The sequence below is a fragment of the Gymnoscopelus microlampas genome (genome assembly GCF_963454915.1).
Source record: "Gymnoscopelus microlampas genome assembly, chromosome: 2".
NCBI lineage: Eukaryota > Metazoa > Chordata > Actinopteri > Myctophiformes > Myctophidae > Gymnoscopelus > Gymnoscopelus microlampas.
The window spans coordinates 47,166,009-47,238,097 of NC_139939.1; the positions used below are offsets into that span (position 1 = coordinate 47,166,009).

Consider the following 72,089-nt stretch of genomic DNA (forward strand, 5'->3'; position numbering starts at 1 on the left):
TGTGGGGAAATTATAATAAGCAGATCTGGCAACTCTGATCGGTAGTACAAAAAACGTGCAATATCCTCAGGGCCCCCGCCACCACCACAGGTGGTCCCCGACCCACGGGTTGGGGAACGGCTGCAGTAAAAGAAGAGAGACAGAGAAATGCAAGGTTGTTAACACACTCTGGCAGCTTGACACCAGCCTGTCAGAGCTCATCTGTATGGCAGGCAGAGAGAGAGAGAGGGAGGTGCAGAAACACAGGCAGAAAGAAGTGGATGTGGCATACATTTAGATCTGCCCTCAGATTACATTCACTTCATATTGTCAAACAGTTCTCTAGACACACCAGTGGTTCTCAAAGTGGGGTTCCAGGGACCACCAGGGGGTCCTCGGTCAAATCTAGCTCACAGTTGTGAGCTTGCAGATCATGTTCCCTTATAATAAAAATCTTTTTAAAGTGAACATTTTTGAATATGTTTGAAACATTTTAACAACACAAATCATGTACGTCGTTGGTCCCTGGCGCAAAATATTTCCAGATGGGGGGGGGTCTACTCTGCAGGAAAAATTAAACACATTAATTAGGTGTGCCTCGACATGAATTGAAAACGTTTGAGAGCCACTGGGTGTTACTGGTAGTAATGAGGAGGATGAGATAGCAGTTCTAAATTCTGACATTTAATTTACAGTTCCCGTTCCGTCACCACCACCACCACTGTGGCCTCTCTTCACAACTGTTGTTGGAAAGTTGTCAATTTATGGGCAGAGAGATGTAGCACTAAACCAACTGCTAGCTATAGCGCTGGAGAGATGTCACCAGATGGCTGTGTGAAACACTGAACAGAGAGAACAACAAATTGATACCACATTTCCTCTCCGATAGACATCACATAATAAACCCAAGCAAAGCCTCCGGGCTTGTTTCTCTGTCTCTGTGTCCAATCCTTTATAAGTCCTGTCTTGGATGAGGTTACACTACAGCAATAAATAGCCAGCTGCATACGGAGCTACAACTATAGCCATATTTCATGAAAAGCTGTCAACTTACATTGACTGAATTGAGGTGACTCTCATCTTGTGAGTTGGGTATCTCTCTCTCTCTCTCTCGCTCAAACACATTTTGACAGAAACACCCCCTTCCTGTGTGGAATGGATTCTGCTTAGTTTGAGGTGTTCCATCATCACTTTAGGCTCCATTTTGCATCTAGTAGCCCACACCTAGTGGTTCCCAAACTGGGGGGGGTCCCCAGATGATTAGCTTAATGCGCAACAGAGTCAAACTAAATGTAATGCCCACAATTCAAAGTGCTTGTCAGGGTGGACGGTCCCCAGTTCAATTATGATTATTTTGGGGGGTCCCCAGTTCAATTATGATTATTTTGGGGGGTCCCCAGTTCAAATATGATTATTTTGCCTACACCATCATTATTAAATGGCTTTGGATATTCCAATTAGCACCGTGGTAATAGGTTAAAAAACACTGATTAAATCACAGCTCAGCTTAACCATTTAAGCCCTATGTACACACATAATCGGGCGAAGAATATCAGCAAAAAATAGCTGATCTACAATCTCACAATGCATCTCGATGCAATGCGTTGTGAGATTGTAGATCAGCTTTTTTTTTCTTTCTTTTTTTTACAAATGTGCACCTATTTGACACCCCCAAAACAGGAATGCAATGTAATGAATCAGTCAAGTCTTTTCTTTTAACCCAGGCAGATAAAGCATTATTAAAGAAGTATTCAGATGCTTGTTTTGAAGTTATAAAGTAAATTCTACTCGGACACATTGTGTTGAGTATCACCACAGAGGTTCGAGCCTCTCAGAGGCTCGACAGGGAATGAACAGAAATGAATTGAACAGACATTAAAAAGCAGTACAGTCAGTCAAACTAAAACAACCTCACCTCACAATTTGGCTCCTTGATTCAAGTCACCTTTGTCAGGAATGAGTTTGAAATGGTAGATTGAAAACATTTAAAATCAATTTGTTGATACACAAATTTGTTCCACCACAGTCTTTTTGCCTGCAGAGGAGGAGGAGATCCTTTTGATAAGCGGTTCATCTTATTACATTTTAAAATCAGCCTTATCTTCAAGGCGACGGCCGTCTGCCTTCCCCTTGGTCCAATGCCACCATCAATTTAGCATCACTGCTATTAAAAATGTCTTTTGGCCACCGATAAGACTGGAAATGGAATGTTCTGTGGTGTTCTGTAACCTGTGCAGTCTGTGTGGGCACGCTTTTCTACAGTTAAAGGGATAGTTCAGCCAAAAAAAACCAACTTTTTTTCTATCTATTAGTCACCCCATCGAGACTTGAATTCATGGATATTTTTTTGTTTTTGTCGCATTCCTAAGCCAATAATTTGATGACCAGTGGACCGGTAAGGCTGTGGTTCTGGTAGGAGACACAAAGGAGACTCTTCAAATTATTGGCTTAGGAATGCGACAAAAAACAAAAAATATCCATGAATTCAAGTCTCCATGAGTTGACTAATCGATAGGGAGAAAAAAGTCATTTTGGGGGTGAACTAGCCCTTTAACGCCTTCAGAGAGTGACCTTCCGTGTTTCCGTCCGAGGTCAATCACAGGTCAATTCCGTTCCAGAGCCGAGCAGGCAAATCCCTATTTGTTGACATTCCCTTTTTTCTTCTTGTTTAAACAGTCACAGCCGGGTTTAATAGAACATCCATGTTCACACCACATCACATGGGGGAGGATGGGGGGGCATGCATCCAAAGACTGTGTTCCAGCAGGCAGCGTTCGTTGGCCCACATTTATATGTTCTTATCCACTTGATAAGACGGGTCAAGGGTAAAACGGTTGACTCCTACTCGTCTCGAGTCTAAGCGTGTGCTCCACTGTTGAAACGCTGAAAATAGCTGACCTTTAAGCTCACAAAAAACAGGATTGGTTTTCAAAGCAGTAGGTGTAGGTTTGTTTGCAGCCGTTCTCGTCGCCGTTTTAGCAAATACCGTACCTTTGCATTTAGATTTCCGCATAACATATTGGCAGGTGGAGATCTTCTATCATCTGTCAATGTGAGACAATAGGCCCTAAGGCCTATTGTCTCACATTGACAGATGATAGAAGATTAAAATCTTAACTCTGTGTAAGACTCACATTTCTAGTTTCTGCGACACACAGGGAAAACCTCTCAAAGGTTACCCTTTGTCTCTAGGGTGTCTAAGCGTTCGTCCTCCACCTAAATCACATACGATATAGTCTTTATCCTTGCCAGTAGCTTTTCAATGTTTTCCCCATCAAATTGGAGCTGTGTGCGCTTTTCAGTCCTCAAACAACCATTACTACGAAACGTCCGCTCCGATTGTGACATCACCACCTGGTGCTTTCTCACAGCTATTCCGGGTACAACACTTCTAGGAAGAGAGGTCCACGTAGAAACCTGGCTTGGACCAGTTCCAATCAAAGCGGGGGTGATGTGAGTCATCAGATGGTTCTTTTCAACTATGAAGGGTTAAACCCAGAACCTTCCATAACCCAGAACCTTCAGAAGTTCCGTGAAGTTCTGTGATTGTTTTTTTTAACGTTTCCATTATAACCACAAACACGCCTGAAGACATCATTAAACAAAAACTCATAAAAAAAGCTTTTAAAAAAAATAGCAGATCTACAAGTTCAGGCGTCCCAAGCAACGCGGGCTGTGAACTTGTACATCTGCTACTGTAAATTATTTTATAGATTCTGAGTTCCCAGAACTCAGGGTTAGTACCGGCTCCTGAGCAGAGGGCCCAAACTGGGTTGTGAGAACCTTATATCTGATACCGATGCTGTAGCTGTAATGGAAACACATCCAGAACATGTGAAACATGTTACACAGCACAGCACGGTTCACTTAGATCGGTTCTTTGGAGTCAAAACACATCCAATAGTTATCGAGCGGCCACTGCCCCGTCACAGACGGAGAACGCTGTGAGAAAAAGGTATAGCTCTCCAACCGCACCGACGTCGGCAGCGTTGGAAAGCGTTTGTTGCCAAAAATCGGCTGTTGAATGGGTGGTGGGTACACAGTCTTCTCAGGGTCGCAAGTTGTAGGGCTTTCGACCCTACAACTTGCAAAGCTCGGTCGGCTTTCGACCGTCGGGTAGCAGCGGAAGAAATCAAGCCATAGGCTATTGTTTTTAGCACCATAGTAGCCGTCTGTCGGCGTCGGCTCTCAGGTGCATTCAGCAACTTTTTTTCCCCACACCTTCCAAACCGACTGATCTCCCGACTTCATTCGACTGCCAGTCTGTAGTGATCATTATTAGTAGTCTGTTTGGTGGAGGAGAGCTACCTTAAGAGGAGCTACAAGGAGAGGAGAGCCTCTCCCTCCTCCACCCAGAGGAGGTCCAGGGTCTCGGCCTGCCGCTGCTCCCGCCGGTGGATCCTCCGCAGGCGCAGGATGTACAGCAGGATGGCCAGCAGCACCACCAGGATGCACAGGGAGAACAGGTGGTGGTTGTAGACGAAAGAGGAGCGCAGCCAGCTGGAGCTCTGGTTCTGGCGGAAGATCTCCTGCTGGAGGTCCCTGGAGACGGACGGAGGAGGAGGTGGGAGTTATTATCTTGAAGCAGTGCTCCTTCAAACGTTTTTCAATTCAAGGACCCTCGGTTATATGTATTAGGCCACGGACCCCCCATAACTCTGATAGTGTGCAAATCATTTGTACAACAGCACGGTAGCGGCACAAAGTCTACAGTTACCGTAGTTGACCACTGTTAAAGGTGAAATGATAATGAGAGGGAGAGTGAGACAGAGGAAATTGGGAGCTATAAATGTATTCTTGTGTTAAAGTTCTTCTACGTACCGTACTCGTTTGTTTTTGTCGTTTTCATTGCAAAAGACAAGAGTGTTTTGTTTACAGTGGGTTCCTGGGTCCATAATTCTAAATTTCATGGTTGTCAATCATAAGATTATGCCTCCTCTAGATCAGTGGTTTTCAACCCTTTTTGCGTCAAGGACCCCCAAATTGACAAATATTAGCCCAGGGACCCCCATTTGAAAATATATACCAGGGACTTAACCATTTAGATTTATTGGGGGTCCCAATATACACTGTATCATCATCATTAGTGTTCATTTAACTCTGAGAGTGTACAAATGGAACCAAACCATTGGTTCCATTTGTACACTCTCAGAGTTACAGACACACAAGGTCCAATTTGGTTCCTAACTATTCATTTGTCTGGGGACCCCCTGGAACCCCCTCAAGGACCACTGGTGGTCCCCGGACCACTGGTTGAAAACCACTGCTCTAGATTATGTTTAAAGATATACAAGAAAACCTTGGTTATTTTTGCTTTTTTAGGCCAATATGGGATTTTTGTGAAACAGTGTGAAAGGGAGCCCCCACAGAATAGCGCTGTGTTTCAAAAAATTAGCACAAGAATGTATTCATCATAATTTTAGAATTATGATGTTTTGGTCGCCACACAGCCAACCAGTCGAAATTGCAGATTGAGTCGGCCATACCAGCCCTGACAAAAAAAAGGATAGTCATTTTGTATTTTAATCCATGCAACTCCCACGAGTGGAATTTCCAACGTTCTTTCCGTATGGTTGGAAAGAACCGGACTCTGACCTGAGTGGCAGGAAGCGGGTCTTAAAGAGGATGGCTCCCAGGGTCCACTGGACCTCCTTGTCGTAGACCTGCTGGGCGGTCTGCAGACTGTGGTAGTCCTTGGGGAAACGGAAGCCCGAGTGCAGGACCTCGTACATCCAGGCCGATTTGAAGCACTGGTACCTGGAAGCACAGAGGATGGAATGGATGAGCCAACACTTCAGGATTATACAGGGACATGACTTTGAACTAAAAACCATTTGTAGAAGCCATTTAACTGTTTTTGTTTGTTTGATTATTATTAATATGATTGTTGTTGTTCTTATTATTTGGCATTATTAGTTCTATCAGTTTTGATGGGTTATTGGTTTATTAGATTATTATTTGTGGGCACAAGAGCACGCCTCTCCAGGGCTCATGTAGGCCCTGGTTGATTGGGAAAGGGCATGCACCTGGGTGGCCAAGAACAATGACCAAGAAGCTGTTTGTATGCTCACTTGTGGATCAGTAAATAATGCAAAGTGAAATTCAAGCTGTGGACAGTGTGTTATTTCGCCTGCGTACAAGACAAGTCTCAAGGTGTGTCAGTGGGTTTTATTGACCTTTGTGAAGGTTTGGATCAAGCCGATGAAACGCCACTATACACCACTTCTTTCAAATGGTTTTCAACCTTCAACGACATTGTCTAAGTAAGACGTCACCCGACAAACATCTACAACAGCTCATACTGTAAGTTAACCAACATCTTACAACATTCAAAACAGCTCATAAAGTGTGTTCTCTGGGGATTCAATGCTGGTTATTTCTGTTAAATGACGTAACTGCCAGTAATTGATGCAAACAAGAAAATTAACCAAATTAACACCAGACAGTGATGCCATTAAATATTTAATTAGACATCTCAGAATGAACATGCAAGATTTGAAGGCATCATATTTAAGGATCGTAGCAAACTTGGCAACACTAGAATGCATCGCTGACTACCAAGTACAGTACGTACAATATCTGCACTCCTCAAGTGAATATGCATGTTTCTACGCGGGTAAACGTATTTCAACTCTGACATGGGGCGCAAATGTGACATTTTCACAGGAATGTGCCTGCTTGTCGTTCCGCCTTTTTTATTTCTTCCTTATTGTGCTTTATTTTTATCCACACTGTTGAGGAGGCTCTACGAAAAATCACACATTTCACGACGTACTGCTATGTTGCCACAGCTGTACTATAAGTGCATGTGACCCAAAGAATGAAAACAATCATTTGAAACAAAGACTACTTTTGATGCTTTTGTGTGACGCTGTAGTATGAACAAGTAGGGCGTTAATTTATAATAAAAAAAATATTTTAAAAAACCCACAAAGTTTTCTGCCCATCAGCAACTATATATTTGAAAGAAGTTAGTTAAGTTTAGTTACACATACTAAATGGATTGTGTGTGTACTAAACTGTACAGCAATTTGGCTAAACGTAGTGGACTAATTAAGGATTTTAGATTGATATAGCGATTACACCCTGAATGATGAGATGACTTACTTCAGTCTGTTGATGTCAGCCTGCTGGGAGAACAGCTTGCTGTCCAGACGTTGCTTCAGTGTTGACCACTGGGTGGCGCAGTACTCCTTCAGAGAAACACACACACATAAAAGGTTAGGATCCGGAACCGGAAGGAATCGGAGCAACCGGATCCAACATTGAGGAACCAGGAATCGATCCTATCACTTTTGGAACCTGTTTATCAGCGGTTTGTCAGAGCTGGTATGTGGACTTCACGTCTGCTATACCATTGGTTCTCAAAGTGGGGTCCGGGGACCCCCAGGGGTCCTTGAGGGAGTTCCAGGGGGTCCCCAGCTAAATGATTGATAGGGACCAAGAAGACCTTTGTGGGTCTGTAACTCTAAGAGTGTACAAATGGAACCAGATGGACCCGTTAGGGTCCATCTGGTTCCATTTGTACACTCTCAGAGTTAAATTAACATTGATTTTACAATATAAATTGGGGTTCCAGAGATAGACATGCCATTAAATGGGGGGTCTGTAGCCTAATGCATGTCAAACTGGGGGTCCTTGAAATTACAATGGTTGAGAATCACTGCTAGAGCCGTAAAAATCTTCTCTTATGGGGGTCCCTGGCATATATTTTCAAATGGGGGTCCGCGGGCTAAAAAGGGTCAATTTGGGGGTCCTTGACATGAAAAAGTTTGAGAACCACTGTGCTATACTATTACAATACCGGTGGTTCTCAAACTTTTTAATTTCGAGGACCACTCCTTCAGTGAAACACCAACCAGTCAACATCGTCAACATCCCGTAAACCAGTGGTTCTCAAACTTTTTCATGTCAAGGACCCCCACATTTATATATATTTGGCCGCGGACCCCCATCTGAAACGTATAAAAATAAATCAAGAATAGCAGATGTACAAGCTCGCAGCGCGGCACAAAGTGACGCGCTGCGAACTTGTACATGTGCTATTTTTGATTTATAAATAGCCGATCCGCTGTGTATGCTCACAACGCTTCACATCACGTGATATGTTGTGAGATATTAGATTTAAAAAGATTTTCACCTATAATGATATGCACAAAATGGGGGATGCCAGGTTGAAAGTGTTTAACCATGTACTCAACCAAACACTGAATAAATCAAGATAATCTTGAAGTGTGATGGTGATTTGTTGTTTAATACATTATTATTTTCATGGGCAGCCACAGGGAATAAAGACAAAAACAAAACTTGTTATTGTTGTTAACCCATTCTATCCGGGAACGCAACTCTGTCATTATAGATTTCTTTGGCTATTCAAAAATGGCTGATATACAAGCTCATAGCGCGGCACAGAGTGCCGCGCTATGAGCTTGTAGATCTACCATTTTTGAAAAGAAATCGTGAAAATATGTGCAAATCTTTGAATATATATATTTTTAAAGCGAACATTGTAACTCAAATCTTTGCTTCTGGGGGGTACCTGGAACTAAATATTTTACAAATGTTTGCTTCAAAAAAAAATATATATATATTCAAAGATTTGCACACATTTTCAAGATTTTTCTAAAATGGCAGAGCTTGTATATCTGCTATTTTTGAATAGCCAAAGAAATCTAAAAATGACAGAGCTGCGTTCCCGGATTGAATGGGTTAAGTCCCAATCTGTGATTTGTGAAACGGTGTGAACAATAGCGCTGTTTCATAAACAGCTAGCACATTATGTAGAAGTATGATGTCTAGTTTATTATCACCTTATTCACCTTATGTTCTTCATATTCTACATCATACATGGGCAACTGGCGGCCCGGGGGCCACATGCGGCCCCCACCTTCACTTAATGTGGCCCGCAGGTTAATATCGGAAAAGTGATATATTATTGATTTCAGTTGTTACAATTCCAAACATGCAAACATGACTCGCTTTAATTACTTCAGTCTATATTAGTAGCTTAATGACTAGTATTAAAATTCTATTGTCTTTTTTGTGTCCAATGTATTTGTATATAAGTTCATACAAATGCATTTGAAATTAAATAAAAATGTTACTTTTCAGGATTCCAATTCAAAAATAAATGCAGGATTCCAATTAAAAATAGCAGAAATAGCAGATCTACAAGCTCAAAACGCAAGATCGGCTATTTTTGCTACTTTTGTGTGACAGAATGGTACGGCATTAATTCACGAAAAAAGTTAAAATTCAGAGATAAGAGGTTTCTGTCTGACAGTATGCAATGTGGCCCTCTGGAGTGAGTGTAGAAATATGGTGGCCCTCTCCATCATCAAAGTTGCCCACCCCTGTTCTACATACAGCCAACCAGATGAAAGAAATTGCAGATTGAGGCTTTTTTTTAACTTTGCTTTTATGAAATATCCGAGACCATTATGGTTTTATGGAAGATGCTTCCCAACATGTATTCTCTTGCTACTTTCATTTGGCCCATTATAACACTCTTTAATCTTATAATAAAACACGGTGGCGTGCACAGACATTTTGAGGGGCAGGTGCTCAAGTAAATTATACTTTTTTTTGTTTACTTGGTCTGCTCTTTTTTTCCCTCTACACCTATACCTCTTTGCCAAAAATAGCAGATCTACAAGCCCACAACGCCTCGCAGCGCGAGGCGTTGTGGGCTTGTAGATCTGCTATTTTTGGCTAAAGTTCTCCCCAGAAAAGGGATGCTAGGTTTCGAGTGGTTATGGTAAAAAGAAAAATCATATCACATAAAGATTTGGCGGACCCCCTGTAGTAACTCTGAGGACCCCCTAGGGGTCCCGGACCCCCTGTTGAAGACCCCTGCTTTAAACTGATTTTTTTTCCTTCTTTTTTTCAAAAGGGCACTTCTGGTCAAGGGCAGGTGCTCTAGCGCCACCTAGAGTCTTATCTGTGCACGTCCCTGATGAAACATCTATCAGGAGACCACGAGGGGAGGTAAATGTAAATACCCATCGACAGGAGGTGTCATTCACTGCCAGCGTTCTTGCTTTTTCTCCTTCGATATACTGTAGTGCTTTTTATATCTTCCAGACTGGATTATTGCAACTCCCTATTCTCCGGTATTGACCAGTCCTCCTCACTCAGGCGCCTGCAGCTGATGCAAAACGCAGCTGCTCGCCTCCTCACTGGCACAAAAAAGCGAGCGCACATAACCCAAGTTTTTAGCTGCTCTGCACTGGCTTCCTGTCAATTTCAGAATAGATTTTAAGCTTCTTTTATTTACTTACACATCTTTGCACGGCCTGCTGGCCCCTTTTATACTGGTCTGAACTGTTGGAGCCCTACCTACACCCCACACAGAGCACTGAGGTCAGCCAACTAGTTGCTTCCCAAGTTCCCAAAAGCGGGTAACCTGAGGAGTAGGGGTGACCGCACCTTTGCTGCTGCCGCTCCTAGGCTTTGGAACAGCCTGCCCTTCTATATTAGAAGTGTTAATTCTATCAAGGCTTTTAAATCCCCTCTTAAAACTTTTATTCTTTAGCTTTTAATCACACTTAAGTTCATGTCTTGATCTGCTTGTTGTATGTGACGTGTGACCTTGTTGTTGTTGTTCCACTTGCACACTTTCTTGCTGATGTTTTTTGTCTCACCCTGTACAACACTTTGGTAAATTTCGATTGTTGTGAATGTGCTTTATAAATAAAGTTTGATTTGATTAGTGTTTGTATTTGTTGATGATGATGATGATTTGTTGACATGAACTATTGTGTTAATTTTGCATGTTTTGTTGATGAATTGAATATATAGGACCACAATGGAAACAAGTCCGCAGGACTGCATGAAATCATTCATGGCAACTGAGAACTTTCCTCCAGTTACCTTGGCATAACGTGAGTACTTCCCGCTGTCGTACTGCCCTCCTATCCTCAGTACGTCTTCCATACAGTAGTAGAACTCTGAGAAGCCATAGAACTCACTGTTGCTGAAGTCAATGGGTGCCTGGAGTGGAGACAAAACAACACATGGAATTATACACATATATCTATATAGGTCGAAACATGATTGTAATACTTTTCTAACCAGACAAGGTGACTAAGAACATTTTCTCTGGTACTGTATACCAGTGGTTCTCAAACTTTCATGTCAAGGACCCCCAAAATGATATGTATTTGGCTGCGGACCCCCATCTCAAAAATATTTTGTGCCAGGGATTTTTCAAAAATAGCAGATCTACAAGCTCACAGGCACTCGGTGCCGCTCTATGAGCTTGTATATCTGCTATTTTTGAATAGCCAAAGTATAAAATATGGTTAAAATGATTGGTGCTAAATTAACACATTTTGCTGGGGACCCCCTGGTACCGCCCCAAGGACCCCTGGGGGTCCCCGGACCCCACTTTGAGAACCAATGCTGTATACTTTGTTTTCGATATGGTATATGCTTAGATGGGCTTAAATGTAGTTTCCCACTTAATTTTGGAAGTTGGTTTGATTTATTTGTATGTATTTTCAGACTTTCTTGGAACAGAACGTCCTACCTGGTAGACCCCCCTTGGGGACATGGTTCCGTTGTGGAGGCCTAGGAACGGACGCACAGCGCCCTGACACCGGGCCCAGTTCCCCTGGCCTCTCAGGTACACCGTGTGACCGTCGCGGACCACCGTCTCCGACAGCTCAGCGGGGAGACAGGGGTCCAGGAAGGGTTTGTCTTCACTCAGACCGGTTTGTGTCGTTAGCAACCTGCAGAAACGGCAAACATAAAAAAAGCTTTAGCATTTTGTTGCATCATCATGCCTTCATGCCTTCAGAGGAACCTGCACCCTGACCCAGTGGGAAAATGGCAGCGTTGTGCTGCACTATAATCACAAATAATCATAATTTGAACTGGGGACCCCCCACCCTGACAAGCACTTGGAATTGTAGGCATTACATTTAGATTGACTCGGTTCCACACACAGATGAACGTTGTGAAAATAGCCGATCTACAAGCTCACAACGGTGTGCACTAGCATTGTGAGCTTGTAGATCGGCCATTTATTTTTTTATTTGGCTTGAGTAAGTCATCTCAAAATGTACTTTTTCCAAAAAGGTGGTGTAAATGTGTGACCTTGAATTCATACGCTTAAAATTCAAAAGATGTGACATGATAAAATTATTATCAATACATTTTGTGTGCTTGTGTTAGGGATGGGCATTTGGCTTATTTTTGTATACGGTATGTCGGGAGCACAACTCAATTCAATTCAATTTTATTAAAGTGTCAAATCACAACAAGTTGTCTCAAGACACTTTACATGTAGAGAAGAGACCCGACATCCCACCCTGAGCAAGCAATTTTGCGACAGTGGCAACGAAAAACTCCCCCTTAACTGGAAGAAACGTCAGGCAGACCCTAGGCTCTAGGGTGGCGGCCTTCTGCCTCGACCGTGTCGGGGGGAAAGAAGAGAGAGAGAGAGAGAGACAGAGGAGAGACAGAAAGAGATACAGTGCAAGTAGTAACAATAACAATAGTAGCACATAAAATAGTGTAAGATAGTATATTATAATATAGTACAGCAATAATGTGTATGCAGTATATAATGGTATAACAACTGACTGTCAGAACTCTTCTCATTGCAGACAGAGCCTAGAAGGTGATCAATGTTTGTTGGAGCCAAATTGCACTTCCAATTTATTTTGATTTGTTTGATTTAAATGAATGGTGTGGCCTTGGTAACAAGAATGACATCATGTCAATCAAGAGTCAGTGGGCGGTTACTATGGTTACGCTTTAATACCTGGCAGTGGGTGATTGTGTGCAGGTGTGCAATGAGGGAAGTTCCACACAGTTTTCGCCATGTCATACCATGTGTTGCTGGGCGGCTTTCAATGTTATGTGAGTTTTGTTTATCTTTATGGATTGTGGAACGAAACAGCTTTTGAGCGGCTAGGTTAATAAATGGATTGACATATCCAAAGAGACACAACTTGCTCTGCCTCTGGACATTGAATTAATCATGCACGCGTCTTGACTAAAAGTCAACCCAGTTGCCCCTCGATGTATAGTCTAAACAGGTACAGGCTCTACAATGTTTAAATCAAGTTAAACAGTCATCTGTCTTAATGGAAATGTTTCCCACTGCCGTGCTGGTTTCCCAGATGTGTCTATATCAGCTACAGTTTCAGAGTAGTCTTTTTAAAAGCCATTAATGAAAGCGAAACTTGACTGGGGTTTATATGTGTAGAATACAAAGGCTGCTTTTATTTTGCGTGTGGGCAGCAACATTGGATATACTGTGTATATACGTTGTATAAAATCCCCCGGGATAAAGTTCGCGTCAACATTGCGGTTTCTGGATGACGCAGGTTGGCTCAGCTGTCACGACCGTCTCGCATGTCGCACACACTGCTCTGTGGTGACGCTATGCATCCCAGAATGAAGCACTTCTGTAGAACTAATTAAAGGGTTATAGTTATCCAATCTAAGGAGATCACTTCTCTGCCGATGGTCACTTTAAGAAACGGAACAAGCGTGTAACACTGCTTGTTCACATTTTAATATTTGATATTTTAATATTTGGTATTATTCATATGAGTTATTTTCTTATTTGTGGTTAAAGGAAGGGTAAGTGATTTTCTTTGGTTAAAATAAGTGTTAAATAGCTCTATATTCTGATAGTACACATTGCTATAGAGTGTTTGTTCAGTAAAAGGAGTCTCCTTGTATCTCCAGATCTTTATTAAACAGAAAATGCATTTTCGTTTCAGTTTCATTTCCAATTTTATCCAATCAGGATAGAGAACTCAATCAGGATACAGATTAAACAAGTGAAATTGGAAGTGATGACACTAAGAAATGAGCAGGCAAAATTGGAACTGGAACACTATAAAAATGAAGCTTAAAAATGGGTACTTTCTCCTGATTGGCTGAGATTTTGACACTTACCGGAAAATGTATTTTCTGTTTATTAAAGAGCTGGAGAGGCGGAGAGACTCCTGTTACTGAACAAACACTCTATAGCAATGATTACTATCAGAATATAGTGCTTTAACCTTTTAACAAAATACTTTTTGTTTTAACTCAAAAATATCACTTACCCTACCTTTTAATTGGTCCTAGATTCGTTTTTAGCGGTGCCAACCGCTCTAAGCTTGACTTTGTCCGTATGTCCGTCCGTCCGTCCGTATCAGCACGGGATGATGAGCACGGGATTTTACACAGCTATAACTCCAGTTTGCAGCATGCCACCAAGTCCAAATATGGTATGTGGACTTAGACCACCAATAGGGACGAGCATGACTTGCTGAAGTTAGCAAAGAGGGGTCCAGGGACCCCCCGCGTATGTTATGTCCGTCCGCCCGTTTAGGGCACAGGATTTTAAACAGCTATAACTCCAGTTTGAAGCCTGCCACCAAGTCCAAATTTGGTATGTGGACTTACACCACCAATAGGGACGAGCATGAATTGCTGAAGTTATCAAAGCGGGGTCCAGGGACCCCCCGCGTATGCTATGTCCGTCCGCCCGTTTAGGGCATGGGATTTTAAACAGCTATAACTCCAGTTTGAAGCCTGCCACCAAGTCCAAATTTGGTATGTGGACTTACACCACCAATAGGGACGAGCATGAATTGCTGAAGTTATCAAAGTGGGGTCCAGGGACCCCCCGCGTATGCTATGTCCGTCCGCCCGTTTAGGGCACGGGATTTTAAACAGCTATAACTCCAGTTTGAAGCCTGCCACCAAGTCCAAATTTGGTATGTGGACTTACACCACCAATAGCGAGGCGCATGACTTGCTGACGTTATCAAAGAGGGGTCCAGGGACCCCCAGCGCCCGTATGAGCACGGGATTTTAAACAGCTATAACTCCAGTTTGCAGCATGCCACCAAGTCCACATTTGGTATGTGGACTTAGACCACCAATAGGGACCAGCATGAATTGCTGAAGCCCCGCCCCCTCTGTCTTCCCATTGGCTGGCCTTCAAACAGCTATAACTCAAGTTCGCAGCATGCTACGGAGTACAAATTTTGTACGTGGACTAAAACCAGCAATAGGGACGAACTGTAATTACTTAAGCCCCGCCCCCTCTGTCTGCCCATTGGCTGGGCTTTAAACAGCCATCATTCCAGTTTGCAGCATGCTACCAAGTACAAATTTGGTAAGTCGCCTCAGACCACCAATAGGGACGAACTGAAATGAGTTAAGCCCCGCCCCAAAGGCACCGCTTCCTTCACACAGGGTGTGATTTTTTTTTCTTCCCATGAACACGGTTAACCGTTTAAAAAACGTCTTATCACTACTGTGTGTAATTTCTCTTTCTCCATTGTCCCCTCAGGGATATTCATCTTCACAGTCTGTTCCAACAGAAAAACACTTATACCATATAGCACACAACAACATAACACCAAGACAAGGTCAAGTTTATTAATAACACCAAGACAAATACATGGTGTCCCCAGTATACACAAAAACCATCCTATGGCTGAAGGGACAGAACGTTTTCCCATTTCAAAGTTCTGTATCTTCGTCCGGAATGGCATGAGTTCGAAGTGACGATGTAAGGCTAAACGTGTGATGGCTTTGTTGTTCATATCAGAAAGTGTGTGTGTGTGTGTGTGTGTGTGTACCTGTTTTTAGACAGTGTGCTGTTGACCAGCGAGTCTTCGTAGCGCTGTCGGGCCATGTTGCCACCGAAGCCCAGGAAGGTGGTGACATAGACGCGGTACACGTGCTGGGTGCGCTCCACGTCACAGCCCAGGTTGAACTCCGCCAGCAGGCTCTTCCCTGCCTCCTCCTGAAACAACACACACCGAGGTGTTACCATAGCGCAGAGCAAGGTGTGTACGTACCTAGCACTGTGTCTTTGACCTTTTCAATACTTTGTAGTGGGCAGCTTGTAATAGGCTCTATGCACAGCAGCCATTTTTGAGAAAAATTGGGCCTCTTCTGACTTCCTTCACAGGTGTTACCAATGATACGAATGAAGGCTCTGTTCCATTCTGGTCAAACAGAGTCAGAGTGCTGATGTTGTGCATGTTGGCTCACTAGAAATACTAGTGGGTCTCAAAGTGTGGTCCAGGCAGGAACCCTCATGGTTCCTTGAGAGGGTGTAACTCTGAGAGTGTACAAATGGAACCAAATGGACCCTCCCGGGTCCATTTGGTTCCATTTGTACACTCTCAGAGTTATGGGGGTCCTTGAAATTAAAAAGTTTTAGAACCACTGTGCTACACTAAATGGAACAGAGCCTTCATTCGTGTCATTGGTAACACCTGTGAAGGAAGCAAGGAAGGGGCCCAATTTCTGTCCAATATGGCTGCTGTATATAGAGCCTATTATGGCAACCTAGAAATTCAAGCGTATTCTACTCAATCCAGGTTGGCCTTGCTAAAATGCTAGTGTGACTGACCACTGAAGTTGTTCTGATGCTGTTTTGGTGATATTGTCCCCATCTCTTCTCTTTAACAATACAGAGGAAAATATATATATTTTTTGATTGATTTTGTTTTATTTTGAACACTGTTAAATGACAAAAAGAAATACATAAAATAAACATAATACACTTAAAATAAGAAATATAAAAATATGAAAACAAATACATGTTGTACCCTGGGGTGTTCGAAAATGGCATAGGATGAAGTTAAAAACGTATCTAGTCCTATCCCTTATTGCTCAACGATCAAAACGTGGTTTTGACATGGTTCCTCACCTCATCTGGTGAACTAAAGGTGACCGCACTGGGCACCTCATAGGCTATTTGCAGCGAAGCCCCTCCCATGTCCATGATGCCCACTGTACGCCGTCGGCTGATTGGCTGCTGGTTCTGTGACCCTGTCGTCACCTCAACCATGGCGTCTTCTGTCGAAGGGAATAAAAGTCAGTCAATTATTTCACTGTTCATTGGTCAAATTCAATAACTGAAAATGCTTCTTTTCGTTGCACATGCATATGTGTGTGTGTGTGTGTGTGTGTGTGTGTGTGTGTGTGTGTGTGTGTGTGTGTGTGTGTGTGTGTGTGTGTGTGTGTGTGTGTGTGTGTGTGTGTGTGTGTGTGTGTGTGTGTGTGTGTGTGTGTGTGTGTGTGTGTGTGTGTGTGTGTGTGTTCACAAGAACATAAAAGCTGTCACAGTTAAAGCCTAAGAAGTTAATAATCGTCAGATTTGGATAGTTCACCACTTAAGCCAGTGTCACATGGCTCACAACGTGTTACGATGCCATCATGTGATGTGAGAGTGTAGATGAGCGATTAGTTTTTTTTTTATATTTCTTGTTGTAATTTCTTTTTACATTTTTGATTATACAAAGCACAATAGGGATGCCAGGTTGAAAGTGGTTAAACCATTACACACTCACCCTCATCAGCATGGTCAAATCGGCCCAGCACAAAGTTAATGCCAATCCATGCATACACTCCTGAGGTAGAAAGGCAGCATCACAACAGTTAATAAGATAAGCTGCCTAGCACACACATTCAGGTAGACAAATATCAGTGGAGACAACACACACGTCACAAGTGAATGCTCATCTCTTCACAGATCTGATAAACGTATCAATTTCTGTAATTGTCGAGTTAAAAAACAAAAATATAATCTTGTGCCTTTGATGTGTCTTAAAAGAGATTTGATCAAATTTGCCCATGGCTCAACATTAAATAACCAACTCAAGGCAATGTCAGCATTCAATGATAATATCCAAGCAATCCCACTTATAGACTCACCTTCCTGTTTCCCAGATATGACCTCAGCATGCGACTGAGAGAACAAGAAATCAAACTCAAGGGGAACGTCGCTGACCAGGTCCTCCAAGATTGCAGTCTGTTGGCTAATAACACACAGGTACATCACTGTTAAGCACTGACATTTTAATTCAATGTTCACCTATATAATGATGATCGGTACACATCGGCTGCGTAATCGCCGATACTGATGTTGTCAAAAGAAAAGTCAAATATTGGCTGATATCAGTGTTGATTTTGACAGCAAATTTAGTTTTGAAATGTTTTAGTTTTTGTCTAGTTTTAGTCGACTAAATATAAGATTATAGTCGACTAAATCTACAGTTGATTTAGTCGACTACAATGTATTTTGGCGGTGCCTTAATAGGCGTCGTAATGGCTGATTTTACACTTGGTTGCATGCTGAAAATAGCCGATCTACAAGCCCACAGCGCGCCGCGCTGCGACGCACTGTGAGCTTGTAGATCTGCTATTTTCAGAGCGCGACACCCGAGCGCAACCAAACATAAAATGACTTGTCTTTTAGTTCTACTGGATCTCTTCTCCACTAGTCCCTCACTAACATTTTAGTCTAAGTCTTTTAGTCTTTATTTGACGAAATTGTGAATTATATTTAGTCTTAGTTTCAGTCATCATAGCTTAGTTTTTATTTAGTTTTCGTCAGTGAAAAAAAGGTAGTCGAGGAACATTTTTCGTCATAGTTTTAGTCGACGAAATCAACACTGGCTGATATATATCGGCCAAACCGATATATCGGTCGGGCTCTACTAAAAACCTAGCACTCAGGACACGCACACACATATCTAAACCTTACAGCTCTGACAGCAGCCTCATGCCTGCGGTGCAGAGGATGTAGAGGGGGGTCTCCTTGTGTTTGGCCCTGGGGACGTGTGCTGCTGCGAAGGTGAGGAGAGGCTGGAGGTAGTCACTGGCTTTTGTTGGCGTCTGGCCCAAGGTGGAGATACCTGAACAATATGAAACAAGCACAAGGCTGGTGTTAAGAGAGGCAGCAGAGCTGAGGCGATTTCTTTTTTCTGGTATAAAATCTCATCATTTAACTTTCACCCACTTGATCCTGAGCCATCTGGTTACTTAAGGCCTATGAAGGAACAGTATCTTTTTGTTGAAAAGATGCACATTTAAGAACACACAAGCTACAACTGTACAACAGATGTCACATTACAATAAGAGAAACCACCAAACATCTTTACCTGTTCTTGTGTGATAGAAACAAGCAAATTTGTTAGTTATGATTTTGAAAACGGATCTTTGCTAAACCAGGTTTCTATGTAGGCTCACATCCTAACTAGGTCTCCGCCAGGTCAGGTAGGTTATTGTGGGCCAGAAATGTTGGGAATGCGCCAATCAGAAAAATCATTTTTAATTTTCAATGATCACTTGACTATAAAGATAATGTGTACCGATTTGCGTGATGTTTGGACAATAATTGTAGGAGTAATATTTAAAAAAAAAAAATTCAAAAATCGTCCTCCTGGTGGCGCTATAATAGGGCAATGTTAAAAGGGTGGCATTTGTTCCTAAACGTAGTGCAAAGTTTCACCACATTCAGACGCTTAGCACATGTAAACCAAATGAAATGATAAATTATAATACGATGGCATTTTTTGTAAACAAGGTCCCTTTTATAATTGAAATGAATAGATGTATTGTGCAGTAGTCTTCTTTTTTATGTTCTTAATAATTATGGCAGCTGTTCAAATGTGCCCGAGGGACCAGACACCCTCGTGAAATTGGTACAAAATAAACACAACATAAAACATAAAAACACAACATGTTCTGTGCTGAGGAGCAAAGTACCACGTCAGCCTGTACCCTTCTAGGCACATTCTCTGAGTACAATCTAATCTCTGTAGTGTGACTAAGATAAAACACAGCATCTGGTATGAACCACGTTACCAGACAACATGTTCAGCTAAACCATTTAGACCTGAGGCCCATTCTACAAAATGTCTTCTAAATCATTGGTTCTCAAAGTGGGGTCCGGGTCCCAGGGGTCCTTGAGGGAGTTCCAGGGGGTCCCCAGCTAAATGATGGATAGTTGGGAACAAAATGTACCCTTATGGGTCTGTAACTCAGAGTGTACACATTGTTACACATTTGTAGACTCTGAGTTAAATTAACATTGATTTTACAATCTAAATTGTGGTCCCAGATATAGAAATGCCATTAAATGGGGGTCCGTAGCCTAATGCATGTCAAACTGGGGGTCCTTTAAATTAAAATGGTTGAAAAAGCCGTAAAAATCTTCTCTTATGGGGGTCCTTGGCATATCTTTTCAAATGGGGGTCCACAGGCTAATAATTGTCAATTTAGAACCACTATTCTAAATCCTAAGTTTTCTGTTTTGTTTTTTTGCAATATCAGTGCCAGTGGCACTCAAAACTTTTTCATGTCAAAGGCCCAAAATGATATGTATTTGGCCGCGGACCCCCATCTCAAAATATGTTGTGCCAGCAGGGACCCCCAGAAACAAATACTTGAGTTAAAAAAAAAAATTCACACAACAAATAGCCAAAGTATAAAAATAATGATTAAAGTGGTTAAAATGCTGAAATGACACCGATGCTTTCCCGGTTTTAATGGGGTAACAACAAACCATACACAGGGGGGTCTTCAACGTTTTTCAGGCCAAGGGCCCCTTAGCTGAGAGAGAGATGAAGAAGGGACCCCCTCTACATAATAATAAAATTGTTTGTGTTGCAGGTTAAACTTAGATGTCATAGTAATATAATATTAAAAAAGGCTCATGAGGAACACAAATATATATATTTCCATGCTTTGGTATGAGCTTTAAAGGATTTCTGTTCACACACACTCACATTCTAAGCTGATGTTGGCAACGGTCCATGAAGATAACCTATCAATCGCATGTGGGTACTCCTCAGCAAAAACATACAACCCTCTGCTGCCCTAATCTGTAGTAATCTCAACATTATGTAAGTCAGAGATGAGAAAATAACCACACCAATACAAGGAGCAGAGAGAGCAGAGAAAGTATGGGTATTTTCTCATCACTGATTTACAGCGCAACAGATGTCTACCTTTCCTACGATACATACAGTATTCTGGGAAATGTAGACTAGGGATGGGACATGGGATATGAAGATTACATGTCACGATTATCATTGCGATTAACAATATTATTGCAATAATCAAAATATACTTAAAAACTTAAAATGACGCTTTTGTTGTAACCACTTGAACCCCAAGCATCCCTGTTCTGGGGTGGAATGTTCGCCAAAAATAGCCGATCTACAAGCTCACAACGCGTTGCAGCGCGTTGTGAGCTTGTAGATCTGCTATTTTTGGAAGTTGTACTGAATTTGCAGCTCAACAAAAGCTAATTGATCCTGGTGTATGATGGAGGACAATTTCACAATAACTAAATACCTGCGATGCGATTTATTGTGAGCGTTTTTTATCCCTAATGTAGACATGAGTTAAATCACCCTGGGTGCTCCTCCAGGCATGTTCCTCCTAGGGTTTTCACCTCAATTCCATCCTACTATGGAGTTGTACATGAAATCCAAGATCCCCAGATCTTTATCAGGGATAAATGGCTCTGGTTTTCTATATATGGTGAACCACAGACAACACACACATTTAACCAATTGTTGTTCTAAGGCTTATTTGTATTTCAAATGTGAAAAATAAATATTGTTTCCCTTGATAATTCATCCTAAGATCACAATGTTTATGTTGATTACTTTGAGCCAAACAGCATAAATAATGATAATAAACTTTATTTGTATGGCACCTTTCATGACATCAAATGCAGCCCAAAGTGCTTTACATAAAGAAAAATAACACAATATTAAACAAGACTAAAAACAATAAGATCAAAAACATGATCAAGAACAAATTAAAAGGAGGCAAGATCAAAATGAAACGATACAAGAAAATAGCAAGAACAAAACATCACTACATCACTTTAGAAGGATTCCAGAACCACTCAGTAATGTGTTCTCTCATCTTGGTTTTTGTAAAAACTCAGGCTGCCGCTTTCTAAACAAGTTGTAGTCTCTCAGTGTTTTTCTTAGGAAAGCCAGAAAAAAGTGCATTACAGTAGAAGACGAAAGCGTGGATTAGCGTTTTTGCATCCTCCACTGACAGAAAGGCTCTAATTCTAGCAATGTTTCTGGGATGAAAGAAGGCAACCTTAGTAACATTGTGTATGTGTGCATTAATTTAACTAAGAAACGAGAATAACACCTAGGTCTTTTACTGTAGCATTGTTTTGGGTACTGGATCTAAACACCTCACTTGGCTCACTGGAGCCAATTATGGAAGGAATAAAACCAGGATAAAACCGTGCCTGACAGACCAATCCAATTCTCAAGGCGGTGTAATAGGATCTTGTGGTCAACTGTGTCAAAGGCAGCTGTCAGGTCAAGTAGTAAAAGGACACACCACTAGAGGCAAACGTGTCCCTTTATAAGGCTCTACACTTTATCCCCTTATTGGATTGTTATTCTTACACGGTTGGGGAGGCTCTAAGAACAATAATTTCACTTCCTGCGATGTTTCCACAGCTGTACTGTAAGTGCATGTGAAAAAACAACATACAGTTGTATGTTATACATTTCTATTATACAAAACTTCTTCTTCGTAGGGTTTAGTTCATAGAGTGAGCTGGGACTGAAGTGAAGAAAAACAAACGCCCTCCTGTCTCCTACTTAAGCCTGATTTATACTTTTAAATTGCATGTCGTAAATAGCAGATATAAAAGCTCTACAAGCTGTTACCACCAGTCTGTAGATTTTTCTTTTTTTTTTTAAGAGTCAAAAATTGTATTCAACACTGAAGTATTTTTGTCTTTTTCTTTACTGTAATTTTTTTCACGCGTACTTTCGGTTATTTTTAACATAGATATTTAATCATTTTGCATTTGTAATTGTATTTGTTTATATGTTTTTATGTGGACCCCAGGAAGACTAGCTGGTTGCAATGGCACCAGGTAATGGGGATCCTTAATAAAATAAAATCTTGTAGAGCTATTTACTGAGCACGACACCGTCCGGCAGGCAACCCAAGTATAACTGAGCCTTTCTTTACTCACCAGGTTTGATCTTTTTGACCACAGGACGGCGGTCACGGTCGGTCATCTGTTTGATGTCCAGCAGGGTGTGGGGGTTCCCGTTGTGGGGGGGCCAGAAGTAAACAAACACCCTGGAGCCACTGCTGCCACAGTCCACCACCACCCCGTAGTTCAGGGACGGGTTGAGGATATCAGTGGCCTCCATGGTCTCCGCTATGGACAGGTATCTGTGGAGGATAAGTGACCGTGAATGAATGAATGGGAATAAACCATTTGTTTTGAGTTATCATTCTGGCTTTGCAATACAATGATGCAAGTTAGATAACAGTTGCATCTGTGTAACCACTTTATCCATATTTTATACTTTGGCTATTCAAAAAATAGCAGATATAAAAGCTCATAGCGCGGCAGTGCCGCTCTATGAGCTTGTAGATCTGCTATTCCCATTGCTGTATCAGTGTTGCTCCAACTTTTCCATGTCATGCCCCCCAAAATTATATGTATTTGGCCGCGGACCCCCATCTCAAAATATGTTGTTCCAGCAAATATTGGAGTTCAAAACGCTTTAAAAATACACACTGTATATATTCAAATATTTGCACACATTTACACGATAAAAAAAAAAGAAATTGCAACAAGCTTGTATATCTGCTATTTTTGAATAGCCAAAGAAATCTAAAATGACACAGATGCGTTCCCGGTATTAATGGATTAAAGCAAAAATAAAAGCTCAGACAAAATTGTGTCCTAATGTGTGAATTTTTGAAACGGTGTGAAAGGAGAACAGTATCTCAATGCGTCGCAAACAGTGTTGAAACGGTGTGAAAGGAGATGTACATGGCTCTGCAACTGTGATCTGATGTGAGAGTGACAACACTAGCGTTGACTCCCATTGTAAGAATGGAATGCGGAAATGCTCGTTCTCTCAATGAGGAAGTTCCAATGTTTGGAACTATAGCCCACAGCAGCCTGCTTTGCGGCGAGATCAAAGCGTGTCATAACTCTCTCTCTCTCTATGGGTCTGGGTGTACTTACTTGTTGATCCGGCCCCGAGCGTGGTAATGCTGGGGGCCCAGGAGCTGGTTCTGATAGAGGCCCAGCAGCAGCAGGGTCATACAGGTCAGCAGCAGCAGCAGGAGCAGCCTCTGCCTGGGGACACAGCCACAGTACCAGGAGGCAGGCACACAGGACAGGCTGATCCTGTGTGGAGGAGAGAGAGGAGACAGCAGAGACAACCATGAGCAAACAATATGAACTTAATTAATAAATAAATAAACTGGAGCAACGGAAGCTATTAAAATGATCAGAGGATCATGTGACACCTCTTCCCCGCTTCCGTTTCGTCTTTACAGTCGCGCAAATCTGTCCTAATATAAATCAAAATAATCAAAGCATATAGCTTGCTGCTTATCAGAAATGGAAATTCTAAAATGAAATGTGAAGATATTTTCGTAAATGTCAGATGACAGCTTCTGTTCTCGGCTTTCGGGATGTGTAGTTCCAGACCCTGTATAGCGTTCGGGGCGTAACCACGCAGTCTTTTGAGCAGGAGCACGCACATGCACGGATAAGTGAATGCGTTCCACTCGATTCGTCCTTTGCATAACAGTAGGTCAGGTGTGGTAGCTAGTAGCGTCTGTATATTAGTTGTTGGTAGACTGTCGGAAAACAATAGGCAGCTGTTAAAGGCACTTCACACCCCATCAGATGCGCAACCCCCGTCAGGTCTCTCCATTCAAATGCATTGGTCTAGCGAGGGCAGTGGAGTGAAAGATCAAACTCGTTTCGCAAGCTATAGTCAGGAGGACAGCCTAATCTTATCAGCATCCATCTTCGTTTCTGTTTTTCCACAATCACAGGTTAATAGCATATATATATATATATATATATATATATATATATATATATATATATATATATATATATATATATATATATATATATATATATATATATATATATATATATATATATATATATATATATATATTCTATTATCCTACCTTTCTTTCTTAGGTTCTATAAATCAAGGCATTCTTTAGAAAAGTTACAAAGAAAACTCAAACTAAATAAAAACCTAGCAAAAACTACACACATAAACCTAACTAAAATTAACAAAACGTCAAAATAAATTGAATATTTCATAGGCTAATGCTGGTCAGGGCGTGCCTGTGCGCATTCGCACGTGAAATCATTAAATACAATGGTAAATGGTGCATTTATATAGGCTTTTATCCAAAGTGCATAGATTGTGCATTACATTCACCCATTCACACACACATTCCTACACCGATGGCAGAGGACCCACCTCTTGTGGATTGTGGATTAGTTGTCTGGCTACGCGACACTACCAAAATGCCAATACAAATGCATTAAGAAACATGGAGTTCTGCAGACCATAGATGTATAATGTATTTGGGAGAAACTTTAGGCTCTATTAAAAAGGACATCTGGCAAAAAGGTGTTATGACATTCTATGATGTATTACACAATAAAACAGATTATTGTGATACATAATAAGACACTGTCTACTCTAATTGAATTTCACATATTGAGAGAAACCAGTAACAACCTACACATGTTCTATATGGGCACCTTTGTTGTCAGGATAATTTCTACTCTTGTGACAACATAACATAATTGTGAAGTGCCCCCATTCTATTAAATGTACAAGTCATATTTCCCTACTATGTATATTGTGAAATCAGCAGGGAGGAGGACACCATCAGATGAGAGCAAAGGTGCTTTGGCAAGGAATGATGTCATGGACAGGAGGACGCTTTGATCATTAACTTCCATAATAATCAGTGGTTCTCAACCTTTTCAGGCCGCGACCCCCCCCCCCAAAAAAAAAATATATATATATTTGAACTGGGGACCCCCCAAATCATATTTGAACTGGGGACCCCCCAAAATATATTTGAACTGGGGACCCCCCACCCTGACAAGCACTTGGAATGTAGGAGTTGAGGCGTTACATTTAGTTTGACTCGGTTCCACAGATAAATATTGTGAAAATAGCCGATCTACGTAGATCGGCTATTTTCAAATGGTTTGCCTCTTTCTAATATAATTTGACAATTTGGCCAATGTTTTACCGGTATTTATTCATAGTGTAGTTTGTTGATTACTTTGATGCAGTAATGGTCTTTTCTTTTTTTTAGGTTTTAAAAAGGTAATAAAAGTCCTTAAATTGTCACTTCAGTATCATCTGGGGACCCCCCCCCCCCAAAAAAAAAATCATGTGGGGACCCACCTGGGGGTCCAGACCCACAGGTTGAGAACCACTGCATTAGACTGCTGTCGCCGAATGTATGCATGCATCTATAAAGATAAGGCCAGTAATAACAGTCTTATGTACTGACTATAAGAGGGGTAAGATGTGCTAAAAGCTATTCCTTTAAAAAAATCTATTGGAGAAGCATAATATTCCTTACAAACAGTGGTTCTCAAAGTGGGGTCTGGGGACCCCCAGGGGTCCTTGAGGGAGTTCCAGGGGTGGTCCCCATCAAAAGGATTGATAGTTGGGAACTAAAATTGCACCCTTAATAATTATATAGCATCAAAATCATACATCGGCAATTTGAAAACGGCTGATCTACAAGCTCACAATGTGTCCTGACGTGATGCGGTATGAGCTTGTAGATTTGCTATTTTCAAAACATCTACGTGGGGAATTTTGAATATTTGTGAAACATTTGAACAGCATATGGGGGGGAGGGGGGTTTGTATGGGGGTCTCTGGCACAAAACAGATGTGGGTCCAGTCAAATACACATCGAGACCTGGAACGCATCTGTGTCACTTTAGATGTCTTTTTCTATTCAAAAACAGCAGATATACAAGCTCATAGCGCGGCACCGAGTTGTACTGAGCTTGTAGATCTGCTATTTTTTTTAAATCTTAAACTTAAACCGCCTCAGGTCTTAATGGGTTGTGGGTCCTTTGACGTGAAGAATGTGAGAACCAACAGCTGTCTTACACACCAGGAGTTGTTGAGTGCCTTACCTTGCCATATGTTATAGAGTGAAATACAAGACACTGCACAGTTGTCTGGTCATGGTGTGGTTTCTTCTGATGTGCTGCTGCCTGGAGGAGAGGAGAGAAAAGATCAGTGGTGGATAAAGTACTCAAATGTTTTACTTAAGTAAAAGTAGCAATACTGCAATGTAGAAGTACTCTGTTACAAGTAAAAGTCTGGAATTCAAAATTGAGTAAAAGTACAAAAGTATTGGTATGAAAATGTACTTAAAGTACCATAAGTAAAAGCACTAAACAGTTTGAAAATAACAGATCTACAAGCTCAAAACGCGTCGCAGCTATTTTCAAATAGCCTATGTATAAAATAGGGCTGAAGTGGTTAATGTATGTTTCATAACGTAAAAATGCATATCTGCAAAGTGAAGTTTTCAAATAATTGTAGTGGAGTAAAAGTACAATATTTGCCTCTGAGATGTAGTGGAGTAGAAGTAAAAGTATTGAAAATTGGAAATCCTCAAGTAAAGTAAAGAATACCTCAAAATTGTACTTAAATACAATACTTGAGTAAATATACTATACTACTTTCCACCACTGGAAAAGATAAACAGATCCATGGCATCATGATATTGATTTGCATTAAATAACAATAGACAAGAGACATTCCATAAGCTACAGTTGTTATGTAATTTAACTAGTCGCCATCACAATACATCTGGCAGAAATTAATTAAAACACCACATTTAGCCCTATTTAGTTGTTATGACAGCATGTTTTTTTCTCTGCAGAGAATAGATTATTATATGCTCACACAACAAGTGCACAATATAATGATACAAAGTGTAGAGTTTTAGCTAGCACCTAACCGGCTTCCGGAGGGATGCCATTATATCCATTGAGCCCACTTCCATATGGTTGTAATGTAATAATGTGTGATTATTATATTACTTACTGTTGCGTTTCCTGTTCCAAGACTTGTTGAATGGGTCGTTGTATAAATGTGTTATTATTTGTTTAGTACAGAATATAAAGAGCCCAGTACTTCCTCAGATAGATTACTACAGAGGAGGAGGCTGGAGAGATCATGTTCGGATGGGAAGTGACACAACGACGTCTTTAAATCATACACTACGTATATCCGGGTGGGAGGGGAGGTAGCCATGGATCACACGACGGTCGTCTCGTCTGTCACGACCGTTATGGATGAACTTCAACCTGGTGTTTGCACTTTCTCCATGTACATCTACATGAAAGTTCATATTTCAAATATAAAGTGCTTACCCCCATGGCCATGGATGTTATAATTATATACGGTCCCTCAGAAGTACCCGTATGTTCCTTATTGTTCAATTAAAAAGCATTTTAATCCGATTGGTGGCCATTTTTCTCATAGAGTTATAATGTATCAGAGTGCAATACACGTCCCAACCGATAGGGTCACGTGGTTGAAAGCATTTGGAGAAAATGCGGAGAAAATGGCCACCGATCGGATTAAAATTATTTGTACTGAACAATACGGAAGATACAGGTTCTTCTGATGTTTCATAAATAATTGTAACATCCGTGGCCATGGGTTCAGCACTTTATATTTGAAATTTGAACGTTTATGTAGATGTACGGACCAAAAAGGAAGAAAGGCAAAGACCAGGTTGAAGTTCATCCAAGACTGTCATGTTTCAGGCCTAGGTGGGAGGGTGGCGTCGCCTATTGTTTTTGTAAGCCACGTCATACGTGTGCGTTGAACTACGCCTCCACGTGGACAAATGCCCACATGACAGGGACAGTAGATTGTATTGTAAAATGTGTTGCTGTCAACTTGGTTGCTTTTTGCCAGTGGTGGAAAAAGTGTGATTGAATAAACTTTAAAGGCTGCTCAGACAGGTAATATGCTAAATTAATCAGTGCCTGACACTGATTAATTAGTGATTAATCAGTGTCAGGCACTGATTAACACACACACTTCAAACAGACTGGGGCTTCCTGAATACAATATATATCACATATATTGTCATATCCTTTTCTATAGGTAAACAGAAGCTTCTTTGGTTAATCAAGAGATGATTGTCATTGTTTTCCCAAACACCTACTGTAGCTATTGAACGTTCTAAGCAAATGGCTCCACTCTTTACCTGTTGTGCCCCTATAAGGAACATTTAGCAGACTTCTCATTTTAACTATTTATTTATACTAATGAAATAAGTTAAGTTCTGGCCCATTTTTATGTATGACTGTGGCTGGAAGATACTTAAAATACTTAGCAGTTTGCAAAGACAAGCACAGGTTGCTTTTCGCTTCAGTTCATTCATTCAGAAACCATGATGCAATGTTGCGGTGCACGTGTCTTTAATGTTACACGGTGTTTGGTTCGTTTCGTTCAGAAATCATATCATCTGATGATGATCCACGACCTCAGCAGGTCAAGTTTGACCTTGAACAGGTCAAGATTGTGTTGTTTCTACAAGTGTGTGTCTGTGGGAAAAAATGACCAAATCACTACCTAATCATTCTGTTTTAAGTAACAACTTTCAAATTACATAAGCAGCAACACTCGTAACACACCACCACGTGACCACAGCTGCTGCACTGTTATGAAAAACACCGCACAATGCCCTTCCGTTGTCACAACTCTCAAGTCCCGCCCTGCTGCTCTCGCCCGCCTTTATTTTTATGAACCCACGGTCCAATCGCGTGGACGCCTCGCCCGATCGTAGATGACCGACAGCTCTCTCGACCAACGAGCTTCTAGAATAGCCGTTTCCCCGTTCGAAGCCATACCTCCCCCGACATTACGTCCCTTCCGGTCGGTTCTACGACCCCTTCGACCGCCCGCGCGCCGCCGTAACGACCTGAGGCTCCGCGGTTCGGTTGTTTAGGTGGTTCTCTGGTGATTCCCTTCACATTAGGACGGAACTCTTAACAACGGCGTCGGTTATTATCTGGGCTGGAAAGGCCAACTTGCACCGCGGGGGAAGACGGACCGGACCGCGGCGACACCCGAGAAGAACAGCCGCTAGTTTGACTACTAGTCGACGGAGCTCACCACCCTCCCTCCCTCCGCATGGAAGCGGACGGTTTCGTTTCCCGGCGAGGAGGAGGCGGAGGAGTCACCATGTCGGTGGAGAGAACCAACAACAACAGCGCCAACAACAGCGGCAGCAGCAGCGGCGGCGGGGTGAGCGCGGCGGCCGCGGCAGACATTCGGTGGCTCGGCGGGAGGCTGCTTGAGGGTACGGTGACGGGAGGCTTCGTCGGGAGTCTGTCGTCGCCGAGGATCATGGGAGGTTCTTCCTCCGGAGGGGAACAGGACTTTAGCCCGATGGCGGTGTATCCTCACCGGACATCATCATCATCCATGGAGGGCTCCTCCACGGCGGTGGTGGTGGTGGAGCCTGCTGAAATAGACTATGAGGGTCTTCCTCTGGGGGTGCCCACCAGCACCCACATGTTGGCAGGGTCCGTGGCTGGCATCATGGAGCACTGCCTCATGTACCCCATCGACTGTGTGAAGGTAAACATCGCGATGAGTGTACATGTTTGTTTGTGTGTGACTGTCTGTTATCCAACCACCCTTGACGCCGATTGCTATAGAGTTGAATCTATACTACTAGGCCCAGTCTACTTAGCCCGGCTGAAAGGGCTTGTTAGCAGACTAGCACTAGTTAGCATAACTACACTGTTAGAGTACCGACACTGTAGTTACTGCACTGTAACTACAGTGTAGATACACACAGCACTTGAACTATGATATAGTTACTGCAATGGTGTGTAGTTACTACACTGTAACTACACAATTACTACACTGAACCCTAGAGAGTGTACAAATGGGACCAAATGGACATTTAAGGGTCCATTTGGTTCCCATTTGTACTCTTGAGGTTACACTGAGGATCTTACTGTGCAACTGTATCCTCCAGGGTTAAAGTAGGTATTTTTGTAGAGGATCTGTGGGACAGTTTGTGATTATTTAGGTGGTGTTGTTGTTGTTATTACTACGTGCATGTTATAAGGCAATACTAAAAGTGTAGATAAGACGGGCCTGGAGGGTTATATAAAGTATGCAGATCATTTGCCCACTTGTGGGTATTGATTGCAGAAGCACATATTATATAATTAATTCAGTATTGACCTGGGCTAGAAGTCTTGAGTGTTTATTACTGTCACGTGTTTAGTTGCCCGGTGAGTGGAATCATGATGGCGTTCAGATAATCTGCGTTTAGATCCTTGATTTAAAAAAATAATAATAATAAATAAATGAAGAGATGTGTCCAGTGACCAGTCCAGTGGCATGGCATCCTAGTTGCCATGGATTTATAGCTGTAGTTTTACTGACATTGCTTAGTGGTGATTTCACCGGGTGCTATGTATATCATTTAACATTAAAGTTGAGGTCAGGGCAGCAGTATCATCTGGCCGTTTGTCGCAAATCACAGTAATACACATGCACAGCAAATGACAGTTTTGTTGACAGTTGACCCTTTTCTGTACATTATTACATTGGCCATATTGTTCAAGGTCATGTCTATTTGATTGGACCTGTAGTAGGCAACCTGTTGCTCTTCGAAGCCTGACAAGGCCAGCTGAGGTCTGTCCTGTCCTCATGTCTACCTCTGCTTGACTCACGTGTGCTTGTTGTACAAGCTGTGAGTAGCTAGCTACATAGTTATGGAAAAAGTACTCATATATTTTACTTAAGTAAAAGTATCAATGCTGCAATGTAGACATACTCTGAAACAAGTACAAAAGTATTGGTATCAAAATGTATTAAAGTACCAACAGTAGAAAGTACTAATTTTGCAGTATGTCCCATTTCACAAGTTTTCAAATGTAGAACATATAATAAAAAAATAGCAGAAGGCTATTTTCAAATATCCAAAGTATATATGGCTATAACCTACATTAGCCACTATAAAGTGGTTAATGTAGGTTTTGTAATAATAATCAAAATCTACAAAGTAACTAGTAACTAAAGTTTTCAAATCATTGTAGTGGAGTAAAAGTACAATATTTGCCTCTGAGGTGTAGTGGAAGTAAAAGTAAAGTATTGGAAGTTGGAAATACCCTAGTTAAGTAAAAAAATAAGTACAGTACTTGAGTAAATGTACTTAGTTACTTTACACCACTGCTTGTTGTACAAGCTGTGAGTAGCTAGCTAGCTACGCAGTTAACACCTGATATCCGGCGTCCATAATGTTACTTGCTTTAGTTGCAGCTTTGAACTTGGCATCTGAAGTCCATAGTTTGTCACACAGACTGCTGGATTTATACGAATGGCCCCAATAAACAGGAAAAGTCGTACGAGCAGAAAGAATAATATTGTCATGATATTTACACAAAATTGCATCTCACCATAAAGAAAATGCCCCCTCTTTTTGAACAGTTTGAAAGTTTTATTCTGAGAATTGTCCCACTAGCATTGTTTGTTTGTCCATGTCAACAGGAAATGTAATGCTGTATATGTTCTAAAGATTTAGCTTAACGTTTGTCAACCAATTCAAATACTGTAGCTTCAAGTTATTGAAGTGAACATAGTCTGATAGTCTTTCAGAGATATACAAAAAAAAGATGTCTGCTCTAAATCTGAATCACTTCTTTGTCAGATGGTATCATTCTGAGAAGGAACTAGGAAGTCAATTTGGTTGCTATTCTAGTAATGTTTGGTGGACTGCTTCCTCACTGTGACCATTGTCTTCATTTTCATAATCTGTTTCCTGGTGTCAACAGAGAAGGTTGGTCAACGTCATGACTTGGGCTTCCGTGGTCAATATGGTCTTTGTCTGATGCATTTCTTGCTTTAGTTTTTATAATCAGTTTCCTCGTTCTTCAGGGTCTTTTGAAAGGTTGTGGTTTCAGGATGTTAGTTCCTGTCAAGCAGGGTGAGGTTTGGTAGGTTCTGATGGCCTATATGCATATATTTTAGGGTACATTGCACATTTGGGGCTCTAGAGTCTCTGGTGCTACCCCAGAATGACTTGCAATGCCTTTCAGTAACACGTTGACAGGAGGACACATGTTAGTAGATGTTGCAGGCTTCAAACCTACAGTAGTGAAGGACAGTAGTACCTCTAAGGACCACATTACTCCTGACACCTGCCATTTCTGTCATTTGGCCTGGGAGATTCTGTTCTTTATAAAGCCACCACCAGACCTCTTCTAAAAGGCATACTAGGTGACTTTGGTGTTACGTCTACCTAGATAGCTCCTGCTAGCAGTCACGTGGAGTGTTGAATATGGCCATTATGTTTGATGTATTGACTGCCAATGGAGAAATAGGACACCAACTTCTGTTGCTGTAAAATGATTTAAAAATCTACGGATTCCATTCCAGTCACACTCGCACCACAGATTTCTGAGTTCGATTGAAGGGATAGCCCCTAAAGATGCAGCATCTCATTTTCGAGGGGGTCCCATAAAACATGAACAACATACATAGATGCATTACATGCATACACGGATAGCTTGCTCACCCTCTCCCACCCACCAACCACCACCACACCATCAGCTGTTGACCAACAGGAGAGACAGAACTAAGAAGGGTACAGTACAAATACTGCACAGAACATTGTGAAGGCCAATGGGTTTCGGCACGTGGCATTTCATCAGGCACATGCACGAGACGAGACACGAGTATAGTAAATACAGTTTACTGTACATGGCTGGCTGTAAACTATTAACAGTGTAATACAGTTTACAGCACATGGCTTGCTGTAAACTATTAACATGTGTCATGTCCGAACAAGACAGTGGAGTAGTATCAAGCAAGGTTCAAGGCAAGCCAGTAGCATTTCAACCAGGAGTTTCCCGTATGGCTAAAATTAAAACTTTCGGAGCATAAGCTGTTGTGCGGGGGCTTTTTTCTTCTTTTCTTATGATGACGCACAGACAGATGATGGTCAGATGATTGATTGAATACTTTATTAGTCAGAAATGTAAACGGCACGTGGTACAGCACGTAGAAGCCCATAGATATACAGTGTAAGACATATATGTATTGTACTTGTTTTTCAGATTTCCAATTTCATCCTGGTATTTATATTTCATCATGTGTTCCTTATAATTTGTATTCCTTGATCCTCGTTTATTGTTAGAATTTTAGGTTATTTTTCTTCAGTAGACTCTGGTCTATTGAGAAGTGGGGAGAGAAGGTTTTCCTTTCATTTTCCTTATAAACAGTCTGAATCTGGATTTCTCGGTTGTTGTGGTTCACTCTCCAAAATCAGTTACGACCAGGACCACTGAACACATGACATGTTCAGTAACTGGTGGGGGTGAGTTGGCACATTCCAACCGGCTAAGTCATTTCCCAGCAGTCTAGAGAAGGAATTTCCATGGCAGCCTCCCAACAGCCCTACATGATTACGTCTAAGGGAGAAAGCGGGAGTTTTCAACATTGCGTAAAAACAAATGTCTGGAGTGCGTCACGGTCTTTCTTTTCATACATACACGTTTTAGTAAGTTATTAATGGAGTTGGGACAGCTGATTCCAGAAACTACCAGAGAATAACACATTTATAATTCAATATTCATTCCTCGGGCGATGGGAGTAATCTGAAATTCAGTTTTATTTCTGAGAGGACGTCAGTAGTGCTGTAGGGAAAATGTACTATCCAAATTAAAATAAGATGGAGGAAAAAGGCCTCCACCGGCATGGATGGCTTTTTGCAGTTGTTTCAGCCTATTGTTGGTGTAGCAGTGTGTATGTCACTGTGACACTGTCCACAGTGTGTATGTCACTGTGACACTGTCCACAGCGTGTATGTCACTGTGACACTGTCCACAGTGTGTATGTCACTGTGACACTGTCCACAGTGTGTCAATTTCAGGGTATGGGTGACCAGACAAACTGCTGTATAATGTGTATATCTGTTGATTTTTTATTTATTTTTTTCAAGCCACAGTACACAGGATCATTTATCAAAATGAATTCTGCTCAGACAGAACCTCAAACAAAACACAACACAAACAAAAACAAAATTACTACTAAATTAAAACACAAAAACCAAGAAAAATAACACTTAAGGTACATTGTGCAACACATTTCTTCACATTGACAACAGAGTACTCAACCTGGAAGTGTCCACTACATTTATGAATGGTTGCCACGTCTTTAAAAAGCCTTTGTGATTATCATGTAGGATGTATGTAAGTTTCTCTTAGGAAAGTATCCTTTACACAGTTCCATAACGGTCTACTATTGAGGTTGGATCTTTAGCAATCCATATCTGTTGATCTCTGACCAATCCATATCTGTTGATCTCTGACCTCGTGTCTCTTCACCCTGTCCCCTGTCACACAGACACGCATGCAGAGCTTGCAGCCGGAGCCGGGAGCACGCTACCGCAACGTGATGGACGCTCTGCGGCAGATCGTGCGGACCGAAGGGGTGTGGAGGCCTGTCCGGGGCCTGAACGTAATGGCGGTCGGGGCGGGGCCAGCCCATGCCTTGTACTTCGCCTGCTACGAGAAGATCAAATTCTCCTTGAACAACGCAGTCTACCCTGGAGCCAACAGCCACTTTGCTAATGGTAAGGAACTAGGGAGCCTGTGTGGACACACAACCACACAGGATGTTACTACACCCTACTTCTCCAAAAGACGTCTGGGGTGTTTCTTTTTGGTATCTCATGAGCACCGGTGTGTTCTTTCATTTGCCTGTCCTGACCTTTGCCATGGACCATCTTGTGCTACAGTACTCTACTTAGAGTAACATTAAGGACTGTGTACACAGAATGTTTCGTTTTTCCTTCTCACTGCAGATTACTTTAGTGTGTCGTGCCCTTTTTAAAAGCAAACCGAGTGTTTGTTGTTGACACTTATTATTACGCAATGTTTGAACCTAGCAGCCATTGCTGTGTCACACGTTGTTTGATCTGCGTTATTATCACAAATATTAGTCTAGATGTCCGGGTTGTGAGACACACAACACATGAGACCCACAGGAAACAGAAAGAGCAATACAATTATACGTTGGTTCATTTAAAATGTTTACTTTGATAAAATATCTTTGACACTGTGTTAATTGATCGTCTGCATAGGGGCACTTGGATGACAGTTTGCCACTTTTAGTCCCTCCCCTTCCTTGATTTTAATTGGTCAGTCAAAAAAAGTGATATTGATGAGCTGCACTCCTCCAAAATTTTAAATGTTCTAATTTAGGTGCCGGGGGCGTGCTGCCAAAAAAAGAAACGCCAGCTGCCAAGAGCACTACGGTGCATCTTTACCATAGAAATGCAAGGCAGAATGGCACTGGTAGCTGTAAGAAAACAAAACGCGTTCTGTGGACATACAGTACACTGCTGCTGTTGGGTAATAAACAAAGCATTTTCTGCTTTTGGGGCGAGGTCACACAAGGGAGTGTCAAATAAGTCAACATTAAATAAAGTTGCACTCCATGCGATGGTACATGAATGTGACGCAACAATGCATTGCAACCGGAAACTACACCCTATCGCTTGGCATAGAAGTGAATGGGACGCCACTGTTTCAGTTACACATACAGTATAAATAAATGTAATAAGCTACGACAAACACAGCCAGGTGCACACACTTTGTCCACTGTCTGACGCCAGCAATAACGAAATGTCCGACAGTGAAAGCACGTCGTCGGACATTGATGAAAATAAACAGCAGCGATGTATACAATTCCTGAGCCATTGAGATCAGGGGTAGAGAACAGGGGTTTTCAACTGATTGTGAACCCGGGACCACCACCCTGACTAAGAATCAACCTGGGGACCACCGTTGTGTTGGGAGGAAATATACGAGTGGTCCAGAGCTATTTGTTTTTAATAATGATGACTCAATCAGGCAATCTGGTACACTTCCCCTTCTTGAGATTTTAACTCCCGTTTCTGTGGAATTTCTTGACCTCAGACTTCCCAGTAACTGACAATATTGTTATTGACGCATCATCATAGGTCACCAGGTCATTTAGTGCACTGTTCCTTGGAAGATAATAAATTAAATACATGGTCAAGGAGTCAGGGACCACATGCAAAACCACCTTTTGAAAACCCCTGAGATAGAAGAGCTGCGTCAATAAGGGGTCAAAAACACTACGTTTGTGGCCCGATGGCGTAAGCGGAGATGTCAGAACTCTTTCTATGTCAGTGGCTCTGTAGTATGTACAATGATGCAGCGAGCTGCTGTGTTGTTAGGCAGGAGTGGGTGGGGTATTGCGGCCGGGTGCCCTAGTGGCCAAAATATGAGGCAAAACTGAACTGTACAATTTATATATATTTTGTCAAAGGGGAGACCCCATGACCAATATTTGTGGCAGAGATAGGGAATTGGGAGGGGGACTTGCAGCTCAGGTTTTTTGGCTAGCATTGAACTGGGTGGGGGGGACATTTGCGACTATGTGGTTGTCGACGCCAGGTATCTAGTGACACGCCTTAGAAAATGTATATGTGAAGTGTCTCTCGTTCTACTGACCAGATTCCAGTTAGAACTACAAGTGTGCATAACTGGAAAATGTACTTAATTTCCTAGCACTGTTGGCCATTATATTGTCGTCTCCTGGTATGGGAACCTCTCAGTTAGAGTTAGAGAACAAGCTCACTCAGGTAGTCAACCAGGCTAGTAAGATCATTGGAGACAAACAATTGCAACTTCAGGACATTTACAACAGCTCCATAACCAAAAAGGCAATTCAGGTTTACAATGACTCTACCCACCCTCTTCGCCCTTTGTTTGAGTTGTTACCATGAGGCAGGAGGCTCAGAGTACCGTTAACAAAAAATAAGGGTTGCAATAATTAGTTTGTGCTTCATCTGCAATGGATATTAAAAATAAGAAAATTTTAAAATAACATTACCACCCAATCCCTACAGCCCATGATCACTGTTCCTATTATGGGAATATGTTTTATATTGCATTTGTGTATTGTGTTTTTATTGTTTTTATGTATACCGGATGCCAGTGTGCATATTTCTTTTAATGTACAGTAAAGTTTTCTTTATCTTTAACCCTCCTCTGCTCTTTGTCTGTGTGTCTCCTGTAGGTGTAGCAGGATGTATGGCTACGTTACTCCATGATGCTGTTATGAACCCAGCAGAAGGTACAAGTCTGTTCTCTTCTTACTCTTAATACATTGGTTCTCAAATACTTTTTATTTCAACGTCCCCGTAACTCAGAGAGTGTACAAATGGAACCAAATGGACCCTTATGGGTCCATTTGGTTCCATTTGTACACCATTACAAGAGTTACTCAGCGTTATAGACCTCTAAAATGGTCGGAATCCCCTCAAGGAACCCTGAGGGTCCCTGGACGGCTGGACTGGACCACACTTTGAGAACCACTGCTCTAATATTTTGGCTCACCTCTCTCTCTCTCTCTCTCTCTCTCTCTCTCTCACTCACTCACTCACTCACTCACTCACTCACTCACTCACTCACTCACTCACTCACTCACTCACTCCCTCACATGTGTAACTGTACAGGTATGACACTAGGGGGAGCTAGTGGCTGTTCTTTACCAACTGTAGTAATAGAGAAGACTCCTACTGCCAATTTGGGGAATGAACTTGAACGTTTTCTGGTTCTTTTACATTTTAGTACTGTAAAGTAGGTTGGGGGAAAATGAAAATGTATTCTGTAATATATTATGTAGTCCATATGCCCTAATTTCATGAAATAGGCTTCTGACTGGGCAACTTCTAATAGTATTGTAGAATGGACATAGATATCTGATCAATCAGCACATATAAATGATATTATAAATGGGGAAAAGTGGGAACTCTTGACTATATGGTGCGATTGGCCAGACAGCTTATTTTATTATATCCATTCTTCAGAGTAAGTAAATTCCTTTCAGTGCATTCTGACATGTCTGTGCGTCCTCCTAACCTCCTCTCTGCTTCCCCCCGCTGGCCAATCAGTGGTGAAACAGCGCATGCAGATGTACAACTCGCCGTACCGCGGCGTGCTGGACTGCATCGGCGCCCTGGTGAAGCACGAGGGCGCCGCCGCCTTCTACCGCAGCTACACCACGCAGCTCACCATGAACGTGCCGTTCCAGGCGCTCCACTTCATGACCTACGAGTACCTGCAGGAGCTGCTCAACCCCCACAGACACTACAACCCCACCTCCCACGTGGTGTCCGGGGCGCTGGCCGGCGCCCTGGCCGCCTCCGTCACCACGCCGTTAGACGTGTGCAAGACGCTGCTCAACACCCAGGAGGCCCTGGCCATCCACGTGATCCACGCCCAGGCCCCGACCGTGGCCGCGGGGGCAGGGGGAGGAGTCAGTGCGGCGGTGGCGGCAGCCTCCACCGGCGGCATCTCCTCGCGCCACATCTCGGGCCTGGGCGAGGCCTTTCGGACGGTTTACAGGATGGGCGGCGTGCCGGCCTTCTTCAAAGGCGTCCAGGCCCGGGTCATATACCAGATGCCCTCCACGGCCATCAGCTGGTCCGTCTACGAGTTCTTCAAGTACGCCATCACCAAGAGGCAGCACGAGAGGCAGCTCCGCGGCGAGCGAGACGGAGACAAGTAAGAGAAGCTCGCCGTGGAGGACGAGAAGACGAGAGCTTCAACGATGGTCGACGAGGGAAATCTGGTTTTACCCAAACCAAGTCCTTCTCTGCCCTTTTGTTTTTTCCTTTAGGTTTCATTTGTCAGTCCCCACTCCCCTAAAGTGGCTTATGTAGGGTGATGGACACTTGAAGGGATAAAGAGTGACAAATTAGACCATATATAGGGATAAACCTACAAACACCTCCTAACATCTAGACAATGCTCACACCTTCAACATTGGGATATATCCCCTCTTTCAGCTGTTAATGTAGACATACTTTGCACTTTAAGAAAATATATATACTGTATATACAGTGTTTATATGTTACTACCACTTCATCCGTTGAACACAAGGAAGTGCTAAGCTTAAACTTCACACATAAAACAATGGAAAAAATGTACAACCAAGTAAATGATTTAAATCTCTGTTCCGGCGAAGGCTGTTCGGTTGCGTGACGTGACATGGTCAAAATACTTCGTCAGCGCATTGTAATGTGGCTGCTTACAGTCAAAAAATGTCTTTCTGACATTAAGTTTAATCAGGAATATTTAGCAACTAATATAATTTTTAGATTTATTTAAAGTCTGAAGAACTTCCTTCTCATCTGGGCGACACTGGCAGGACTCGTATTAAGTTATTTCCTCAGTCTACTGATAAAGCTGAGAGTCACATTATGATTTGTGTAACACTTGAGTATTAAACAACACTTAGCTGTGGTTGGGTGTTAGGGGCATATGCATCTGTTAAGTGGATGAATGTGATTGTGTGCTGTTACAGTTACCGGATGAGTGTAAATTACACTGTATATCTTGAGTGTTCATTTATCCCGTTGTAACTCAGAGAGTGGACAAATAAGGGTTGGTACCCGAAACCGAAGGAACCCGATCCAACATTGAGGAACCGGAATCGGTTCCATCATAATTGGAACCGGTTCTAAATTGACCCTTACAAGTCTGTAACTCTGACCGTATACAAATGGAACCAAGGGGAGGTCCTTTGAAATGTAAAGGTTTGAGAAACACTGCTGTAGACTGTTCCAGGGACCTGAAAGTACTGGTCGGGCAGTGCTGTCCCCTGGTCCATTACCCCCCCGGTCAGTGCTTTCGGGTCAACACACTTGTCCCCAGGATGCTTAGTCTTTGCAGATTGATGCTGCTGATACACATTTGTGGAGTTTTATCTCAAAATGCGATATCTGCCACTTGGGGGGGGGGAAAGTTACCTCTTTTTACCAAAATGTTCCACGGGTAGATTTTCAAGGTCTGCAATAGTTCCCTAATGTTTAAAAAAAAGAAATTGGTGAAAATTTTGAAATTGAATGACCTCTATTCTTCAAGAAAATAGAACTAGAAAACACTTCAAGAAGACTTTGTTTTCACAGGAATACTACAGTCCAATATATCCCATTTTAGAATAGAAGTCTTAAGTCTTTCAGATTGGTCCTAAACGGGCATAACTAAATGCCTTAGCAAAACAGTTCTTTGTTTGATTGATTGTTTTGTGTTTTGTTTTGTTCTTTGATTTTAAAATCTGCACGGCTTCGTAGCACTTACAGTAATTTACATTGACTTGCACCGTGAAGAAAGTAACGTGCACAATGACAATTACTACTACTACTACTACACAAGGCCTTCCAAATAGCCGCCACACACTCGACGCACAATTACAAAACCAAGGGTTCCTTTGAGGCATAACTTTGTGTGTTTTGAAGCCATATGCAAGGAGATTAGAGCATTGTACATAAGATGTAGAGAGATGGGCAGATCAAAGCCAGCTATATTTTGGAGACAAATTGTGCTGAATTATACAAATATGAATTATTATTATATGACCCAATTGTGTCACGGTCATTCTCTATTACAACCAGGTAGCGATGAATAACCTGTGTTATACGTACATTTCTAAATGGACGAGGAAACAAAACATGCTGGCTGAAATATTTTAAAGCTGTTGTAGAAGTGGTCTTCTTGCTATGCCGAGTTTTCATTCATGGAAAACCAAAGACTGACGGCAATAGAGAGAGGAGGAAAGTTTAAATGGGTCAAAAAAGGATGATAATGATAATGTGAAATGCTTGAAAACTGAAAGAGAAGCCTGTATTTTGTGAATTGTAAATAAACTCGCTCTGGCAGCTCCTCGCAGAAGCAGGGTCTTCTCTTGGTGCTGGTATCAAAGCGCTAAGAAATTCAAACTGTGTTGTCTCTTTTTTTTTTTCTTTGCTTGTCTTTTATTTCAAGGGCCTGTAACTCAGTGTGCACAAATAGAATCAAATGGACCCTTAATGGTCCATTTGGTTCTATTTGTACACTCTTGAGTTATAGACCTCTAAAAGTGTCCATTTGGAATAACCCAAATGATTCAATTAGAGTTGAATTATGTGAAGGTTATCTCTTTGTAGTCAGAGATGTTCAAGATGGCCACATGCTCTGTCCCATCTTGGTAAATAAGAAAACAAAATAAAAACGTTATATTTGTGGTGTAGCTATCCCTTGTGCTATTTAGGTGAGCATTCATGTGAATTTCTAGTTTAGATATTAAAGATGAGTTGGATAATTGACCTAATATTGCAGTGAACAGAACTCCTTTTCTATTCCATTTATGGACAAAATATATTAAAACAAAATGTATAAAGAGACGATTCACAATTATACATTTGCCATTTTAATACAAAATAAAGTCAGACATGAGTCATGTCTTACTTGATATTCTTATTTTTGCTCCAAACACATTGATTATAGTACCGGATAAGTGTCTAAAACCTTAATAATTAATAGTAATTTTAAAACTAGAAAACACAGAAAACCAGGGGGGGAAAAGCCTGTTTAGTCCAGGTTTAGTCCTGCTTGTGCAGGTCCTGCAGTTAAGGAAACGTGTTGTCAGGTAGTGTGGCGCTAGTTAGTTTCCAGGTGGTAAGAGAAGAGCCACAACATGGCATAACAACACAAGAACTTCAATGAGAAGAGCCTATCTGGCTGGTTCTGGAAGGAGAAGGTTCGCAGGACCAGAAGACCCAAGATACAAGTGAAGAAGCGTTGAGAGCATCGTGGTCTATTTGGTAAGATTGTTGTAGAATGTTTGTGGTGAGATAGCATAAACAATGACTGTGCTAATGACCCTATGCATGCAGGGTGAAACAGTAGGCAGCGATATCTTATTCTCTCTCCCCAAAGTATCTCTCTGGATTATATCATCATAGCAGTTTGTCTGTTTTATTTAATCAAGGTAATGCACATTTATAGGCTATAAATGCACAGGGATGTTATCTAACTATCCTTTATTGCTAAACCTAACGAGGCTGCACTACCTCCAGTCACCGCCAGATGGCTCTACGGTCAACTATGGCTTTCCAGAACCAACTCCATCTGCACCTATGATCTGCACACATTGACAGTGTCTCAACCATGGTCTCAAGTTCAACACAGATACAAATGTATCCTCATCTACACTAACATTATCGAGTAGTATTAAGTCATTAAGAGTAAGTCGGTTGTCTCCAAATTACTTTGAAACCATGTAATTGCATAACAATAATTCCAGCATCTTTGAGAGCCAGTTGTGAGTGTGAACTTTGTTCAACCTCATTTAACACTTTACCAACACAACCTTTAGTATATTAGCCAGTGGTAGAAAGTAACTGAGTACATGTACTCAAGTGCTGTAGCCTACTTAAGTACAACTTTTCAGTACTTTTACTTCTTCTCCACTACATGCATCTCAGAGGCAAATATTGTACTGTACTCCACTACTATTGTACTGTACTCCACTACAATTATTTGAAAACTTAAGTTACTAGTTACTTTGTAGGTTTTGATTATTATTACAAAACATACATTAATCACTTCAGGCCTTTATACATTTCGAAAATAGCCGATCTACAAGCTCACAATGCTTCGTGATGTGACACATTGTGAGCTTGTAGATCTTCTATTTTCAAAAGATTTTTATACATTTTATACATTTGAAAACTTGTGAAATGGGACATTCTGGATAATGAGAACTTTCTACTTTTGGTACTTTAAGTACATTTTGATACCAATACTTTTGTACTTCTACTCAAGTACATTTTTAATTCCGGAAGTATTGCGAAGTATGTCTACTTCGCAGTATAGATACTTTTACTCAAGTAAAAATTATGAGTACTTTTTCCACCACTGATATCAGCATATCAATTATTTTTGCATATTTGGACAGTTACTGTTCACAGTTCACAGTTATTTGCTTCAAGCCACAATTCTCATTTTTAAGTGTGTATCAGTTAATGTTTCCCATTTGCAATGAATGACCTGGTATTATTTCTAGTAAGTATTATTAACATTTTAGGGATGGGCAGTGAATGAACAGGAAGTGGTTTGGTGTCTTGTTCAACAGCATTGGGGCAGAACAATTTCAGATTCATATTGCCAGATTTTGTGAGAGAAATAAGCAACCAGGTGTAAATAAAATGTGGAATATTTGGAAGATTTTTTTTAACATAAATCTGTTACCTGGCACAAAACATTTTCAGATGGGGGTTAGGAAGGAACAAACGCATTTTAATTTGGGGGTCCATGACATGAAAATATTTGCCATCACTGGTTAAAATAATAATAAAAAAATTGGAATCAAGCCCAAATACTGGCACTTAAGAAACAAGCCCAAAAAAACTCAACCCGCAACTACAGAACCAGTATTTACAAGCAACTTAACAGAGAAAAACGCCCAAAGAAGTCGTTTATAATAAGTGGACATAGCAACACTGAACACATTGGTTGTTGTCAGGAGAAAGTCTGTGACCTTTTCATGACAAGATAGTGTTGTCACCGTGCCACCCTACCAGAAAGCAGGCTGTTGCACAGAGAATGCCACCCCCCCAGCGCACGCACACACACACACACACACACACACACACACACACACACACACACACACACACACACACACACACACACACACACACTAACACACACGAGAACACTATATCACCACCATCTTTCTTCCAAGGTGGATCTCATTTCACGCGGGCCCCCTGTGTTTGTTGTCGTTCCTTGCGGCCTACAAACTGAAATGCTGTCTCCTCATCTCACTTTACCTTATTGCCATTCCTTTCTCCCTTAAGTTCACATGTGTTATGAAATGTTAGGTGATCCATTTTGTCTGAGAGGAACGTGTCTCGGCTGAGGTGAGGTCGGGCCCTCGTCTGTGTGGCGTATGGCAGGCTGCAGCTTTGGGCCAGCAGGCTGGTCAGAGAGCAAAGGTCAACATCAAGTGTGTTAGTATGAATATGCAGTGGTGTAAAGTAACCGAGTACTTTTACTCAAGTACTTACTACTCTTTGAGGTATTTTTACTTCATATTTACAATTTTCAGTTATTTTACTTCTACCCTACTACATCTCTGAGGCAAATATTGTACTTTTACTCCACCACAATTATTTGAAAACTTTAGTTAGTAGTTACTTTTTGTAGATTTTGATTATTATCACAAAACATACATTACCCACTTCAGCCCTATATACATTTCGGCCATTTGAAAATAGATTTTTGTACATTTTATACATTTGAAAACTTGTGAAAAGGGACATTCTGCAGAAAGGGTACTTTATACTTTTGGTACATTAAGTACATTTTGACTCAAGTACATTTTTTATTCCGGACTTTTACTTGTAACAGAGTATTTCTACATTGCAGTATTGATACTTTTACTTAGTAAAAAATGTGAGTACTTTTTCCACCACTGTGAATAAGAGTTTAGGGCTGTCACGATTAACACATTTAAGTTGACGATTAATTGTCATACAAATAATTGCGATTAATTTAAATTGTGTTTTTGGCATTGAACATTGGAACATGTGAATACAAAAAAAAAGTCGTTTCTGTTTGCCTTTTAGGCTTCTTAATGAAAAATTGCACTGTTGCACAATTGACAAATAACTTAAATATACAAAGAAATTACTGACATATTTTGATCATTTTATACTTTAGAAATAGGTAAAAAATAGTGGAAATAGCTGATCTACAAGCTTACAACGCATCATGAAGTGACGTGTTGTAAGCTTGTGGATCAGATATTTCAGCTTTTCTTTAATGTATGAACATTTTTCAACATGGAAACAATTGTGCCGATTATGACAATAAATAAATAAAAATACGATTATGTAATAATTGTGACAGGCCTATATATGAGAGATAGAGTGAGAGAGATAAGGGAGGGAGGGAGGGAGGGGCGCCTGCCAGTATAGCCTTCCCTAAGAAAATCCTCTACAATCCCCTTGATTTGATAAATGGAGTTTCACTGGTGTTTAATGTGGGATGAGTTTCTAATCGCTTCATCGGTGACGGCCCATCTCCTGCTCACACAAATACAGACAATAAAACACTCCATACAAGTCGTATGGATCTGTGTAAACAGCATTTATCATTAGTCACTGTGGCAATATGGCATGTTGTCAAAATTGGCACCCCCATGCACCACCAGAGCCCTATGAAGTGCTGTTTTACAGATATACTACTCGAGAGCAATCTGCCCTTAAACACAGGGAGGATGATGATGATAAATGTATGTGTGGTTATGCTCAAATGATTTGCACTCAAGAGGCAAAGCCCTGTTTCAGGTAAGTATTATTGGCAATCATTGGTATGATCGTTGGTATTTAAATTAGTTGTCAACCATGGCTGGTTCTTCCAGTTTTAGGCAAATAAGAAAAGGAAAACAAAAGTGCCTTTTTGGTAACCCCTCCTCTGTGTTCTACATGCTGATCAGACTAAAGATAACCACTCCTGAGATATTAGGTATACTATATATTAGGATATTAGGATAACCATTGGGTTGAAATAACCAACAGAGGATTCCACAGTGGTGTTCTTATTATAAAGCCGTAGGCAACTATAGGCATACGTCTTAACATTTCAGGTTTTTGTTGTTTGCGTGCCAAAGGCTTGTGAAGACAGAAATGTGACCTAGCCTAGACTAATACTAACATGGCAGATTCGTCTGGTTTCCAGGGATAAATGTGGCCTACAGTTAAAATCAGAAATTGAGAATATTATTGCGACAAAGACTGACCTTAAAGTCTGAAACATGGTCTTTAAAAATGTTTTTTTTTGGCTTTCCCTAAAGCCAGCAGGCAATTTAGAACAAAAAGTATGCATGATTATAAATTCAGATTATATCAAAATATGAGCAATGATTTCTTTGGCACAATCTCTCCTTTGGAACCATGGCCATGTGTTTGTATGTGTGATTTGTTTAGCTCTGGTTATGTTGGTTGTTTGGTCTGTTCGAAGGTTTGGTCCCAAACGAGATATGTCAAAAACCCCTGGCTTGATTTCTGTAGAATTTGCTGTTCACCTCCATGTTCCCCCTACGATGACCCATACTGATTTTGGTGCATTCATGCTCCCCATAAGATGAATCCTCCTCATGTTGGAGACCCCACGGCCTTTTCACTATAGCGACACCCTTGGGCCAAATCTTCCAGTTGAAAACGTGATATCTCAAAATCGAATCAGCAGAATGCCATGAAACTGCTTACCGCATGCATGCTCCCCAGAGGATGAACCCAAAATATTTGTGTGACCCCATGACCTTCCCTCTAGCATCAGCCTCAGGCAGTGGTGTGTTCTACCGTGTTACATACGTAGTGTGACCTGCAGAACATTTCCGTAGCCAAGCGTAGCCTTTCAGAAACCGTCTGAGGAAGCGTATCTGATACGCAGGAGGACGGGCGGGGGGGCAGCAAGAATGTAAACTTCAGTTCAAATAGCCTTTTTTATGTGATCATGAGGCCGTCTGAGCCGGTGCAGGCTTATGTGTGGCTATTGTCTTGAGGTGATAATGACCGCTGGCCAACGGAGTTTCGAAAGTAATTCACACATTAACTACTTAACAATAGAGAGGTTATTTCATTCGGCGACCACGCGCGTGCGTACATACACACGCATGTGTGCATGCACGTGCCGTGCATGTGGGAGGGAACAATTATAGTATGCCCTCCATAAAAACCTAGAACACACCACTGGCTTCAGGCCAAAATGTTAACTTTGCGCCCAATATACCTCATAATAGGCAGATGGCAAAGTGCACCCATTTTGGGGACCCCATGGCCCTTCTTAGTGCCACCCCTAGGCCAAAATATCCACTTCACAGAATAATATCTTCACTTTACAAAGCAGTGTGCTTTCAACATCTGGAGAGAACTGAGCTCCTGACTTCTGGGTAGTGAGTATAGCATTTTTCTTATTTAGCAAGTTGCTAGCAGTTGTACCTTAAGTGCTTTCCTACTAGTGCTGTATTATTAGCTTGTGTTAGTCTGAAGGAAATAGGTAGCTGATATATTGCACTTTTACCTTAGCGCTAGGTATACTCTTGGTTGCTTGTTTTTGCATGCAAAACAAGCAATGCACTTAAGACTTCTGGTGATTAGTAGTTTTCGTTCCCTACCTATGTTGAATGCACTTATTAAGTCGCTTTGGATAAACGCGTCTGCTAAATGACTGTAATGTAATGTAACATAACCTGGTCTGTTCATCTAATTTTCACATGCTGGATAGCAGGATATATATGTAGAAGCATGATGGTGCTCATGCTCTGCCATGGTTGCTGTAGTTTAAAAGTACATATTACTGCAAGCCAGAGTCACTTCGAAGGGGAGGGGCCGAGCGAGTGCCCGCACCGAGCGGTGTGACGGCCACGTTGCTGTGATATTTTTTGGTTAAAACAAAAGTTTTTTTTGTTAAAAGGTAAAAGGTCTATATTCTGATTCATTGTTATAGTTTTTTTTTTCTTGAGTAACATTTTCAGGTGGGACACCAGTTTTAATCAGGAATGAAAACCCCTTTAAATATAGAGATATTTAACACAAAAGAAAATCACTTACACCCCCTTTATTTTAATTATGGGGTTCAATGTGGCTTGGATCATGCTGAAACCTTTTTTTATATTTTGACAATTCGGACAGATATGGGGAGCGCTGTCATTTACATTCCCAACCTGATTTGTGTTCCCAGCCTGGCCCTGTACAAACATAATCATAGCCGTTCCCCCATGGCCCTGTGCCTTTTCATACAGTACAAGTGCAATGCCATCACATGCACCGAGGCACAACGATAGAGGGAGGTATAGGGGCGTGCCTCCTGGCGGAGATTTGCACTCCACTGAGCACCTCTTTCTAGTTGATCACATGCAATTTATGTCACAAAATGTGTGGTGGGAAATAGTGAATTTACCATAGATGTCCGGATGTAGACCATTATGGGACGAGTTGCATACCAATAGGGTGGGTATCAGTTGGGGGTGTAATGTATTTCAAAATTGCATAGTACTGCATATTATGCAGTATGCAGAAAGTAAAGGAGACTGCATTTAGAAATCTTGATATGAAAAGTAATTCTGCTCACAAATACAGTTAACAAACTTTTAAACTATAGCTGTTGTAAGAGGCTTTGTATGCAATTGTAGCTTTTATGCAATAAATGCATTTCAGTCATCCTCTACATTAAAGCGGGACTATGTAACTTTTTTAAATTAATTTGTCAAATTGTAATTTTGTTCAATCTGTATGGTAGAGTATGTTAATACAACTATTCCATACCCGTGGGGGGATATGTGCACATGATCTGGAAACCCGGGAGCCAGCGAACACAAAAACGCGAATAAACAGCTGACATTTGGTGAAATCGAAAAAACAGGCTTCTGTGTTCCGTGCACATGGTAATGGTGAATGGCTGTGTGCAAATTCAGATCAATTGCTCCAGCCACTGAGGAGAACCGGGCAGAACAGTTTTGGTCTCACCACGCACTACAAACAAACAGACAGTTTTCTCAAATTATAGGAGGATATAATACAAATGGGGTGGTTGTATTTGGTCTTTATTGAGACATTTAGATCCTGTGTCTAGGTGAGACATGACCTTTGACACAATCCTGTTTCTGGTTTGACATGAATTTTGACCTGATGGTCAAGATTCAATTTATCCCCTGAGCAAGCAGGGGATAAATGTGCAGTGCACCAAAAGTTTGGCTTGCATTTCAATTTATTTTATGGATATTAGAAAATAATAGGATATACACAAACAGGCTATAGAGGATATGCGTGTGACATCATCATCAAACCCGGAAGTTATGCAGGAATGCCTACTGAGTGTCAAAAAGATACTTTCTGGCCTTGACAGCCCATGCATCCAAACAGAAAAGTCATATCTGATTGCATTAAACAACATTAAACAATGTTAAACTCACTTTGCATGTTGCTTTGCCACTCGCTTTGCCACTCGATGTGCCATTCACTTTAAGCATGCGCATATCCTCTATAGGCCTACAGGCTCTATTAGATCAATGGTAAAAGTGTCAGCACTTGGCCGAAGAGTAGACCCAGGTTCAAATCGAGGGTAGAAGAGGAAAGTTACATTGTGCAGCTTTAAACAAAAGATGTGTCACGTGTATCTTCCAGCTTTTTTATTTGTGTCTACTACGTTTTTGGACACTTAGTACCCAAATAAATGGTTTGTTGTTTGCATATAGTGATGGCTTCCTAATCCTGTTTGTTATATATCTTGCCCCTGAGTCAAGCCTTTCATGCTGTTGTTTGTAATAGTGTAAAACCATAGGTATCCATTGACTCATTGGGTTTAGTTTGGATAATTCTAAGTGTTGTTTTTTTCCCTTATTCACAAACATCAGAATGAAGAACCGTGTGACGTGTGCCTTCTTTAAACTCATGGTGAAATCATTTTGCATGCAGGGCGTATAATGATTTTAGTGAGACGCTGTGAGTTTTGTGTTATTGTAAATACTGACATTTTTTTGGATGAATGGTTTTGGGTACTGGTCAATCTGTGTGTCCACTGGATCTTCTCAGAAACATAATGTTTTTGACCCATAGAGCTGTGCCAGCGAATGAATAAATGTGGATCAGAGAGGATAAATATTTAGATCTCTGTGGCTGATGGACGAGACAAACTCCAGCCTGAACAGTTCCTTTTTGGCTCGCCTTCCCCCATTTCCCACCCCAGGACACGGGGTAACAGTTTAAAAAGGCATTTCTCAAACATGTGTCCATTGCAAAATCTATTAGCCTAATACTGCTTCCAAGTTATATGACTTAAGCCAACACCCTTAAAAGAGTAATTACAAATGAAAATGTCTCCACTTTCTTGGTAACATTGTGTTTATTTGTACTTTAGAAAAGCGTAGCTTATACATTGCTGACGTGCATCCTGTAGCTTAGTCGGAGGTCATTTAGAAAATGACAGCTTGCCTTTATACTAAGCCATCTTATACAGCTGCGTCTTTCCTTTTCAACAATTCAAGGACTGCTGTTGCTTTCGCTAGCAAAACAGCATAGGCCTACTGTAGTAGTCGCTAATCTGTTGTGTAGGGGTTTAGGGCAACCACATTGATCACCACAGCCATCCCCTTACCAGCATTCATCATTGGTTGTGTTATCTGAGTATTCATATTTAGTTTTAACATACTGTATAATATTTTGGTACAATAGCCTATATTTCCCCCTTATAACTCAACTAGTCAGTTGATATTGGAATGATTTATTACATCATATAAAACAACGGTATAGATTTTTAGTTCAGCTTAATTTGAATCAAAATGATATACAAAATATTCTGAGATACACATCAAGTATCTTTTGACTTTAATTTGATTAATTCAGGTGTTTTATTTTTTAATATGTTTTTACCCCTTTTTCTCCCCACACACATTTCTGTGTTGTCACTGCTATCCTGACTCACCTGCCAGTGAGGAGCCCCCACCAAGAGGACGTAGAGCTTTCGTCCTACTCCTCCTGCCCAGCACTACTTGCTGACAGGTGCCGCCCCAGCCCGTAGGAATAGCCGGATGCACCACGGTGGATTCGAACCCACAACCTCCGTGGTGGTGGGCAGGGACTTTGCCACTGCGCCACCCGAGCACTTTCAGGTCCTCTATAAGCTTTTATATACCCTATATATATGGCCTAGAATTTGTCAAATCTGTGAATATTTAAATGTTTAGCAGGGCTCCATCAAGTGCAAACGTGTGGTATTGGTGTAGTAGTATTATCTTGAGAACAGGGCAGGGTGCTGCCAGGATTTTGGGGGCCTCTTGAGGAATATGTGAGATTGGACCCAACACTCTGATCCATCTAGCACAGTGCTGTACCCCTCACATAACATCAGTAGTTCCCAACCTTTTTTGCTTGGAGCCCCCCCTTCTTACATTGACAAAAGCTGAGACCCCCCCCCCCCCCCCCCCCCCCCCACACACACACACACACACACACACACACACACACACACACATGTGCACGCATGCTGATTTTGTTCAGCAAGTTAAACATTTTTGGACTACTTACAAACAGCCAAGGGGCCTCATGCCTCCCTGTCATATTTGGCGCCCCCCCCAAGGGGGGCCCGAACAGACCCCTGTTTGGGAAACGCTGCCTAGCATGAAGGTTTGCGTCTATCTTGGGCCCCCAAGACATAGGTTACATATGGTTGCCGTCGTTCAGAAACCTCTTATCTCCATATTCTAACTTTTGTGTTTTTTTCATAGATTAATGCCCTACTTTGTCATACTAGCGTCACACAAAAGCATCAAAAGTAGCAGGTACTTTTGATGCTTTTGAATTTGAATCCTGAAAAGCAACAGTTTTGGACATAATACTGTATGTTTCCACCCGACAGAGACGATATGCCATGTATCTTCATTATAGGTTATTGGCTTTCTTTTAATATTACATCATACGACGACGAGTCACTGATCTACAACCTCACAATGCTTTTCAACGTGCCCTTGTATAGATCTGCTATTTTCGCTGTCTACCCTCATCATAGTCTGGCACCAGAAGTTAGTTTTTCTGTTTTTTGTTTTCAAGATTGCAATTACTAGTCTACAGATGAGATAGTGACGGGAAAGATGAGAAATGCATTTAGAAACATGAATTTAATTCAAGCCCACTGTATATGAGCTCTTGCATGGCATTCACCACCATCTATCCAAGGTCCCCCATGCAACGCACCATGCAGGGATCAGAGTTTGCTTTTTAAACCACTTTACCATCGCCATAAGCGGGCCTGTTTGGAGCCTGTGTGCCTTGTCTGGGCACGTCTGGGACACCTGAGACTTTCATTGATATGGTCGCTAATGGGTGGAGTGCTTATTACTGAGTCATAAGAATCTCATGGGGGGTTGTAGACTCTGCTCTGCATACATACACACATACAGTAGCCTAGGTCTTACAGTAAGTTACTGCATGTTACTGTCAGTAACATGTGGTTTGTTTGACACACGTCAGAGAGTGTGTGTGTGTGTGTGTGTGTGTGTGTGTGTGTGTGTGTGTGTGTGTGTGTGTGTGTGTGTGTGTGTGTGTGTGTGTGTGTGTGTGTGTGTGTGTGTGTGTGTGTGTGTGTGTGTGTGTGTGTGTGTGTGTGTGTGTGTGTGTGTGTGTGTGAGAGAGAGAGTGAACCTTCCCCAAAATCTTGTGGTCTGGTTATGACGGGGGCAATTTCAGAACAGGATTACAAGGATTCATTTTTAGTGCTTGTTTATAATAATATATATATTTTTTTTTTAAACAGCATTCTTTTCAAATTGTCTCTGATTGGGACAGTGTTGGTAGCAGGAGTTGTGGGTGGACTTGATGGGGACCATGGCCCAGATGCAGGAATTTAACAATAATAATTGTATTACACATTTCACAATCACTCAGATTGACGTATGGGCAGTGGTGTGTAAAGTCCACTCTTTATGCCACAAAAATGTGGAATGCCCTACCAAAAGCTGTGAAGGAGTGTAAAACCCTACTCTCTCCTTCAAAACTGCCCTAAAAGAGGTGTCTCCAAAAAAAAATAGTATGGTAGTGTATATATGTCTGTCATTTAATGTCACTATATGAATTGAGTACAAAGGACCCCAATGGAAACAAGCCAATGGCTTTCTTGGGTTTTTTAATCTATTAGCTGACCTTGTATTGAACTGTACCTTCATGTGCTTTTTTTTTCTACAAACTTAATAAAGTATTCAATCAATCAATCAATCAATCAATCAATAAGTACTTTTACTTTACTGGAGTATTTCCAATTTTCAGTACTTTTACTTTTACTCCATACATCTCAGAGGCAAATATTGTACTTTTGCACCACTAGCTTTAGTTAGTACTTTGTAGATTTCGATTATTATTGCAAAACATACATTAACCACTTCAGCCCTATACATTTTGGCCATTTGAAAATAGCCTATCTACAAGCTCACAATGAGTCACAATGCGAAACATTGTGAGCTTGTAGATCTGCTATTCTCAAACGATTTTTATACATTTGAAAATGTGTGAAAAGGGACATTCTGCATAATAAGTATAGGATACTTTCTACTTTTGGTCATTTAAGTACATTTTGATACCAACACTTTTACTCAAGTAAATTTAGAATTCCGTAAGGGTATTGATACTTTTACTTCAGTAAAAAAAAATGAGTAGCCTACTTCTTCCATCACTGTAATTGTAATAATTTCGCACATTCACTCATGAGTGTAAATTGATGGGTCCATTTGGGTCTATTTTTACAAGTTCAATTACTGTGCAGTAACCTTTTGGGTCATGGTGATTTTTTGCTGTTTGAGTAACATTTTTTTCTCTCCAAAACTTGCACCCAATTTATTTTATGTAAATAAAAATACATGATTGAAATATATAGGCTAAACCAACATTTGGGTCATTATAACTTATAAGTCATTATGCCTTTTTTTTAATTTCAGGTTTATTAACCGTTTCCCCTGCAACTGTATACGATATTGCAGATTTTTGGGAAAAAAACGTATACAGTATACTAACCATTTCATCCATTGAAAACGCGCCAGCGTATACCAACGACCACGCGCATGTCGTGCAGGGAATAATTATCGTATACCCTCCGAAATAACCTATAGAACACACCACTGGTGACGACGTGATTCATGTTTTATTTGAGTTCGATTTGTATGGCGCCAAATAAAATAGCTATCATCAGCTGTCTCAATGACTCAAAGGAATATGATGGCCTATTTGACGTTGGGTCAACTCATATGTAGCCTAAATAAATCATTTTTTCTATTCAAAATAATGCTATAAAATGAACAGAAACTGAATCAAATTAGCCCACAACAGAAATTACTAAGCAAACCTTACACGTCGCCTATATTAAAACCTAAAAGTTAAATAGTCCCAAAAGATTGAAAGGCGTAAATTGGAATAATCTTTCACACTTTGATAGATAGATCAGACCTTTGATAGATAGATAATCCTGCAGCTGCTATGACACACGCACGCGCGCGCGCGCACACACACACACACACACACACACACACACACACACACACACACACACACACACACACACACACACACACACACACACACACACACACACACGCACACGCACACGCACACGGCCAGAAGGGGTTGTGAGTATCCTATATGTAACTGTAAACACGTTGGCGTCCATTGGTAAAGATTGGCAGATATTGCATAATGGGGTATGATTTCTGTATGAAAAAGCTTAACCTCTCATTGTGTAGATATCAGTTGGCCGAATGGAAGGTTTAACACAATAAGACTTTTGGTTACAAGACGAAAACAAATGCAAACCCCTTGCCCTTTTCACCTATAGTAGCCTACATCATCCTGGAAACAGTGGCAAAATAGTGGTAATAGCCTACAATGAAATAACCTAATTTGATGCAGTTGACACAATTTGTTTGATATTTGCCATTTAACTTAAAATCTTGTTTTTGGACATTAATTTTCTGAAGCCAGCCTATACTGTAGCTAATAGCTATGTATTGGCACTGGACGATAGAAATATAATTCTGAAAGAATGCAAGAGACCGAGCAATAATTCCCGAATTACAATCTTATAATGAAAATGGTGATAGGGCTATAATAATAATTGGTACAAATAATAATAATAATACTAATATAATACTAATAATTATTATTATAATTATTAGGATACAATATAGGAAACAAACTGTAAGTAGGCCTGTTGGACAAGTAGGCTACTAAATCGTAGCTACATCATAGCCAAATGATGTGGTTGCGGTTGGCGACGAGGCGACGCCTCGCTGTCGCCAACCTTATTTACATCCATCAAGTGTGTGTCTAATAGCGGTGACAGCAGGTATGCACCACGGCTATAGACACACTCCACCAGGCTTATCAGCGGGTGCCAAAAAGCCCTCCTTTTGTTTACCTCTCAATTAATCCCCCATTAGTAGCAAGACAGCATTTAAGGCATTCTCTGACTGCCTTAAATCTTGTTTAGTCCCAAACAGGAGATTAGGAGGGGAATGGGGCCGATAGAGCCCTTAAACAGGTTCATAGAGTCACTCTGGTCCTAATAAACAGCTTCTCTAATGCTCTCTAACAGATCTCAATCTGTGCATCGACTGCACTGAGAGAGGAGAGCTGCGCCTGATAGTCTACCATGATAAGAGAGAGAGAGGGAGAGAGATGGAAAGAGAGAGGGAGATAGAGAGAGAGAGAGAGAGAGAGGGAGAGGGAGAGAGAGAGAGAGAGAGAGATTGATTGATTGATTGCTTAAATCGATTTTGAGAAAGCTGCAGCTAAGAATGATGAATCTACACTTGATTTGACAAGCGTCAAACATCGTGTCCTCGTTTTTTTTTAAATGTAGGCCTATAGCCTGTTTGTGTATATCCTATTATTTGCTAATATCCATAAAATCCATTGAAATGTAAGCCAAACTTTTGGTGCACTGCACATGTCTTAGATAAGTGGTTGGTTTTAAGACCAATTACACACGTATTTGACCTTAGGCTATAATAATTAAATGCACGGAGAAATGTCTACTAAACGTCTCAATGGCTCCACTTGTTTCACTTTCCCACACTTTCCCATGATGCACAAAGGTGCTCACATTCAGCTTCATGCGGCCTTTGTCACCATGAGAAGAACCAAGTACAGGCTAGGCTACAAGACTTTCTGTCCCCATAAATTGAAGCCTCTCTACAGCTCCCTTCAGTCGACAACTGACAACCTCGCATTGTTTATAAACTTTATAGGACAACAAATAATACCCACTTATGTTCATTCGGGTTCTCTCTCTCTTTCTTTTTCTCTCTCTCTCTCTCTCTCTCTCTCTCTCTCTCTCTCTCTCTCTCTCTCTCTCTCCCTCGTGTAGCCGCCCCTTATTAACTACTGCACACTCTGACTTAATATGAATGTGCCAATTTCAATATGTCTCTTATTATTTCTGTCTCTTATTACTCTCTTCTCCTATAGTATCTCTCTCTCTCTCTCTCTCTCTCTCTCTCTCTCTCTCTCTCTCTCTCTCTCTCTCTCTCTCTCTCTCTCTCTCTCTCCCCCTCCATTGACAGTGAAAGTGCGCAAATTGTTCTATTTGTGCAAAACACCCAAAATAAAAACAGTGCAGCCTAAAACTGGTTTAAATAGCCAGACTATAGGCCTATTAAAATAGGTGTTAGGCTGAGGTACTGTGACAGTGTTTATTTTTTTCGTTTTTCGGTGTAGGCCTACGACTTATTTAATGCCACTGATTTGACATTCTTTTCACACATAATTTTGTGCAGTTGTCAATTTGTTTACAGCTTTAAGCGAATGTGTCACTTTTCCAAACGGCGGGATGATGAAATGTTCAATTCGAGTATATAAGCCAATCAAGTCTATACTCATAAACCTGAATCGTTATAAACAAATTGAAAAAGGGAAAGGAGAAAAAAAAAAGAAAAACCACGACGCCAATTTTCCCACCGCGCGTCCCACTCAAATTCTATTGCCCATTTTCTCCATTGGGGTAAATGGTAAAACTTGTAGCAATAATACCCCCTCTTTCATACAATGCCCCCCCGTTGCCATAACCTCCAGCCCGACTGACCCCCCCTCTCCACCCCAAATCAGAGAACCATTCTTTACAGACAAAAACCTCCGGGGAGAACAAAAGTGAGCACATTTTTCCTATTGCCCGGCGCTCTGCAGAACGCTGCCAGTTAAGGAGAACGGGCTGGCTGTGCCTCAAATTGGAATATTAGGACGTCAATCTCACAGCCCTTGTCCCCCTTTGTCTTTGCTGAGTGCATTGGGCCTGCCTACCACGCACCTTTTGTCCGCGAATCCAATAAGACCCATTATTTCCACCCTCCAACCTTGTTCCAGCTCCCTCTTCGGGGGTATTTTAGGTGCTTAATCGCGTCCTTAAAGCCCCTCGAATGGAGAATAACTTCCTTTTTCACAGCGCCTGACACCCGGACAATTAATTCAAGTGTGCAGTGTGTGCACCTCCCTGTGCGACACCTTCTCTCTGCTCCACAAAGCAGCTCTCTCTCTCTCTCTCTCTCTCTCTCTCTCTCTCTCTCTCTCTCTCTCTCTCTCTACAGAGAAGGAACAAAAATGCATGTTTTTGTGCAGAAATTGCCACTAGGCCTATTTACTTTAAACTCAGGCTCGTTTAATTGGCGTTTGACGAAAATAATGTCCTGCCATATACTGTGATGATCGAAAGTTGTAGTTTTATGAATTCCACGAATTCTACCTAATTTTTCATTTGGCCTCAATGTACAGTCAATTCAAATGTAAATATCCCTGCCTTTCTTTCTCATAATAGTCCCAACAACTTAATGCTAACGGAGAAAGGGGCGATATGTGTCCATGTCCAATAAAGAAGTGCACTTTATCTGAGTCTCATTTTCTTACATTTATTTGAATAGGTGTGAAATAGACTGAAACAATTCGCTGTTTTGGACCAGAAAACACTTAAAGCAAGTAACTCTCTCCATAATATGCATGTTAAAAGAAACATGGAAAAAAGAACGGACATGGAACCATAATACACAAAGTATCCCTTAAAACACTCTTGTGCATATTCGATACTTAATGACCATCTATCAGTGCCAAAAAACTGATGGTGCCAAAATACCAATATAATGATCGGACCAAAACTAACAGGTAAACTATAGGTCATTGCAATTCAATGCCAATTAGCCCAGATGTGCTATGTGTCGTGGACCAATTATAAAGTCAAATCATTTGGTCTATACAGACAAGAATTGATATACTTTTGGTGAAAACTTAGGCTAATTCGAAATATTGCCGATCTGAACTTGTTCTGAATTAGAATAGGCCTACAATATCCAATTAATAAACAACACTGGTCTCAACTCAACACGTTTCGACAAAAATAACACCATTTAGTTCGATCCAAAGCGCTCAATACAAAAAAGGAACAAAAAAAGAAGGGAAAAAAACAACAACATTCTCCTGGGTAAATTCCGGTTGTGATCAAAAGGAAAAAAAGCTACCAGGCCCGGATCCCTTGCAGTGAACCTTGACACGGAGTAACGGTCGTCCCTTGGTGCGTCTGTGCCTGATGGTGGGGGGACGCGCTAAGACCACTGATGTTGCTCAAGTTCATGTTCATGAAGGCATTGCCCGCGGTGGTCGCAGGTTGCAGGGTGGGGATGCTCGTGTACGTGCAGCTATAGTTAGTGTTATAGGCCGGGCTGTTGTACGTGTAGGCACCCGGGTATCCGTTATAACCGTAGGGGCTCGATCCGTACGCGTTGTTGTAGCTCTGGGTGCCCCCCAGACACGGCTTGCCGTCTCGGACGAGCACGGGCACCGCGACCCGCCTCGGCGGCGGCGGGTGGTGCTGTCCCGCTGCCAGCTCCAGGGTCTTGTCCTGCCGCTGGCGCTTGCACTTGTACCGGCGGTTCTGGAACCAGATCTTCACCTGCGTGGACGTGAGTTTTAGGGTGGTGGCCAGGTGTTCTCTCTCGGGAGCGGACAGGTAACGCTGCTGCTTGAAGCGTCGCTCCAGCTCGAACACCTGCGCCTGGGAGAAGAGAACCCGGGGTTTCCGTCGGGTCCTGGTCCTCTGCTGGGCCGCCGGCCGCTCCGAGTCTCCCTGGCCGCTGTCTCCTGCCTCTTCTCCTGGCTCCTTGCAGCTCTCTGCTGGGCGGGTTGAGGGGAGAAAGAGATTATAAGAATGTATGCACTGTTTTTATAGGTTCTCACACTTATTCATGTCAAGGATCCCCAATCTCTAAAATATTTTGTGACAGGGAATTTTCAAAAATAGCGCCGGCACTCAGTGCCGTGCGTTATGAGCTTGTAGCCTATATCTGCTATTTTTGAATAGCCAAAGTATAAAATATGGTTTAAAGTGGTTAAAAGATTGTGACGCTATATTAACTAATTTTGCTGGGGGCCCCCTGGTACCTCCCCCCCCCCCCCCCCCCCCCCCCCCAGGACCCTTGAGAACCAATGGTTCATAATAACATAATAAAACGACCTAAAACACTCAATAAACAATAAACACAGGGCAAGACATGAACTCAAAAAGAATAAAAAAAAAAATAAGCCTACAAGCAATCTTCCTAACAAGGAAGGTGGATACAATTATGCTAAATTGAATAGTCCTATATTTTAAAAAAAAAGTAAAATAAAATGAAATACAAGAACTTTTCCTGAGAATGAAGGCGGATTCGGTTAGTGCGATTATGCTAAATTGAGGTTAAAGTAAACAGATAATTGTTTTTGTTATATTTTAAAATTGTGGGAACAAATGACAACAATATGAACGTGTCAAAGCAATTGTTTGGTGCAATGAATAGGCTAATATGTCGGTCTGTAGGGCTGTGTGAGTTTGATGATGTTTATGTCGCCTCCTTTTTCGGTGTCATTTATTTTACAAGGCTCTTTAAACTAATTGTCGGTTTACGTTCCACACATCATAACAGGTCCTGCGTGAAGAAACGCTGCTGAAGCACTAGAAATTGTTTGACATGCCAATACTTTAATAGATCCGTCTAAAAGCCCTCGACATAATGACTTCAGAACTTCCATCATTTGATGGATCTTTATTTAGAAAGGTGTGTATTGCCTCGTTTTGCCTGGCAGGGCAAGATATAGGCCTCGAGTCCCAATTTATATCACTTTACAATTGCATGCAGCTCCCTTGTGCTTTGCTCCACTTTTATATCGGCTATATCAATTTATTATATTAGGCATATATATATATATATATATATATATATATATATATATATATATATATATATATATATATATATATATATATATATATATATATATATATATATATATATATATATATATATATATTACACACACACCGTATAGGTTATATTATGCAATTTTGTTTCAAAAGCTTAAGCTTAAGTAGGCCTAATAGCATATTATTACTGCACTTCTATTCACAAAAGTACACCGTGTATGCTTCAACGTTCACTTTGCATTTTGACGAGTGCTGACAGGCCCAATTGATTAGCCTATATATAGTTTATGTTCTCAGTTTTACGCTATAACTGTAAATTAGATTTGATATTCAAAACAATCCCTCCCTATTGTTCGCCTTTGTCTGGTTGAGAGACCATGCATGGTCTTCTTCACAGCATGCATAAAACAACCATATAAAGCTTTCACCACAGGCTCTTGTCTATAGTCTGTTCAACTCACTTGTGGTCTCCTGGTCCCCCAAATCAGCGGCTTCCAGTTTGGGTTCAGTGAGGTTCAGTCCGAGTCCCGGGTGGACGTACATGATGTCTGGGGACAGGCTGCTCTCTGCGTGGGCCTCCCGCACCGCCAGAGCACCGAGGTACAGGTTCTCCTCTCCGTCGGAGAAAGAGGGAGGACTAGTGTCTCCTCCTCCTCCTCCGGCCCCGGCGAGCATGCAGGACGGCGGCGTTTGGAAATGTTGTACTTGTACTTGTTGTTGTTGTTGCTGTTGTTGTTGGGGCGACTCTTGACGCAAGTGGGACGAGGGGTGCTGCTGGTGATCCGATGGGTGCCGATTACTACTAGACTGATGATGCTGAGATTGCTGCCGCTGCTGCTGCTTGAGGATATCTTTGACAGAGAACGGCGTGGAGGTCAGGGCGCTGATCGGGAGCATCATGCTGTCCAGGACGTCCTGCTCGACGCCTAGTGCAGCATCCAGGGAGTGAAACCCACCGAGGAACATGCACCCACCCCTTAAAGTTTAAAATAAATAATTCTGAAGTAGAATCGCTTTTATCAGGAGTCGTTGTTTCACACCGGTGGAATCCCTCATTGCCCTGTAATAAAACGCACCCAAAACATACCCTTTGGTTGGTCAGGGAGTTGGTTTAATAGTCCGGAGTGTGTGTCCACACAGGGCGGCCAGTCTCCTCTCTGACAGCTGTAATGGTGTTTTTGTAAAGAGGACTTTGGGACGGGACGAAACAGGCCCTCCGTGTGCGCCCAGTGACGTCACGTCAGGGGGCGGGATGTATGAAAAGGAAAGTGCACGGAATCTGTGGGAGGAACCAATCAGTGTAGTGGGCTGAGTAGGAGAGGGAGAGAGAGGGGGGATAGAGGGAGGGAGAGAGAGGGGGGGAGAGATTAAAAACGTCATTGCAGAAACCTTATTTATTGACTTCACAGAATTCAAAACAGTAAGTGATCCATATAAAGCTGCAGGAGGACACGAAGGAACGTTTTTGTTTTGTTTCCAATTACTGCAGAAAATATAGGCAGACATTGTGTTAATTCATCAAGACTTATGAACTGTAGCCTCCTATAGACCCCTTAACAGACGACGTCATACTGGCTGCGTGCAGCCAGTATGCGCGCAACGAAACCCATTATATCAGGTCTCGTTAGGACGCGTCTCACTAGCCAACACACACAAGAGGGGGTTGGGGTGTGCTGAAACCAGTGCACCCCGAAACAGGTTGGGAATTGATTGCGTGAAACAATCACCTGTGCGTCCAGGCTCAATGTTAGTAAACAAATAATTGGTCTATAGCCTACATTATGTTTCTGAGAGTTGAGTTCAGTGGAACAGCCCGATATAGAAATGCTTTTATGTGCACGGTTATATTCGTTTACTTATTCATGGATTTAGCCTAATATGATGGCTCGTTCGTTTGTTTGTTTATTTTAGTTAAATTGCCCATTTATGACATGTTCCTTTTCGTTTTCAGATAACAAGTGTGTATATGGTTCACAAATTAACGCTCCACTACGTGACCACGTGCCACGTCAAGGTCAAGTGTCAGGTCTGCAACAGACCTGACACTTGACCACCACTACTCCTATATCATTTCGAATGTCAGAGTCACAAAGTTTAAGGCGTCAAATATCTTGGAGACATGCTCCATTATATACGCACTATACGTATAAATGAAGCATAACGCACAGTGCGTAACTGGCACTGTGGGGCCCAAGGCCCCCGCCCCCCCCCCCCAGTGAGGGGGTCCCCCTGCAAAATGACTTATTGCTTCGAAATCATTTTAACCGCTTTAACCCTATAGATTGTCTATTTGAAGTCGATCTGCAAAGTCCACAGTGCATCGAGAAAATCTTTGAAAAATCTTAACACATTTTTGAATAATTCAGAAATTGTTTTAACACAAATCTTGTATGGGGGGCCCCTGGCAAACAATTCCACAAAATATTTTCACATATTTATTTTGGGGTCCTTAACATGTAAATAGTTATGCGTATATATAGGCTATAGACAGCATGCAGTAGCCAGTGCACCCTCCCCCCCCCCTCTCTTTATCAGGAGTGTTGTATTAATAACCACCAAGGGCCGATAAGCAGGTCCCCCGGGGCAATTAAAATTCCTCCAGGAAAACTGACTGACGTTTTTAGCCAGCCCAATCTCCTCCCTATCAGCGCCCCTTTCCGTTTTAGAGGGACCCCTGTCCCCTGGCCCGGGCCTCTGTCACCTGCCTGCTCTCTGTTCCCTGCCTCTCCTCTATACCTCACTCACACTTCACTCCCCGCATGGCCCGTGATGTGGCTGGTTTTTCCTCACCGGACACAAGGCAGATATTTGGAGCCTGGCTGCCATGTAATGGCCCTGGGACAGAAAATGGACAGAGGACGGCATTGGCACACCCCTGTGTGTGTGTGTGTGTGTGTGTGTGTGTGTGTGTGTGTGTGTGTGTGTGTGTGTGTGTGTGTGTGTGTGTGTGTGTGTGTGTGTGTGTGTGTGTGTGTGTGTGTGTGTGTGTGTGTGTGTGTGTGTGTGTGTGTGTGTGTGTGTGTGTGTGTGTGTGTGTGTGCGCGCGCGTGCCTGTACACACGCGTGGGTGCATGCATGCGTGCGTGCGTGAGAGAGAGAGAGAGAGACAGACAGTGGTAGAAAGTGTATTCAAGTACTGTATAGTTATAAGTAACATTTTAAGGTATTTTTTTACTTTAATTTAGTAGGCCTACTTACAATTCTCAATAATTTTACTTCCACTACATCGCAAAGGCAAATATTGTTTACTCCACTACAATTATTTGAAAACGTTATAGTTACTTTTTACTTTTGGTACTTTGGTACTATGTATATTTTGATGCCAATACTTTTGTACTTTTGAGAGAGAGAGAGAGAGAGAGAGAGAGAGAGAGAGAGAGAGAGAGAGAGAGAAGAGAGAGAGAGAGAGAGAGAGAGAGAGAGAGAGAGAGAGAGAGAGATGCAAATAATATACGGCGAGTTGCAAACTTGAGACGTGAGTGGTTTATTGCTGTTTAAAATGATACTGAACATTGTTTTGACTATATGCACCACAAATGGCCCATTATAAAGAACATCTCAACTTTAAAGTGACAGATAGGCCGATCCTATAGTACCACACAACATTAGGCCTATCTTTGGCAGTGACAAACCGAGGGAGCGGGTCGGAAATAGAAAGATATATGTTTGATTGTGTTGCCTGATGGCTCGCAGTAGACAGCACGGCGCTGCGTCTAATTCGTGCTTTATCATCACCAACGACCACGTCCTCCTGATTCGAGACCCTCGTAAAAAATGTGCCAAACAAGTGCCAAACAAGGCCAACGGGCCACATTGTGTTTAGACTGGCAAACCGTCCTGTTGCGTCCATTTACTTTAAATAAAGCATTAAATCCAAACGACGCCAACTTAAGCAGTGTTGGGGCTTTTTTGTGTGTGTCAAATGTGGGGTCAACACGAGCAGCTATGGCGAGAAAACACTAAGCCATAAATAATTCAACTAAAGTAGAAGTATATGCCTATTGGTGGGTACTATAGGGCACCTCGGCACCTCAATGTAAAATTGTAAAAGAAAAAATATATATATATATATTTGAAAATTGAAAAAGTAATGTAAAGTATACATGATGTGAACATGCAGGTACATCATTATCAGACTTAATGGTATCCTTAACTTCTTGTTTATGCCCCAAAATGGTTTTGTAGCAATTTGTAGCAATTGTGGAAAATATTTTCCAAAAATATATGTATTTTTAATTCTTTAGATTTTGGAAATGCCAATTTCATATTTTATTTTTTTTACATTTTGGAAATACCAATTTAACACCGAGGTGCCCACTCTTCCTTGGTGCCCCTCTGTCCTGTTACTGGCAATCATACTTCGTCATATGATCTGAAAATAACGTGACGCAATATTCAGAATGCAACACGGTATGACGAAGATTACGTGCGAAATTAGACTTAAGGCCAATATTAATTTCTGGATATCTAATTAAGCTATAGTGATTGTTTGAAATTAAAATACATGATAAAACATAGATAATTGACTAAACTAGAATGTGATTGAATAATTATTAGCCTAGATCTAGTGTTTGAGCAAAACGTTTTTGTAAAGCTGTGTTGATATCCTCCACTTATTAATGACTCATTTTGAGATGAAAAACTTATAACCTATGATTAGAAATATCACAGATGAAATCCTTGTGTCTTAATAATCGCTACAGTTATTCAAATAGATCTGATAATAGGCTAATGCTCAAGTAAAAACTGGCACACGACTGCTGTGTTAATTAACGAGGGTAGCCTAATTGATATCAATCAAGATATCAATTCCAGCAGGACCCTATGATTAGTATTTTGCTGAGGTGGTGTGGGGGGGACACTTCACAGATTTGACCTTGGAGGAAGTTTAGACAAGCCGGATGCCAAATTGGGAGGATATATGTATGGCTTAAGAAATAAATAAATAAAACATCTTCATACGTGCTGAAGGAAGGATATATCGTTCATCCCTTTTTGGGGGGTTTATTTTACGCAGTTTGGGATGATCTTTGCCTATTTTACCCAGCTAATATTTTTGGAGAGAAATAGCTTTGGAGAAAAGTAGCCTAAACAATTTTTTAGATAATATATATGTAATACATACATATATACATACGTAATAAACGTATGAAAAATGATAAATGCAAAATATCCTCTGTCTCATGATCAAATGGAAGTTCGCAGAAAGCAACTTCAAAACGGAATGAAAGACTGAGAGACTGTCAAATCTTTAGTCCTATATGGAAGACGGTTTATGACTGGAATTTGCTCGTTGGATCTTGAAGTGTGTGTGTGTGTGTGTGTGTGTGTGTGTGTGTGTGTGTGTGTGTGTGTGTGTGTGTGTGTGTGTGTGTGTGTGTGTGTGTGTGTGTGTGTGTGTGTGTGTGTGTGTGTGTGTGTGTGTGTGTGTGTGTGTGTGTGTGTGTGTGTCTAAGAGGGGGGTGGGGGGGGTGTACAACAATGGGAAATGCTACACCTCTTGTCTCCTGTCATTTGTGTCCAAGTGTAGGCGCCAGCCAGGGTCTGATGGTTAGATGTCGTTTTTCTGAACCTCTGACTGAAAGAGAGAGAGAAGAGAAAAGAGAGCAAAAGAGGAGTGGAAGAGAGCGAGACGCTCTTCCGCTGAACAGCACAACAATCCATTTGAAAGTGTGAAAGGAGAGGCCCGCGCCGGCCTGACCCCTAGACGTGACCTTTGCACTTAGCGTTTTTGATGACAGTGTAAGCGATTCATCTGGTTTGTTTATGTTGGACGCTCTGGATAATTAGGATGTTTTTCATAAGGTAAGATGTTGAACCGAGTGGCCCACTCTAGCCTACCGTTGCTATAGCAGGCTATCTAGGCCTACTGTCTGCAGTATGTTGCTAAATACAGTGGTGGAAGTACTCAAGTACTGTACTTAAGTACAATTTTGAGGTATTTTTTACTTACTGGAGTATTTCCAATTGTCTCCACTACAATTATTTGAAAACTTTACTAGTTACTTTGCAGATATAAATTAAAACATTATATTATAAAACATATATTAACCACTTTAGCCCTATGTTATACATATAACTGTGGGGGTATAGCAATAAATTGGTACTAGTATATATAGACTATTAATAGACAAATCTTTAAAAAAAAATACCTTCTAGATTATTTTCTGTTAAAACCTACTATTTATGAAAATTCGTCAGACTATAACTGAATTGTGCAGACAATTGTTCCCCCATGCATCCTTGTCCTATGTAGCCTACGTTATTGTGATTTTTTGTATCAAGATCAATATTTAAACCCTGAATCACAGTCTAAAAGAAAGACACAAACAAACGCATGTTATCCGGAGTGTAAAAATGTATTTCAAGGTCTCATTTAGTTAGATTTTGTGCACGCCCAATATAGGCCTAATATACTGCAGTGGAGTATATCTTTGCACTTTATAATATTTTATAATCTCAGAGAGTGAGAGAGACGTGGTGGAAAGTAACATGTACTCAAGTTCAAGTACTGTACTTATAAGTACAATTTTTAGGTATTTTTACTTTAATGTAGTACTTCCAATTTTCAATATGTTTTACTTCTACTCCACTACATCTCAAAGGCAAATATAAAAGGCAAAGATAAATATATTTAACGTATCCCTGTAAATGTTAAAGTTGAAACCCCAAATGGCATATTACAAGCCTTAGGACTATATTGGTTATTGATTTTTAGATATATACCCCATGTATACCCCATCAAACACATCGAGCACTATAATTAAATAAACCATCGACAGACAGGCACGACAATACAATGTAAATCAATTCAGTTGGCGGTAAGAAGAGTGTGCTGTGCGTGTTAAGTGTGCGCTATGTTTGGAGTGCTGCAAGTTAATTTTGGGAAGCGATGCGAGTCATGCGACGCGTCGTATTGCGCATTAGGCTCGTCTTCTACACAGTCTACAGGACAGGTCCATTAAGTATAGAGGGAAGTCGCTTTCACTGACCCGTATTATTAGGCTAAAGCCCATCTCCACACGTGCGACACACACACACACACACACACACACACACACACACACACACACACACACACACACACACACACACACACACACACACACACACACACACACACACACACACACACACACACACACACACACACACACACACACACCACGCGACTGGCTTTACAGAATTGCTTCAATCTATAAATTATGGTCTAACTTTCTTCTTCCAATTCCGATATAATAAAAACCATGCTACATCATTTTCGCGAATGCTGTTCATTATAATATGGGGAACTTAATAGGCAAAAAAATAAAAAATAATAATGGTAAATACTATATATAATAATAATAAGTTGCCGTTTCTGTAGAAAGAAGTATATTAAAATTAAATAAAACATTGAATTATATATATATATATATTTGTATATATAAAGACGTAAAAATGACTTTCATATCACATCCCTGATGTTTGGATCGAGCCCATAGTTATGGGTCTAATTCAGAGCTCCGAGACCATTGGGTTCTGGGACATCATGGCTCTATATTTCTCACACACACACACACACACACACACACACACACACACACACACACACACACACACACACACACACACACACACACACACACACACACACACACACACACACACACACACACACACACACACACACACACACACACACACACACACACACACACACACACACACACACACACACACACACACGCACGCACAGAGCCCCAAATACGTCGCATGACGCAACTGTCTCTGTTTATCCTGCCGCTCGGCCTGTTGTATAAATTGTGGCGTTGAATGGTTTACCTAATGGGACTTCTGTTTCTCGTATTCTGTCACCGCGCACGCAGTGCGCGCCAAGGCCCGGTGACTAACGAGCGTCTTTTACCGGCAGAGGAATTCCTGATTTATGTGGGAAATGAAACGAGAGAGAAAACTTTTTTTTTTTTTTTAACGATGCAAAAATAAAGTAAATTATATCCACCCCCAAACTATTAGGCTAGCTGGAGCTATTTGTAAACGAGAGTATATAGAGGCGAGCCAACATCTGCCGCTTCATGATAAATGATATGTTTTCCCTTCATTTTCCTGGTGTCCTATTATAATAAGAGTTCGAATTCCCAATTAAATAAAGAAGAAATCAATTTAATGGCAACACACAGACCTGCCCAACAAAGTTCTATAGAGTCTATAGAACTTTGGTGGCCAGGTGGCTCGCTTTTTTCATGCCAAGGAGCTCTAAATTGATATACATTTGGCCGCGGACCCCCATCTAAAAATGTTTTGTGCCAGGGACCCCCAGAAGCAAAGATTTGAGTTAAAAATGTCTGCTTAATATATATATTCAAAGATATGAACACATTTTCAATATTTAAAAACATTTAGCAGATCTACAAGCTCATAGCTCGGCATATATCTGCTATTTTTGAATAGCCAAAGCCAAGTATTTAAAATGATTGTGACGCTATGTTAACTCATTTCGCTGGGGACCCCCTGGTACCCCCCCAAGGACCACTGGTGGTCCCCGGACCACTGGTTGAGAACCACTCCACTTCCATTGTTATTATTGCAGAGGAAACAAGTCGTTACAGCTGATTAATGAGTGTTTTGTTTCTAAATTAAGTAGGAATTTCCCACCTCTTAATATAATGATAAAGATCAACAACACAATATAGACCTGTTGATTCAATAATGACAATCAAATGTAGCCTGAGTGAAAAGGCTGCTATTCTATCTAAAGTAATTAAACACACCCTGCGATGTCCGTATATTCATATTCTTATCATTCAATGGCTTAATTTTTTTCCACACAGGGATTTTCCACAAAAACTTTTGATGAATAATCTCCACAGATACACTCTGGAGGCATATGATGATTTCTGGCCCCCATTGCCCCCCCCCCCCCCTAATCAAAATACATTTCTCATTCGATTTCTGTGTGTGTGTGTGTGTGTGTGTGTGTGTGTGTGTGTGTGTGTGTGTGTGTGTGTGTGTGTGACGTGCGTGCGTGCGTGCGTGAGATGTGCGTGAGATGTGCGTCAGCGTGTTGTCAGAGGCTTGCTGTCTGTCTGTATATAAACGGGTAGGCATTAGTGCCTAAAGGGTTCAGACAGACTCTTCATCATGGAGGAGACAGCCGGATTCCCCTCCTGCACCATTAGCAACACACTCGCTTTTTTTCTCCCTCTCTTCCTCCAACAGCAGAGCGTCGGGCCTTTATCTGCTCTTTATCTCGTAAACAGTTCGTCCAGCTCCAGGGCCAGGCCGCCAGGCTGCATGTTCAGCGGTGGTCAAGGCTGATGGGCTGCTTTACAACCTGCAGAGATCTCAGCCATCAATCACCTCCTCTCCTCCATGCTGGAACAGCCAGAGCAAGGGGGTTCTCACTATTTCGTGGCCAAACTTGCCAATGCCAAGTTACTATGTAGCCTATTTGGGCCGCGGACCCCCATCTGAAAATGTTTTGATCCAGGAATCCCCAGAGGAGAAGATTTATGTTTTTTAACATAAAAATTATTATATCCAAACATTTTTCTATATGTTTGATTTTTTTATTTTGAATCGCCAACATATAAATGGATCAAGTGGTTAAAATGATTGTAATGCTACATTAACTACTGTTCCTGGGGACCCCCTGGAACCCCCCATGGACCCCTGGGGTTCCCCGGACCCCACTTTGAGAACCAATGCTCTGGAGCGTCTCTCCAAAGTGGTCTGGTTTAGCGCAGCCCTTGCCTTTGCAGTGTTGGTTGTGGTTCTCAAACTTTTTTCATGTCAAGGACCCCCAAATTTAAATGTTTTAAATGAAAATATATTGTGTCAGTGACCTACAAGATTGGTGTTGTTAAAATAATTTAAAAAGTACACATTTTTGGTGAAATAGCAGATCTACATGCTCTGTTCAGTCACCAGTTAAACTGATTCCATGCTAATGTAAACACATTTTGCCGGGACCCCCTGGAACCCCTTCAAGGACCCTGAGGGGGTCCCCGGACCCCACTTTGAGAACCACTATGCTTTAGAGGAGGGGAGGACAGCAATAGAAATCCACACACTGATAACAACGTGTTCCTTATCATCTTTACGACCATGTCCATTAAAACCAAGTCCATTAAAATAGACTTGAGATCCACCTTACTGTTACAGTATGTATATGTATGCTATATGCTCCACCTTATCTTTGCAGCATTCATCAAGTTGGAGCACACAGGGCCGAATAGCCGAAAGCTCACCATTCTACATGCACCACCAGAAGCTCATTTGTCCAGAAGATGTTGAGAGAGTGCCCACTCACACGACCTCTGTCATCAGCCCAATGATGAATTCAGGCAGGACGCAGGAGGCGAGCTTTCCTATCTCAGTTTAGTTGCCTTTACACAGTCCAGGGCAAATTAGAGAGCCTACACTTAAGATATAGGATATGATGGCCTATAAGGCTTTAAGATTATATATAATCATTAACTGATTTCATGTTTTTAGTTTCAGTTTTATAGTAGCCTATATGAAAACATTAGGTTTATTTATTTATTTTTTTAATAATCCAAGAAAGAAAGGATAAAATGTAAAATATATATTTGATGGGGGAAAAAACATTGTAAAAAAATAATAATTGCCTAGGCTACTCTGAACGACATTATTTGCATGCATTGAAATCCATGCCATTGGATAAGTGTAATGTTAATGAAGAGCTAAATTAAGTCTTCGACAAACGTGGGTATCAATCAATCACCCATGCACCTTGTGCCTTTTTGCGCGCAGAGCGCGTGTGACGCGCGTTCACGTCGTTGCAGTCCACCTCTGTGACCTGTGGGTCGCATGCAGTCTCAGTGACCGTGGCGTGCATGATGCTGCCAGCCTGCCTGGCTGGGCGAGTCCCCCCGTTGTGTTTAACTGGAGGAAGGGTCTGTTTCCTGGACCTAACAAAACACAGGCCTCCTCCGGAGGAGACCCGCTATAGCTAAAGGCGGGCCGCGGGCCGGCCACCCCGGGCCGGACGGACACGGATAATACATCACATCGACCACCGTGGGTAATTGCGGAGGAATGAGAGGGCGGACCGGACAGAGGGAAGCTCTGGACAAGGCCCGGGTCAAGGGCTCCGTGCTCCGTGTTTGTCATCCCGACGCCCCTGAGGTTGACAGCAGCGGTTTGTTTTATTGCTGCTTCCCAGGGAAGGTTCACGATGGTAGCTTTCACTTTCGATTTCAGAGGGGCGTCGACGTGGTATTAAGCCCCAGTGGTGGTAAAAGTAGGCCTACTCAAATATTTTACTTAATAAAAGTAGCAATACTGCAATAAATAAGCCTACTCTGTTACAAGTTAAAGTCTGGAATAAAAAAAATACTCGAGTAAAAGTACACAAATATTGGTATCAAAATGTACTTAAAGTAAGATACTATAATAGTAAAAGTAGGCTACTCCTTGTGTAGAATGTCCTATTTCACCAGTTCAAAATGTATAAGAATCTTTTGAAAGTAGCAGATCTACAAGCTCACAATGCCTTGCATCTCAAGGCATTGTGAGCTTGTAGATCGGCTATTTTCAAATGGCCGAAATGTATAGGGCAGAAGTGGTTATATATATATATGTTCTGTGATAATAATCTAAATCTGCAAAGTAACCTGTAACTAAAGCTGTCAAATAATTGCGGAGTAAAAAGTACAATATTTGATGTAGTGGAGACTAGTAGAAGTAAAAGTAGACTATTGAAAATTTAAAATACTGAGGAAAGTAAAAAATACCTCAAAATTGTACTTGAGTGAACCAACAAAGAATATAATAGAGAGACAAAATTATTTCCCCTTACATTCCCCTACAATGTAGAATCGAACTGTAAA

At 41.5% G+C, this 72,089-nt stretch overlaps 3 protein-coding genes across 4 annotated transcripts; 1 reads left to right on the top strand and 2 right to left on the bottom strand.

Moving 5' to 3' along the window:
• Positions 1–3,108: 3,108 nt before the first annotated feature.
• LOC311058310 (ectonucleoside triphosphate diphosphohydrolase 7-like) lies at positions 3,109–27,808 on the bottom strand. The gene is made up of 14 exons (XM_084075718.1): positions 27,674–27,808; positions 26,752–26,832; positions 23,780–23,944; positions 22,766–22,971; positions 18,500–18,650; positions 17,668–17,771; positions 17,304–17,363; positions 16,661–16,809; positions 15,579–15,745; positions 11,510–11,711; positions 10,852–10,971; positions 7,087–7,172; positions 5,575–5,736; positions 3,109–4,521 (listed from the first exon to the last, which is right to left on the bottom strand). Exons 2-14 carry the CDS (start codon positions 26,757–26,759, stop codon positions 4,299–4,301), a joined length of 1,803 nt encoding a protein of 600 aa, XP_083931844.1. The 5' UTR covers positions 26,760–26,832; positions 27,674–27,808; the 3' UTR covers positions 3,109–4,298.
• Positions 27,809–29,534: 1,726 nt separating this feature from the next.
• Positions 29,535–41,426, top strand: LOC311058332 (mitoferrin-2-like). The gene is made up of 4 exons (XM_084075738.1): positions 29,535–30,229; positions 35,015–35,243; positions 37,721–37,777; positions 38,598–41,426. The coding sequence occupies exons 1-4, from the start codon at positions 29,780–29,782 to the stop codon at positions 39,212–39,214; spliced, it is 1,353 nt and encodes a 450-aa protein (XP_083931864.1). The 5' UTR covers positions 29,535–29,779; the 3' UTR covers positions 39,215–41,426.
• Positions 41,427–58,312: 16,886 nt separating this feature from the next.
• Positions 58,313–61,217, bottom strand: LOC311058348 (homeobox protein Nkx-2.5-like). Of its 2 annotated transcripts, none has more exons than XM_084075765.1 (2): positions 60,696–61,217; positions 58,313–59,165 (listed from the first exon to the last, which is right to left on the bottom strand). In XM_084075765.1, the coding sequence occupies exons 1-2, from the start codon at positions 61,198–61,200 to the stop codon at positions 58,513–58,515; spliced, it is 1,158 nt and encodes a 385-aa protein (XP_083931891.1). In that variant the 5' UTR covers positions 61,201–61,217; the 3' UTR covers positions 58,313–58,512. The 2 variants fall into 2 exon arrangements, with proteins under 2 accessions (XP_083931891.1, XP_083931890.1); XM_084075764.1 differs by having other exon boundaries at positions 58,313–59,168.
• Positions 61,218–72,089: the final 10,872 nt, after the last annotated feature.

Coding starts and splice junctions, on each gene's coding strand:
- LOC311058348 (XM_084075764.1), bottom strand. CDS start 61,200: ATGTTCCTCGGTGGGTTTCACTCCCTGGATGCTGCACTAGGCGTCGAG. Junction 59,169..60,695: donor GGGGGACCAGGAGACCACAA/GTGAGTTGAACA, acceptor CAACCCGCCCAG/CAGAGAGCTGCAAGGAGCCA.
- LOC311058310 (XM_084075718.1), bottom strand. Junction 7,173..10,851: donor AGTACTCACGTTATGCCAAG/GTAACTGGAGGA, acceptor GTTTCTCTGAAG/GAGTACTGCGCCACCCAGTG. Junction 4,522..5,574: donor ACCCGCTTCCTGCCACTCAG/GTCAGAGTCCGG, acceptor GTCCGTCTCCAG/GGACCTCCAGCAGGAGATCT.
- LOC311058332 (XM_084075738.1), top strand. CDS start 29,780: ATGGAAGCGGACGGTTTCGTTTCCCGGCGAGGAGGAGGCGGAGGAGTC. Junction 30,230..35,014: donor ACCCCATCGACTGTGTGAAG/GTAAACATCGCG, acceptor CCTGTCACACAG/ACACGCATGCAGAGCTTGCA. Junction 37,778..38,597: donor TGTTATGAACCCAGCAGAAG/GTACAAGTCTGT, acceptor CTGGCCAATCAG/TGGTGAAACAGCGCATGCAG.